We start from the raw sequence: 71169 nt of genomic DNA, 5'->3' as shown, positions 1-71169 counted from the left end.
TCCATTCCGCCTGCTATCCTTTATTTCCGCTGCTACAGCTCAGGTGCTTCAGTATCGATGGAAGATGCCGGGGCTAGCAAAAATCTTTTCTTTCCTTTTTACTGTTATTTTAATCAAAAAGCGACTATCACCACCATCAGTGTTGCATGGCATCGTGTGCAGTACTTTTAGTTCTTCAAAGGTTATTATGTAATAAAGAGTAATTGGCTGGTTTTTATTTATGACCCTGAGGAACAAAGTGTCGGCACAAGAATTTTAGATAGTCTCAAGAAAGAGCAAGCTGCGCTGTTTTCATAAAGGTACATTTTTCGCAGTTTTATTCATTTATTATTTCGCAGTTTTTAGTTTTATTTCGCACAAGGTCAGCTTTCTGCAGTTGAGCGAGGCTCTCGGCTCTAGCGAGGTTAATATAGAAGAAAAAAACCCCTTCTCGCGTGCCTGAGCCACGGTACGACTATGTCCCCCCAAAAGCGATCGGCATCTCCCGAAGAGCCTTAGGCCTACTCACTCTGACACTGCCAAAAAAGGGTTAAGGACAACCGACAACTAGAACACAAAGCCACGAGGAGATACCTCTCTACCAAGGTAACCCTACTCGCTCTCTGCCATATCAGCAGCTTCAGAGCGAAAACGACGACCACCGCTTCCCGCAGTGTCGGAGCGCCCCGGTGCTCTTCCTGCATGCAATCACGGCTGCAATGCAACTCAGCATATTACAGCACCCGGCTCCCAGAGCCAAAGAGACAGAACAGAGAATATTCACAAGTATGTACAAGAAACATCGGGCCACCCTTCAGGCTTCCGCATTCACTCGCTTCTGACGCTGTTCTCCGTGGACGGCTCGGTCTCGCCCTCCATGCGCGTACCTCGTAGGTTCACCTTTCAAACGTGTACCGATGAAGTGCTCATCAAAAGCGGAGCATGCACGGCAATTCTCTCATGGTGCTATTTCGCTCATATCGCTATCAAGAAAGCATCTTAGTCCGGGCGGACGTTCCGTGAACCGAACTGAGTGTCGTTCCTTATCCCAAGAGCTCGCCACACGTTGGGCGGCCAGTTGCTGGAGGTTCTTATTAGGCTGTTGAGCCTCCTAGGTCTAGGCCGTGAACTCCAAGCACGCGGTATCGCACACCACGCGCGGCCGTTCTCACGGCGGCGCGGCGGAAATGCGAAATGAGAACACAACACGGGACAGGACGCTTTGCCCGGGGCCAAATGTTTATTGGACTATCCCAAAAAGCGCTGGATGCTTGATCTGCGACCCTTACCGTCTGGCTTGGTCGTGCGGCTGACGGGGCAAGATGGCGACCACAAGAAGGTAGGTACTTACCTGACGTCCTCTCGCTGTCGTCTCTCTCGGCCACTGCCGGTCACCGCCGATCTCGGCGCACTTGCCCGTTGTCACTTTCGGCTAATCAGCGACCGCTCCTGCGGCGCCTGGCGGTGCGCTGTTGCGAGCGATTTGAGGAAGGAGGCGGTGCAGCCCTCTCGAGCTTACCTTCTGGCTACTCGGCCGTGGAGAAGGAAGAATAATAATATAAATAAATCCGCTTCCCTGCGTCTCTGCGACGTGCCTCACCGGCCAGGGAAGGATACGGCACTGCGAGACTCCCGCAACGTGTCCCGCCGCTCAGCGCGACCTGGACAGGGTGCAAGCCACGACACTCAACGCCTACAAAGGAAATTCTGGGTCCCGACTGATTATGTTGAAAATTCGTTTTTGAAGAAAGGAAATGGCGTATACTAATTGTCTCACATTTCTCGGTGGACACCCGAACCGGGCCGTAAGGGAAGGAAGGAAGCCGGGGGTGAAAGAAAGTGAGAAAGAGATGCTGTAGTGCAGAGCTCCGGAATGGCCGCATACGACCACATTCTGTGGAACTGCGCAAATGATCCGCCTCCAGCGTAGTTGATACAGCTCCCTTCTCCCGAGCGGTGGGAGGCCGTGCTGGTCAGCTCGCACCCCCAAGTACGGATTACCATCCGTTCCGGCTTGACCGGTCATCACGAAGGGGAGGGTTGTTAGTGCTCATATCTACAATATTTTGCCACAGGGCATGCATTTATTTTCAATATGCAGATAATGAATGTGAAATCCTTGCGGTTGACCTCAGTGTCCCAGGTCAACAGCCCTTTACGGTAGCCAATGCATATTTCCCGTCTGGTGTGCGTGACACTCGGCCCCTTGACTCACTCATGTCTAGTAGCCGATCTCAGGTTCTATTACTTGGCGGCTTCAATTCGCACCATGTAACTTGGGGGTTTAAAACAGACAGCTTTGGTTCTAGACTATTTGATTAGGCTTCTGGCAACAACTTGATCTGCAACAATACCGGATTGCCTACGTTTGTTCGCAGTCAATGCCGCTCTGCCTTGGATTTAACTTTTTCCTCCCCAGGAGTCTCTGTTATGTCTTGGGCGCCTGTTGACTGTGCAACAAACAGTGATCATCTACCGATTAGTTTCAAGTTTGCGTGTAAATTAACTCTTCCTGAGCGACATCAGCGCACGTTAATAAATTACAATTGCTTTAAAGACACCCTAAAATCAGCCCTCCAAATCACTTCAGACACTCGCGCTCAGAGAAGTGCCGAAAGCAAGGCTGCACATCTATGCTCAGTACTGGACCATGCAAGGCAAAAGTCTGAATTTTTGCTTAAGAGAACAAAGGGTGCAATCGCGAACAATTGGTAGAATGCTGAGTGCACGCGTGCATATAGACGACGGAAAGCAGCTTGGAAGAAACTTCTCATCAATCAATGCCCAAAAAATTGGCTGGATTATAAGTATGTTGCAGCAACATTTAAGCGCACTGTCGCCCGTGCAAAGGAGGAGTATAATACAAATCATTATGATTTCCTTTCCCAATCAGAAAATAAACGAGCTTTTTTTAATTTCATGAGGCGCAACAAGGTGATTCCTCCGGCTGCCAACATTGAATCCCTTGTTCAGTCCCCTGCTGACATCGCAAAGGACTTAGAGGATATTGCGTGTGGCCTAGAGCTTCGCTTTACATCTGCTTTACCTTTACATCCGCTTTACATCCGCTTTACATGCACCTCAAGTGATTTCACTGAGGTCTCTATGCCTGATCGGTCGCAAATTGTTCTGCGCTTATCCCCAGCGGCTCCTGGCCCCGATAAGGTCACTTCATCTATGATCAAAATATTGTTCAATGAATCTCCTGCAGACCTGTTGGCTCTAATAAACCATTCTATTAAAGGTCCTTGGATACCGCATGAGTGGCGTCTTGCTGAAATAGTTCTGCTTAAAAAGCAAGGGGAAGGCTTAACTTTAGACAATATACGCCCTATTTCGTTAACATCGAACCTAGTGAAATTGGTGGAAAGGGTCCTCCTTCTCAGCCGTGTCATGTCATTCATTTCAGAAAATGCTGTATTGAATTCATGTCAAATTGGTTTCAGGCCGGGTTGTTCAATTTGGTGTGCTCATACTGACCTTGAGAGTCGTATTAAATTAGCTCGCAATAGAAAAAAGTTTGCTGCGCTTGTCACCTTGGATGTCAGTAAAGCATACGACAGCGTGGAGCACTCGACTCTATTACTAAGATTACAGGAACTCAACTTCCCAAGCTATTTTGTATCCTGGATTTCTGTTTTTTTGGAAAATAGAGAATTTTACTGCTGCCAAAATGGTGTTTCCTCAAGGAGATTTCCGCAGACAAGAGGTGTTCCGCAAGGATCAGTTCTCTCACCTGTTCTTTTTAACATTTTTCTAAGCTCAATTCCATGCATTCAAAATGTGAAAACTTATGTGTACGCCAACGATATTGCATTTTTTGCATCAGCAGGTGACATTCACACTCTTTAAATCCTGCAAAATTACCTCAATGTTCTTGACAAGTGGTTAGGAACAATTCATCTGTCTCTTAATGTGAAGAAATGCGCATTGTTAGTATTTCCAGTTTCTGTTCCAGTAAATATCTGCCTGGTCAATAGAAATAACATAATACCTCAAGTTCAGACGGTGAAGTATCTCGGTGTAATCTACGACTCTACTCTCTCCTGGCGGCCACACATTGAGCAAGTTTCTGCAAAAAGAGTTCGGGCCATTGGCATCCTGCGCAGGCTTTGTAGTGCTAGGTCAGGCATGAGAAGGCATACGCTTCTGATGATTTATAAAATGTACGTCCGCCAAATTTTGGAGTTCGGGTGTGTTTTATCCTCAGGAGCTCCTGGCTATAAACTTCGCCCTCTTGTGCTTTTGGAGCGTGAGGCGTTGCGCCTTTGTCTGGGGCTTCCAAAATATGTCGCCAATGCTGTTCTGCACCTTGAGGCGCGAATGCCTTCGTTATCAGCTAGGTTTCGCCTTTTAGCAGTTCAAACATATTTAAAATTGTGCTACTCACCTCTTCACGCTTCCAGTATAATATTTCTTAGTCAACCTTTCGCCTTTTTTAGTGCTGCCTGGTCTCGATTTCATACCCCGCAGATATGTTACGTGCAGTCCCTCCTTGATCGCATAAATATTCATTTCACAGATGTCCGCCAAATATATAACAACTCCTCATCTGTCCAGATTGAATTCGATGACATTTTCCCATCGAATGCAAAGCTGCAGCCCTTCCCGCTTCTTCAGTGTCTATTGCAGGACCACATAAGGTCCTTTCCCTCTCATGTTCTTATTGCTACCGATGCCTCGCAGGATTGCGAAAAAGCAGGTGTGGGAATTTTTTCGCCTTCACTGGATTGGTCTTTTTCTCTCCGTCTTCCTGACTTCACTCCAATTTTTCTGGCTGAATTATTAGCAGTAATCTTAGTCTTACGAAAATTAGAATCTACCGTTTCCCAGGTCGTGGTTATGACACTCTCTGTCCATTTGCTCTTCCTTATCCTCACCCACTGACTCTCGGCCATTACGCCTCTTTAAGTTCCTGATTCCGCTCCATCTAAATTCGGTAAGGTTGCTTTGGGTACCCGGTCACATGGGCTTTTACTTAAATGAGGTGGCAGATTACTTAGCAAGAGCCTCTCTCAGCGGCCCAATGTTTGCTGTCCTGCCATCGTGTGCATATACAGCTGCGGTGAGGTTTCGCAGCTACACAATATTTCAGGAATTTGCTGCCTCGGCTCTTACATCATCTCCCGAATATCAGCATCTTCTGCATCCTTGGAGTAGCAAAGACTGGTGCTCACGCAGACTAGAGGTCTCTTTCATGCGCTTGCGTTGCCGGGTTCCCCTTCTAAATTTCTACCTTCACAGATCTGGCCTGGCAGCTTCCCCACTGTGCCCTTTTTGTGCCGAACCTGTGACAATAGATCACTTCCTGCTGTTCTGCCGCCGCTTTTCTCATTTGAGGAAGCGTCTTTTGCAAATTCCATTTCATCAACTGGGCTTGCCTGTGTCTTCCGCGGTTGTTCTTTCCATTGGCGCTTCTTTGCTTGGACGAAGCGACAGGAGTGTGCGCTCTGCTGTGCAAAATTTTCTTCAAGAAACGCAGTGACTCCCATTCTAATTTCTTCTTCCCGCTCTCAGTCAGTACGACATACAAACATTACAGGCATTGTATACTATTATGCACATTAAGCCATTGTCCCGTCTTCGATCTCCAAGTTCACTGGACCCCTTTCCTTCCTTCTTCCAATCTATCAGACTACATACTATCACCACTCCTTTTTCCGTCAAAACTTTGCTGTATCCAGTAATTAACCGCCTGTGTCTTGGCCACTCCCCCGTAGTGGGTATGTGCCAGCAACGTCTGAGGCCTTCCTTCCTAATTCCTTCCTTCCCTCCTGCAACCTGCTCTCGACGCAATAAATGTTTTGCAATTCAATCCAATCGATCACCTTTCGATCTTTAACGTGCACTGACATCGCACAGCAGAGGGGCGCCTTTGCATTTCGCCTCGATCGAAACGCGGCTGGGATCGAACCCTGGTACTCCGATCAGTGGCCGAGCGCCCTAACCACTGAGCCACCGCGGCGGGTCTACGATTATGTTTAATCACAAACGGTGAATATGACCCTGCATTCCCGCACAGCGGTGACGGACGCACGCCACCTAAGACCACATATTATAGGAACTTGCGCTAGCAAACCCCCTCCGACCACACTCTTGCCAGCTCCCTCGGCGTAGGAGTGGGAGAAGCTCTTGGGCAGTTCAAGAAAAACAATGCAGCTGGCCCTCATCACGCGAGCTCAAGAGGTCGCCCACGACTGGAGGCCACCCTGGACTCGCCCCAGCGCCATCTAATCCCTTCCATTTTGTGGCAACAAAGTTGTAACCACCACCTCTCTTGCGGCGCGTTTCGGGTGTCCATCGAGAAATGTGAGGCAGGCGTCATTTCCTTTCGCCCGCCGCGGTGCCTCAGTGGTTAGGGCGCTCGGCAACTGATCCGGGGTTCCCAGGCTCGAACCCGACCTCAGCGGCTGCGTTTTTATGGAGGCAAAACGCTAAGGCGCCCGTGTGCTGTGCGATGTCAGTGCACGTTAAAGATCCCCAGGTGGTCGAAATTATTCCGGAGCCCTCCACTACGGCACCTCTTCCTTTCTTCTTTCACTCCCTCTTTTATCCCTTCCCTGACGGCGCGGTTCAAGTGTCCGCCGATACATGATACAGATATTGCGCCATTTCCTTTCCCAAAAACCAATTATTATTAAATCATTTCCTTGCCTTAAATTGTCCAACTGGTTTTTGGCTCTTGCTTTCTGGGAGAAGGAAATGGCGCAGTATCTGTCTCACATGTATGTGGACACCTGAACCGCACCGTAAGGGAAGGGATAAAGGAGGGAAGGCAAGGCGTCGCGCCGAACGGGCGATGGCGTTCCGTAGACACCAGCGTTGGCAACGCTGCAACACGCCGTCGCGTCCCAATCCAGACGCCTCCTGAACGCCGGTCTGGAAGGATGCCGCCGAAACGCTCTTTGTAGTCTTATCAGCATTTTTACCACACATCAGCGACACAAGCCGGAACATCGCGCTAAAGGTTTTCGCCTCACTGCACTTTACATTAAAGTGTCCGCCCTCCCCACCTAATTTTTTTTCTATTTTGAACAAGTAATCCTGCCAGCGAAAAATGCACTCAAGGTTATTGGTCCAATGCCGCAGATGTCTCAGTGGGCAAATAATTCTGAACGATTGGACGGTATGAGAGAATGTAACTAAATCATACTCTGTGCATTTTTTTCTCCCTGATGCCTGCTCTATTTATGCGCTTTTTGCGCAAAGAGCGAAATTTAAAAGAAGCCCACGTTTTCTGTCTAGGACAATTTAAATCGATACCGGCTAGAAGATTAAGCTCTTATAGATAAGGCTGTCTCTGGAAAAAAACGTTACTTCTAAAAGCACATTTCGTTAATAATGGGTGTGCAGCCTCAGCCTTCAACCTTTTGATGTGGTTGAAGCGTTGAATATTTAGGTAATTTTCCGGAGAGAATGTGCTTGTAGCACACAATACTTTGGTATGGATGCTGAAACTTACGTTCTACACTCTAGTCCCGCCATGAACCGATAGCGGCTATTACTATCTAAGCCAACTAAAAGGGTGCGACGCCTTTATTGCAATATGCAACATGTTTCCTGCTTAGTCTTTAAGAAGGCGACATACGAGCGATTTTGCTGCCGCTTCTTAAATACGTTTGTCAGTGTTAGCCCGCGAAAATCTGAGACGCACCAGTGACAACAATCTTTTTATTGCTCACTGAAAGTGGTAGTTTTATCAGTGCAACGTTCTTGCTGCACACGCATTTTTTCTTATGCCTTGCGGCTGTCCAGCTGGTCGGCTCTTTGATCGTGATGGAAGTGGCGCAGTGGGCGTTGAAAGCTGGCAACTGCTGCAGCCGCCTTGTTCGCCGCACCTTGCAGAGCACGCACCACGCTCCACCGTATCCGCGTTCCAGGGTGTAGGAGAAATCGTTCCTCTGCATGCAGAGGCAAAAAGGGCGGTTAACATGTGCGCGCATGGGGGTTGAAACTGTCTTCGGAAGACATTCATGTGTACAGAACTGAATGTTCGAGTGTCAAGCACATCGTACGTGGGCTCTCATCTTTCTCCGGGACGAGTAACTGCTAGGACTAACCCAAGAAATTCATCCACCTCTCGTGTGGATGACGAAAGCTTCGTACAGTTCTAGTTTTGGTTGGTTTGCGTACGTGCGCAACACTGTTTTTTTAACTAGGGAGTGCATTTGCATGTTGTCACATGCTCACATGCATGTTGTCACATGCACAGAAATCACTCTGTAATGCGATGCCACTTATGTTGGCCAGACTGGCCGCTGCTTAAATGACAGATTAAGAGACCACGCTAATGATGTCAGAGTAGGCAGAGGAATCACACTCGCCAAGCATGTGACAACGTGCAAATGCACTCCCCAGTTCAACAAAAGCAAAGTGTTGCGCACGTACACAAGCCACCAAAAATGAGAACTTTACAAAGCTTTCGTCATCCACACGAGAGGCGACAAGTGCTTGAGCGTGCCGTCTCTTCGCTTATCGAAAAAAGAGATAGCCTTTTTAGATATTGACCTGCAATAGTATCAATCTTATATCATGGTGTTCTTTTAGTTTTTATGTATACTTCCTGTATTGATTGCGCTTTCGCATTAAATACACTCAGTTGTATGTTCGGAGCTGTGTGTGTTACTTCTCTCTATCATGTCCGGTTTTTCGCGCCGTTTTCAGTCTTGAACCCGTAAGCGTTCCGAAGCATCTGTCTATTTGTTCAGACTATCATAGGTGAGAGTGCATCTTTTTACGCGATGCCGTTAAGGTGTCCGTGTCGCCGAAAATCCAGTGCCGTCGTCGGCGTCCGTTGTCAGCAGCGTTTAGCGTGAGCAAATAATGCACGAAAAAATTGGCAGTGTCTTAACTTAGCTAACCCCAGAATTCAGCGAAAAGCAAGGACGCTTGCTAAGTGTCTGAGGATCGTCTATGACAGCTCCGCTACACGCTCGCGAAAGCCGTTCTATATATACCCACACGGCCACGTGGCTATGACGTGGTATCGCATGTCTTTCGACACCCCCATCGGATATCATCACGTGGCTTTACATCACCCCATCACATGGTCTTAAAGTCAAGGGTCACCCAATGTCAAAGGTCAACTAAAGGTGACGAGTCAAGGTCAGGGGTCAAAAGTTACACACAATTGTTTTCATCACGACTTAAAATTGAGCGCAACGTCTTTTAGTTTTTAAACTACACTAAAACACTATCTAACCCTTTATGATAATAGCATCGTTATATCCTAGGTCAACACACTCAGATCGTTACATACGAGGTCTAAACCCAAAGGATGGGTCATACTTAGGTTTAGTTATATATCAAAGTGGTCATATAACCGAGTGGTTATATCATCCGGGAGGTCGTTACAGGCGAAGTAGCACACTAAGGTTGTTTGCATCCGAGGTAGTATGCAAATTTTGGTAGCCTGGTGGCCAGGTTGCCACCTGCCTTCCGTGGCAGGTGTAGTAAATCGATACAGGTACAATCAAGGAATGAGAAAGGATATCTAATGAAGGCAAGAAGGGAGCGGTGATGTGGCCCCTGCGTCCAATCAATATACGAGGACGGGTTGTCTGGGTGGAGATCCGCTGCTGCCAGGTGGTGAACTCTAGTTGGCTTCAGTGGCGGGCAATCCCACAACAAGCGTCCGTGGGTGTTCCAGAGCTACGTGATGCAAATTCAATTCCTCAACCCAAACTCTACCGACAGATCACTCCTGAAGGAACCTCAGAGAGAAATAGCCCGACTGTAGTTCAGCATGCCCGCTCTACACTTACAACATCACAGCCAGCCACGGGGCACACCAGCTCTGCAAGTTCATGGACGAGGGGACCAAGCAGCCAAATGCCCAGCTCATATCTGACACGCTCCACATCCAAAGCATGGGTGGCTTCCTGCGAAGACAAAGCACGAAGCCATATACCGTGCGTTTCAGCGTCAAAAATTTTTCAGTAAGAGGCTTTTTGAGATAAAAATATGGCTTTTATGGCATAGTATTACCAGTGTTGGTGGACGCCAGAAAACCGGTGAATCGTCTTAAGTAGTGAGCTGGTTAATCAATATCTATTAACAGTTTAATTATAATAACTGTTTAACTGGAACAGTTAGGTGCCATGTAGCAATTGCAGATTTCTAGCCAGCCGTTAGTGATAGCAATATAATTTTTGTCTTAAGTAGTAAGCAGGTTAATTAATATCTATTAACTGTTTAAATATAATAATTGTTTAGCCAGGAGAGTTAGGCGCCAAGTAGCAAATGTAGATTTCTAGCCAGCCATTAGTAATGGCAATATCATTGTTGGAATTTTGAAAGCGCGATTACCCTTCGCGCTGTGGCTTGACAAAATTGGGCTTTTTTGACTAGTTACGTGCACTGGACGGGTTCCTGTGCCTGCATGCTTTCGAAAGCGTACGTATTTTGGCAAGGTGCAGCCAAAATTTGTCGAGGGACAGCAGCGAAGGTAATCGCGTATTAGAACTTCTAAAAACTGATATGGCTATTATTAACGACCGGCTACAAATCTGTAATTGCATCTTGATGCCTATGTTTGCTAGAATCCGCTTACTACATAAGCCTATACACTACGCCACAGAAGATTTATTACACCAAAAAACCTATTTTTGGAAATTTTTGAAAATGTTCGTTGAAAAACCTGGTACCTTCTGGTGTACCACGCTATACGCGCATCTCCAGATTTCTAAGACGATCGAAGATACTTGGCACACATCCTAGTGAGCAGAAGAATCGCGGCAATATCTCAAGGAGCGAACGTAGGCACTTATCGTCACGTCATCGGGGAGCTACTTTGAATTACATAGATTCAAAAGCATTTTTACCTAAAGAAGAGAATTTTAAAAAGACTCTCTTGCGTGATACGCATCTACTTGTATTCACAAAAGACTGGCATGTTAAAGCAAATGAACACCACACAAATCGTACCTTTCCCAAATTTTTTTATAACCATTTCCCGTGCTCCGCATTGCCACCTCAAAAAAACAACTTTAAAAAGAGAGATGGCCAGATGCATGATTGCCACGGTTATTTTAAAACAAGATAAGAATTCTTAACGCAGTGCCAAAAGATTATAACCGTAAATAGTGGTGTTCTTTCCCTGGCACCTCGTCTAGTGTAAGGGGGAGTTCTCGGGCTGCAAATTTACCATGCCACATAGCACTGTATCAAACATCAGATAATTTCCTTGAAATTGAAAAAATTACCATGCAGTCAGTAGTAAATATATCTACCTTGAATTCGAAATGCGGGGAGTCGACATAAGGCGACACAGGATATTCCGGACGCCGTAGGGGAGGGTTCCAAATAATATCAGTCACCTGGGGTTGATTAACGTGCACCGACTTAGACAGTACACGTTCCTCTCGATTTAATCTTCATCGTAATGCGACTGCCGTGGCCGGGATCGAAACCACGCCTTTCGGAGTCATCAGCCAAGCATTGTAACCATCAGCCATCGTATAGTGGCTGGTATCCGCTGACTTCTGTCCGCAATAACTATTCCCTTTTCAATGCGTGCAGCTCATGCCACAGCTATGTAAACTTAAACAGAATCGCTAGGACTCTTTCCCCATCTCCTCTCTACTTGTTTAAGTGTGATGCGCAGCACTGTCACAACAAACACTAAACACCTTCAGCGTTTAAATATGATGGTCTACAGCGAGCTACGTAATTAACAAAAACTGTTTCCGCAGCTGGCAGAGCTCCCCAGACAAGGTCCAGCTGGAGACGTTATTCGAGCTTTGCGCCGCAGCACGTCACCACTGGGACCACACGTTAGCTCGGCGCCAAGGAGCGCCCTAGCGATCGAGATCGGCCCACCACGACGCAGTGGCGCAGCAGCAATATCCTGTCCGCTGTCTGTTGTCACCATGACAACGAAGGACCGGCCTCTCTCTGGCCAAGTCCTGCGGGGTGCCGCATATTGTGGAACATGTTACGAAGCAGGTTTACATTACGCACACCAGATCTCCGGGACAGACTACATACACGCGAGAAAGGCACTAGCAAAAGTGGCGTGCGAACGGATGCATCATTGGAACATTTCGTCTGTCGACCTTATCTGTGTTTCCGATGTCTCATTTTATATTTAGCCTAGAAATAATAAACATTGATGAGGTGAGACATGTATTCCTGCAAGAGGATAGAAACTTGGGCAAAATGGTATAGTGCCATGGTAAATCTAGCAGCACAAAAGACACGTCTGTTCACTGCGCTGTTCACTTAAACTGCAATTGCGAGTAAGCGCTTGTTTTGTCTGCTTTCATGTCCCTGTCGTACGCACTGATATATTCACCAAGTATTCTCGTGGGCTGAAATTCCTTTCCTCCTCGTCGAAATTTGGTAATAGAAAACAAAACGGCATTCTTTGGCAAAGTTTGTCGCTCACTAACGAAACCATTAGGAATGGTAAACGGTTCTTCTGCAGGAAGCCGCCGTACAATTATTTTCATCGGCCACCGTGTTTTTTCATGGTGCCGTGCATTCCACTCTTATTTCTTTTATGAAGGTTCAATTATTCAATATCGCAATTTTTGCATTCTTGGTGGCAACCTGAGACGTCCTTTAAAGGAGAAGATGAATGAGGCCTCGAGAAAAAATAGGTTCTACAGCAGGTTGGAAGATGAAAATTGACACACCCCTAATGTGCACTGACAGCGTGCCATGCACATGCTCGTTAACATCTCTACTGTCCCTCTAAATGTCAAGGCCCTAGGTCAAAAATAAAAGAGTGCACAACAGAACTAACCGCCTTTCCATTGAAGAGTTAAACCCGTGCAAGCCTCGGTGACCAGGCAGCGTTTCTTGTCATCGCCAGAAGGTCGACAGAAGCCTCCGGGTACCTGGACTGCAGACCCACCCACAAGCAGTCTGGATACCACCCACTTATATATGCGTGTACTGAATCAATCAGATAAATAAGGCTGTATTGGAAAACGCAGCTCACAGAATTGCTGGGTCGATGCCTATATTGTAGACGGGGTAGCTCCTGAAGTTAAAGAGCGGAAAAGTAGGCTGCAAACCCGAGAGTGAGAGCCCAAGTAAGGGGTCGCCATACAGAAATACGAAGGCAGCCTCAGACTTTTGTTGTGACGTTGCAATCAATCACATTGCATGTGGCATTCCCTCAGCGACGCTAGACTATCAGGTGACATCATGACGTGTACGCGCCATTGCTGGCGAAGCTTACTTTGAGAAGCACTTGCTGTATTGTGGTCGACCTGCACCCGAATACAGTGAAGTCCGGAAGAGCTTACCGGTACTGCATGACGCCAGATCAAAGGTACAACCGTTGTATTTAAATAGCGTTGACTGACAAGCTTCGGCCGGTAGTAGACTTCCTTGAGATCATGCTGCAGACATGGTCCGAAGTGGTACGTTGCGTAGAGACAAGGTGTAAGCCCGTGTAAGCATCCACAAGCAAGAGAAAAGCCTAAATTATTTTCATAGCGCGTATGCTTCCTTCATAATAGTTTTAGCTAATTTTTACTGCTTTTCTAAAATGGCACAGAGGCCGCCCTTTCACGTGCAGAAAGCGTCCTTTCAACATCGGTTTGTTGTCCCTTAGCGGATACACAACCCGCAAGTGGTTCCAGCTGACGAATGCTTCAATGGAGGGAGAGCTTAATAGAGGGTGTAAGTCTCGCACTGAGGGTTGATATGCTTGGGTATCGGGACCGAGGTCTTCACCGCATGATGATGAACTCTGCAGACGACGGAGGGAAGCCTTCAGGAGGGTTGGTAAACCTGAAGGTTTATTTACATATTTACAACAGAAGCAGGGATACCAAAAGTCAGAGATGAAGTGCCCTGAAACCAGCCAAATTGCAGCTTAAATACAGTGGATATTCCCTAGGCACCTAGCTAGGGAAACCAGAGGCTGATCAAGCGTCCAATGGGCAGACGCACTCTTCATAGTCTCCGCCCTAACTCAGTGACCGCCCTCACAAACACGTGCACAGGCGATAAGGAATCCTGGCGCCTTGAGGTCCTGGAATGCTGTTTCGGACGGGTTGACCAGGTGCATAAGGTCGTTGGCTTTGCAGGCAGTGATCCCCTCCTTGGGAAAGATGCGTCCTGACGGCCCCATGAATTCCAGAGGGTAAGATGAATCAGCCGTGTCCGCCACAGCTTTGTCTGGCCGAGCAGGTGCAAGCGAGCGGGAAGGTTCCGGCGCCTTTGTTCGGGTCTTTCTGCCGGTCCACGTGAGGGCGCAGTTTGGGAGAAACGCCGCATTCCATACTCCGGACGAAGGGATTAGAGGCCTTTCGTCACAGCTCGCCGTCGCCAGGCGCCGTTCCTAATCCTCTTCTCAGGACGACAGCACCTTTGGTCAAACATAGTACGATGGCGCTTGCCGGGCTCGTCTGTTCCCGCTGTCGGGGCCTCCGATCACAACAGGGTGCACACTTGAACCTTGTCGGTACGGTAGGAATGAAGAATGGGGTGATAAGGGCTGAGCAAAGCAATGCTACAACGTTCTTTTTACGGCACACTGGGTGCATTAGTGCCTCGTTATTCTGCGGACCACTGGAGCTATGCACTCATCTTCGCCAGAGTTCTGCACGCACTTGTATGAAAATGTACACGGCCGGCCAATGTCAGTGCAAGCGTGTAAGGTGACAGTGCACCGGTCACATACTTGTTCAATGTGTTCGATTGCAATCACTTTCTTTTATGCAATGGAAAAAATCACAATGACAGGTGGTGATCGTAGATTGGCGGCTTCCTGCGGTGACCCGTTAATGTAGTCCTCAACGTGGTCCTAAGTAATTAGCGAGAAAAACACACCATGGCGCCTGTTTGCATCTGCTTACTTCTTCGCGATGTGCGTTCTGAGAAAGTACAGATTGCAACTTCGTGTAAACATTCGAGCAAACATCGTCAGTCATTCCTCAGATGTGCACAGTCGAAAGCCCTGCGGTGCTAAATTGGAAAGCCTTAAATTTCTAAGCGTTCAACCAAGGCACCACACAACACAGCCATAATTTACCCACGACATACTGCGGCGTTGAAAACCGGGACGCCGCGGTGCTACTGGTGCCAGTTGTCGAGAAGCGCCAGCCCTGCAAACGTGACAAGACAGATTCAAGGTAACATCGTGAAGAAAACGCTGACGTTTTCATTGTTAGTCAAACTTGAGTGGAACGTCGTCTTTTGGTTTTTAAAATATACTAAAATGAATAGTGCAGCCTTTTATGATAATATGTCGCGTGGATAATCGGTATGGAGGCCCGCGCGTCGCTAGTTTCTAGATATGCAGTCAAATTCGTTTTAGAGGTCAACTGGTAGACAGCTCACCCACGACTGTGCAATAGTGCAACGTAGAATCGTGTGCAGTAACTATTCCATTTCTGGTCGGGTACTTTACCCCTCGCAAGTAGGTCTAGTAAGGGTGTCCGAGCTAACCAACGACAAAGGCAGGAATGAAGCAACAGCGTAAAAGTTTTTAGCGGAACACAGCGACTCTACGGGCAGTACGGCTGCTTATTGAGAAATCCTTTAGGGCTGGGAGCAGTTTATTGCATTCATGTACGGTACGTAGCATCTAACAAAGATATTCTTGCTGCGGCTACATTCTTTGCCAGAAGGCGAGTTAACTTGGCACTACATTTTCCAACAATTCTTAGAATTCTTCGCTGAGGAAACAGGACCAGAATTTGGGCAGAATTTTTGCCCTCGAAAGAAGGCGTCGATATAACTCTTTTCCCGTAAAAGATCACCTCTTACTGTGCTTAGCCTGTTGTGTGCTTAAAATGTGCACTATGTTTCCGGCTTACTATCGTCAATTCAATCAGGTACTGCTTATCTCATCCACTGTTCTACACGATATTTTTACACTGCGACCGAGTTGATTAAAGCCTCCGGTCATGTATATACTATGGGCGTCCGAAATGTGATAGATGCGAAATAGCCCTTTCTCAAGCAGTGGTAAAGAAAGCAGAATGATCACATGGACGAGTATTTCCGGTAAGATAAAAGATACCTGGGAGACTGGTTGAGGAATCTGGGCCTGTTATTGCCACTCATGGTCGCCAACTGCGGTCATGCCTTATTTAGAACTCGACACAGGCCGTTTGCGGGCGACGAAAAATGACCCGTTTCGACCGATCGGCTTCAAGCAGTCTTGCGCAAGAATTAGCTTTCATAAGCTTGGTCTATAGTTGCGTACAACACAAAACAGAAGCGCCAAACGCTCTTCTGTGTCCGGCCTTAAACCACAGCAGTACTTCGGTCTGTACTCCTGACGTTGCAGTAAATCGCAATGCATGTAGCAGTCCGGCTGCGATGCCACTCAATCAGTTGCAAGGCGGTAGACCAGGACATCACGGCGACATGTACACGCCTTTGGTGGCTGAGCTTGGTGTAACGGACACCTGCCATTTTGTTTTTGAGCTGTATCCGAATACGGTGAAGTCCGGAAGATCTGGCCTGTACTGCATCGCTGCAGATAAAAGGTACAAGCGCTTCATTCTAACACCGTTGGCTGACATGCTTAGCCGCTGGTGGACTTCATTGAGATAATGTTGCAGAGACGGTTATAAGCGGAATGTCGCTTAGGAAGCGGTACAACAAATCGGCTCGTGCAAGCAGCCAGAAACCCGAAGAAGGCCTAAATTCAATTTCATATCGTCGGTGTTTCCTTAATTATAACTCTATTTTATACTGCTCTCGAAAAAAATGACACCCAGGCTGCCTTCTGAAGTGTATAAAACTTCCCTCCTACATCAGTTTGTTGTGGCTTAGCGGACACAGCACCAGCAAGGCGTTCCAGCTGACCAACACATGAATGGCGGGAGAGAAGAAAAGGGTGAGTAACTCTCGCACTCGGGGTGCACACTTGAAACTTGACGGGAAGGTACAGATGAAGAATAGGGTTCTAATGGCTGCGTAAAACAGCATGAACGCGTTCTCTCCGCGGCAGACTGCGTGCATTAGTGCAGTGTAATTCTACGGACCACTGTAGCTAATAATCATTCACCATCGCCAGAACTCTGCAACGCTCTTGTAGGAAAATGTACACATCTGGCCTAAGCCAGTGCAAGCATGTAAGGTCACACAGTACCGTTCACCTACTTGTTCCATGTGTTTCATTGCAACAACTTCTTTATGCAATGGAAAAATAATCAGAATGACAAGTGGGGACCATAGATTCGCCGCATCCGGCTGTGACCCAGTTATAAAGTGCTCAATGCAGTCCAAGTGAACTCTGCAGGCAAAACACACTGCGGCACCTATTTGTGCCTATTTGCTTCTGCTTATTTCTTTGCGACGCCAACGTTCAGAGACTGTATAGAGTACTGCTTCGAGTAAACACCAAAACAAACTACGCCGATTATTCACCAGGTGTGCACAATTGAAGCTGTGCCTGAAATTTCTGTGCGTTCGACCAAGCCACCGCACAACAAACCATAAACTCACCCATGACATTTACACTGCGGCGTTGAAAACCGGGACGCCTCGGGGCTGGTGGCGAGGTACCATTTGTCAAGAAGCGCCATTCCTGCAGAGATGACGAGACCGCTTCATGGTGACATCATGAAGGAAGCGCTGAAAAATTGTTTTCATCACAACTCAAACTCGAGAGGAACGTAATATAGATTATAAGGTGTACTAAAATATAATCTAGCCCTTCATAATATTAGCATCATTATATTGTAAGTCATAATAATAATAATAATGATAAAATTAATGTGGATTACCTCAGCTAATCCAGGATATACAAAGCGAACGATATCGGCGTTCACTGCCGTTGGCTTTGAGAATGTTCTAGACGTCGATGGCTTTGAGCAAAGGGAGGAAGCATAACTGGCTCCCTGGATATGCGGATGCCTCATTCGTGCTTTAATTCCTTGTGAGAGAGAGATGTGGAATGAATGAATTAGCGCTGACAGCGTTGTGGCTGAGATGCGGCAGTGCAGCAATGCCGAGGCTGCAGCATTCATTTGGAGATCAATCTCTCGCGATCAGCATTAACTGCATGTGACCTCCCAGGGTGGCAGGGAGTGCGGGACGGCTATCCAGTGGGCGGAACGCAATCAAAGCAGGCTTTTGACACCAACGCCATGTACGTGAAAGCGAGATTAAGGTCACCACTGACTCACGGAGCCGTTTGCAATGACCGTTCATTTTCAAGTTGTCAACGCAAATTAATTCTATGAACGGAGTCGGTTCTCTTGTTTTGTTTGGCTTTTGAGGAAAGGGAATGGCAGAGTAACCATATCATATATCTCGGTGGACACCGAACCGTGCCGTAAAGAAAGGGATAATGGTGGCAGGAAAAGAGAAAAAGAAGAGAAGAGAGAAAAGGGGATGGCGTAGGCGGTGTGCGGGACATCACTCGTGCTCCAACATAGCCGGCTCGCGAAGCGCGGTGTTCGCAGTTTAGCTTTTCGCTTCAATAATAATAACTGATTTTGGGGAAAGGAAATGGCGCAGTATCTGTCTCATATATCGTTGGACACCTGAACCCCGCCGTAAGGGAAGGGATAAAGGAGGGATTGAAAGTAGACAGGAAGAAAGATGTGCTGTAGTGGAGTGCTCCGGAATAAGTTCGACCACTTTGTGATCTTTAACGTGCACTGACCTTGCACAGCACACGGGCGCCTTAGGGTTTCGCCGCCATAAAAACGCAGCCGCCGTGGTTGGGTTTGAACCCGGGAGCTCCGGATCAGTAGCCGAGCGCCTAACCACTCAGCAAACTCGGCGGGCCAATTATATCCTAGGCCAACACACTCAGTTCATTACAAGTCAAAACCGCAAAGATGAGTCATACTTAGGTTTGGTTATATATCCGAGTGGTCATATAAGCGAGTAGTTACATCATCAGAGTGGCCGTATAATATGCGAAGTAGCACACTAAGGTTAGTTGTACCCGAAGTAATATGCAAAATTCGGTAGCCTTGTGGGCAGGTTGCCACCTGCCCTATGTGGCAGCTGTAAATCGAGATACTGTGAGCACAGTGCGTGACCCTCGTCTTCATCTGTGAATATTCATCATCATCTCGCATCTTCATCTTTTGAGGAGTGGCCGCCATATTTGCCAGCAGGAATAAAGAGCTCGCTTGGTCCACAATCTCACAAGTGGTGGAGGCTGCTCTAGATCCCGCGTCCTCTCCGTCGCCACACTGCAGCTCCGTTCCAGTTGTCACCTGGTCGGATCATCTCCTGACCATCTCTCCATCGACCTCTCCCGACCGCTCGCCGATTGTCCGCTCGTCGCGCTGCCGCTCCCCGTCACCGTTCCGGCGCTCATCGCCTCTACGTCGAGCCTCTCAGGCACCTGGTCGCAATACGGAAAACTAAATTGTGCAGTTTCCGGAGGTAAAGCTGCTCCACTCGCCCACCCTTCAATTCCTCCTACGCTGCCGTCGAACTTGTTAGCTGTTAATGTTTAAGACAGTATTGTAGACGCATTGATTGACACCGGCGCCGCTGTTTCCGTCATCAGTTCTGCTTTGTGTTCCCATCTTCGTAAAGTGCGCACTCCTTACTGCAGTCCTTCTCTCCGTGCTGCTAAAGAAGAATCCATGCATCCTTCCGGTCTGTGTACAGCACCAACCTTATCAACGGCATCCTGCACCACATCGAGTTCGCTGTACTTCTATCCTGTGCTCACCCTCTCATCCTCGGCTGGGATTTTCTCCACTCCGCACAAGCTGTCATTACATGTTGCCCTCCTACTCTGGAAGTTGCTGACTCCGACCCTTCTGACGCTCCTGCAATTCCATCTCATCACTTGACCAACACCGCGGACCATGTGCTTTATCCCGGCTCCGAAGATGTCATCTCAGTTGCTTCTGCTTATGTACATGCTGGGGACATTTTTGCCACAGCCGTGCCCCGTCTTCTCTCCAGAGGCATTCTCCTCGTCTCATCCCTTCTTCGCTCCGTCAATGGGACTGCCCTTCTGACTGAGCTCAATACTACATCGGAGCCCATTCTTCTGCGCGCTGGTACTAAAGTGGCTTCTGTGTCTACCATTCAACCTGTCACCGTTCTTTCCTCGCCACCATCCACCTTCGCCATTTCGTCCCACCCTTCTTCTCCGGCAGCTATTTCCACTACTATCAGCGACGATCTCACGCCTGCTCAAAAAGCAGAATTGCTTGCCCTCTTGAACAAACATGCCGCTTCTTTCGATACCCAGTCGAAAATTTTGGGCCAAACATCAGCGGTTACGCATCGCATCCACACTGACGGTTCGCGTATCATTCGCCGCCGCCCGTATCGTGTGTCTTCTAGTGAACGAATAATTATTCAAGATAATGTCACCGACATGCTCAAGCGCCGCATCATACGACCTTCTTCAAGTCCTTGGTCCTCACTAGTCGTACTGGTACAAAAGAAGGATGGTTCCGTACGCTTTTGTGTCGACTATCGCGCCCTCAATAAGATCACTCGAAAGGATGTTTATCCACTTCCTCGGATTGACGACGTCCTCTACTGTCTCCAAGGTGCTCAATTTTTCTCTAGTCTTGACCTCCGATCCGGCTCCTGGCAAATCCCCATGCATGAAGAGCCAGATGGCTTATATGAATTTAACATTATGCAGTTCGGCTCGTGCAATGCTCCGGCCACGTTCGAACGCATGATTGATACCGTACTCCGCGGGCTGAAATGGAAAACTTGCCACTGCTACCTGGACGACATCGCAATTTTCTCCTCGATTTTTTCTGAGCACCTCGCCCGCCTCGATGAAGTTCTAAGTGCTCTTTCCGCGGCCGGACATCAGTTAAACACAAAGAAGTGTTGCTTTGCTTCCACTTCTATCAAAGTTCTCGGACACGTCGTTAGTTGCAGAGGCATAAAATCAGACCCTGATAAAGTTGCTGCAGTACGGCATTTTCCCCGCCCCACACGGATTAAAGACCTGCGCAGTTTTCTAGGACTCGCCTCATACTTTCGTAGTTTCATCCGAGGTTTCGCATCCATCGCCGCACCTTTGCATCAGCTTCTTGGAGTCAGCACGCCCTTCGTTAGGTCTGAGGCCTGCGAGGCTGCCTTTACTTCTCTAAAGCAGGCTCTCACATCTGATCCAATACTGGCTCATTTTGATGACAGCGCTACAACGATTTTGCACACTGATGCCAGTGGACACGGCATTGGTGCCGTTCTTCTGCAGGGCCAGCAATCTTCGACTGAGCGCGTGATTGCTTACGCAAGTCGTACCCTGACTGCAGCGGAGCAGAACTACACGATCACTGAACAAGAGTGTCTTGCAGTTGTCTGGGCCGTTCAGAAATTTCGCCCCTATTTGTACGGTCGCCAGTTCACCATTGTAACTGACCATCATGCGCTGTGCTGGTTGTCGTCACAGAAGAACTTGTCTGGGCGCCTCGGCCGCTGGATTCTCCGCCTCCAGGAGTATGATTTCACAGTCACCTACAAATCGGGAAAAAAACACAAAGACGCCGATGCGCTCTCTCGTTGCCCCCTCGCCTCCGCGGAACCTCTGTGCTCTCCTCCTGTTGCTTCATCGCTGCCGATGCGCTCTCTCGTTGCCCCCTCGCCTCCGCGGAACCTCTGTGCTCTCCTCCTGTTGCTTCATCGCTCCCAACTACCGTATTTATTCGAATCTAGGCCGATAGTTTTTTCAAAAAAACGAGATGTAGAACTCTTATGTCGGCTTAGATTCGAGGATTTCGTTTCGAGGTTTCGTATTCGTAAAATACGAATAAATGTAGCACGCAGGTGGCACCCCCACAAAACGCCAACGAAAGACAGCACTGTAGCCGTTGCTATCCGTAGCCGTTGCTATCCGTAGCCGATACTGATCAAAGCACACATGAGCACTGGCTGCCATTTTGGCCTTGTTCTGTTCTCCTGCGGTGGCGTGAGCACATTCGCAGCAGTGAAGTTTTCGTGCGTAGTTTTTATCACCAACACCATGGCACCAAACAGGCGGTGCCATTATAGTGCCGCCTTCAAGCGGAAAGTTATAGTCGCTGCAGAGCAGTCGTCAAATCTTCAAGCCGGGCGGGACTTCGGCGTGGATGAGAAGAATGTTCGCCGTTGGAGGGGGCAGCGTAACGAAATTTTTGCTTGCGCGGCAACGAGAACGGCTTTCACGGGCCCCAAGAAAGGCCGCCATCCAGAAGTGGAGGTAGCTCTGGCCGAGTTTGTGGAGACGCAGAGGTCAGCGGCACTTCCAGTGACCACGGAAGTGCTGGAAGCCAAAGCAAGAGAGCTGGCGAGAGAGCGAGGCATCCCCCGGGAACTGTTCAAAGCCAGCCGGGGCTGGTTGCAGAAGTTCATGAAGCGCTTTGGCTTCAGCCTCCGACGTCGCACGTCCATTTGTCAAAAGCTGCCGGGAGACTTCGAAGAGAAGCTGATCTCATTTCGGCGATTCGTAATAAGGAAGAGGATGAAGCACGGCTACGCCGTAGGACAAATGGGAAACGATGACCTGACGCCGGTATGGTTTGACATGCCAATGGCGTGCACCGTGAATGAAAAAGGTGCCAAGGAAGTGAAAGTGCGCGCGGCCGGATACGAAAAGCAGCGCATGACTGTAATGCTGGCCTGCACGGCGGATGACCACAAGCTGCCGGCGTATATAATTTTTAAGAGGAAGACTCTACCAGCTCGGGAAGTGTTTCCAAGAAATGTGATCGTCCGCGCCAACGAAAATGGATGGATGGCGAGCGATATGGTTGAGCAGTGGATCAGAATGGTTTGGCACCGGCATCCTGGGGCCCTCTTGGCCAAACGTTCCCTCCTCGTCCTGGACTCTTACCGTGGACACCTCACTGACGGCGTAAAAGCTGCACTTTCCGAAGCCGGTACCGACGTCGCCATCATACCCGGCGGCATGACAGGCCAGCTGCAGCCTCTTGATGTGTGCCTCAATAAGCCTTTCAAGGATCGGCTGCGCAAGTACTACGTGGACTGGCTTAGTGAAGAGCGGCGCGAGCTTACACCAAGAGGCCGAATAAAGCGCGCCTCACTGGGAGTTGTAGCCACTTGGATAGCTGCAGCCTGGGATGACATCCCAGAAAGCTTGGTTGCACGCTCATTAAGTGCTGCATCTCTAATGCACTTGATGGCAGTGAAAATAGTGCACTGTTCGAGGAGGCCAGCGATAAAGAAGTCAGCGATGATGATGACGAATGAGCGGGGGCTGATCCCGGGCTGGCGTTGCATATGTCTCCTCGCCCAACGCCGCCTCTCCTCCTCCTCTTCTCTCAAAGCTCCTTTGGCAGCTTTTTTTTTTCAACGGTCCCTCTCGGGGCCATCAATCACGCTTCGGCAGAGCACGCAGGCGCGATGGTTCCCGCTGTGTCTCACTCGAGTTCCTCTCTCTACACCAAGTCGCCTATGCGCAGACACATGGTGCAGTCGTTTCGCGCCACGCACTTTCAGGTGCGCGGCGACGTAAGAACAGTCGTGTCGCGTCATAAAAATAATTGTGATAATGAGGTATAAACAGCGTTGTTTTTTCGGCCGGCCTACAATCGAGGTAAGTTTTTTTTTTTCTGTGGCCTTCAACTTTCGGGTCTCGGCTTAGAATCGTGGCCAGCCTAGATTCGAGTACATACGGTAATCAACAAAAAACTAAACTCATTTGTTTTCATAATCCCCATAAAAAGCTTTTGTCTGTTGAACCATAATAATAATAATTGGTTTTTGGGGAAAGGAAATGGCGCAGTATCTGTCTGATATATCTTTGGACACCTGAACCACGCGTTAAGGGAAGGGATAAAGGAGGGAGTGAAAGAAAGGAAGAATAGGCGCCGTAGTGGAGGGCTCCGGAATAATTTCGACCACCTGGGGATCTTTAACGTGCACTGACATCGCACAGCACATGGGCGCCTTAGCGTTTTTCCTCCATAAAAACGCAGCCGCCGCGGTCGGGTTCGAACCCGGGAACTCCGGATCAGTAGTCGAGCGCCCTAACCACTGAGCCACCGCGGCGGGGCGATTATTCTTACATTCTTCGCATTGTCTTAACTGTTGTTGCATTCCTATTAATTTTTCAAATAGTGTTAAGTACCTTGGTATACTTTTTGACAGAGATATGTCTTGGAACAGTCATCTTACTGTAGTATGTAACAAGCTTCGTGGTTTATCATGTGTACTATACAATGTTCGATATTTATTACCTTTTCAGACTCGCAAGCTTGTTGCGCATGCTCTTATTTATGGTATCCTCAGATATGGAGTCACTGTGTATTATCATTGCTCAAAAACTTGGCGAATGAAATTAAATGCCATACTAAGGAACATCCTTCGATCCGTGGCATACAACACGGATGCTTCACCTGACTGCAATTTGTTTTCGCTTTTACAGCTGCCCTCTTTTGATGCCCTCTTCCATCATGTAGTTATTCGTGCTCACTTTTGGGAGAGCGAATTTTTGGTTCCTTTCATTCCTGTTCGTTGTTTTCGACATCACCCCCGTTTTACGGTACCTCGCTGCTACATTCATTATGGTCACTTCACTCGTAATTATTACATACCCAAAATTTTTAATTCTTTGCCTGATTCGATCTTTTCAGTTTCTTCGCTGTCACAATTAAGGAACTTCTTAAAAACCCATATGTCGGTTATTTAATGTTTTCTTTTTCTTGTTTGCTTTTCATATTAAGATTTATCATTGTTTGCTTGCTTGTCACGCCTGTTTTCCATATATATGTCATTCACCGACTGCCGAGTACTGCCCGACAAGCCTTTATGGCTTGGGCAGACTTGTCCTAAGAATTGTAAATGTGCTGTCTGAAAATAAAGGTGTTTATTATTATTATCCTGCAAATATATTTTCTCTTTGTCTCCATCATCTGGCATCAATCATCGTCTGCTCCTTACACCATCGAATTCACGTTTGGAGACGTCCTGTGCCCCTCCGAAGAAACGCAAAGAACCATCTTGAACTTACTGTGCATGTTCCTTCAGTTTTCCTGACGCCATTGTATGACCTCAATTTTCTTCGTCACTGTGTACGAATGCATTCTTTACTTGAGAACGCCAAAACAAGATGACAAATGGCGCATGCCGAACGGACATGTGAATGAACGCGTCGATGGCTTGAAAAGCAGGATTGGATTGAATTCTATAATTTGATGGGGCAGGCCAGTGCTGCCTGGGCACGATGCATGATAGGGCGTGGAGTGGGCAGGGGGCGCTGTCCCGGAACGGTGTGGAAATGTGAAATAAACAGTGAAGTTAGGGGTGGGGCCATTGCATCGGTGGGGGCACTTATTCGGAATTTTATGATACACGGTAGTAATCTGCTTGAAACCAGGAGGGCGGCTTTATAATAGGCTTAATTTTCAGGTACAGAAAAGTCATACTGGAATACTTTTGAAACTGACTACCAAATATAATGCTGTAAGAAATTTATAACAAGTGACAGGAATGTCACTCCAAAAGAACAGGACTATACCAAAACAGCAGCCGTAAGCACAGTTCATTCAAAACTTGAGTAAAAAGCACAGTTCAATAACCCCATGCTCAATATGGAAATACTAAAGAGAAAACACTGGATTATTTTTGATCACCTTCTCAAGTGCAGCTGCATAGCTTCATGCTTAGCCTTTTAAAACTTGTAAAAGGTATGCAAGTCACTAATCCCCCCAAAACATATATATTGTAAGACTGGCCTTCAGCTTTAGAATATTCAGAGGATGACACTTAACGAATAAAACGACGAGAAGTGCCGAACGCTCCGTCCCTCGTGCGTGCTCTAGACTGACCACTGCCTCTGGTCTGCACCTGGACTGTACTGCTGGTTGTTCTCAATGCTGTGCTTTGCAAGACGTTCTTTATTACAAGTGGTGGAGGTGCCAATGATCCCCTCGCCCTGAAGCTTCGCACCCGCACATTGCCTACAGCCTCTGCAATGCCTGAGACTGTCATCCAAACCGCTTCACCGCTTCCGTAGACTGTCTTCTGTTCCGGCGCCACGCGACAGCGTGACCCAGCCATCTTCAGCGGCACAGATGACACGGATGTGGAGGATTGCTTGGCCTCCTATGAACATGCAACCGCATACAATAAGTGGGACAATAGCGTCAAGCTCACCAATGTTATCTTTTATTTGAGCGGCGTAGGCAATCTCTGGTTTTGAAACTACGAGGCTGACATCTCAAGCTGGGCAGCTTTAAAACCTAGTCCGACAGAAGTCTTTGGCTGCCCCGCAGTGCGAAAGCTTCATGTCGAGCAACGCTTGCGAAGTCGGGCCCAGCAAACCAGCGAAAATTTCACCAGTTATAGAAAATGTCGTCGACCTCTGCAAGCGTGTCAACCGTTCTATGAGCGAGGCTGACAAGATCAGACATATTATGAAAGACATTGAGGATGATGCCTTCCAGATGCTCATCGCTAAAGATCCCCAGACTGTCTCCGGTGTCATCGGCTACTGCCAAATCTTTGATGAGCTGCGCAAACAGTGCCTTTCTACCCGGCATGCAGGCTTTCAGGAGGCCACTTTCCAGCTTGGCTCTCCCAGGGAGCGGTTCTCTGGACCAACAGTCGCTCCTCCGGAAAATTCCGGCAGTTTGTACGTGAGGAAGTCGCACGCCAGCTATCTTTGTCTACCTGACCGCCTACACATGCGCCGCCGCTCACTCCCAACCTACAGCGTGTTATTGAGGAGTAGGTGGCTGAAGTCCTGCCAACTCCTCCTCAGCCGCCCCTGATCGTGGCTCCTCTGACGTACGCCAATGCCGTGGTGCAGTCACAGCCCTCACCTGCTGCCACTGTCTACAGGCCACCTACCCAGCAGTTAGAACCTCATCGACCTGAAACCCCACCTTACCGTACAGTTGCCCACCCCGAATCGCAGCCGCAGCCACTCAACCCCTGGCGTACACAAGACAACCACCCTATTTGCCATGCCTGTAGCATCACTGGTCCCGTGGCTCGTTTGTGTCGCAGTCGTGACCACCGTCCCTACGATTGTAGGCATGAACCGACGTACGACCTTCCATCGTCCTCGCCTGCATCACACGAGCCGCCTCCGGTCTCTTTCTCCTAGTTACCGTCGCCGCTCCCACCGCTCGCAGTCTCCTGGCCGCCATTCCCGTTCTCCAATGCTACGCCGCCTACCCGCCTTCCACGCGGAAAACTAACGGCCGCAGGTCTGAAGGCAAGAACTGCATCACCAGTGACTCACTCAAGACCTGTTTCTATGCCTGCCAATATTATTACTGTGTTCGTTGAGGGAGTTGCCGTCGAAGCACTTGTTGACACTGGCACAGCCGCTTCCGTTCTCTGTCACACCCTCTGTCACAGACTTAAAAAAGTGACGACGCCCCTCCCTGCCGTTTCTCTCTGTACCGCCAGTGCTCAGGACATTCGACCGTAAGCCGTCTGCATCATCCGCCTGCTCATCGAGAACGTTCCCAACACAATCGAGTTCATCGTCCTCGTCCTCTCCTCTCACAACTTTATCTTTGGTTGGGACTTCCTCTCCGGACATCAAGTGGTTATTGACTGCGCCCGTCCTCAGCTTGACTTGTCGCCCTACCGTGACGCTCCCTTGGACGTACCCGGTGCTGCTGCCGCTACTGTGGTCATCTCAGAGGACACAGGCGTTCCGCCTTTCTCTTCAGTGCTGGTGGCTCTTGTGCTGCTCCCTCAGATGCAACTGTCACTTGTACCCACTCTTTACAATGCACTGACCAAAAGTCTGTTTTGCTGCCTCATGCCGTGCTGACAATTGTTCATGGCTCCAGTGCTATTTATGTGGCTAACCCGTTCTCCTGCCCTACCACTTTACTCCGTGGCCAATCATTTGGTAGTGTTGCCTTTCTCGATCCCGCCTCAGCATACCCCCTCGTCGATAGCATGGCAAGCCTTCACGTCAGCGCCACTACGCCTGTTCCCATCACCAATCAGTCTTCTGTTAATATTTTTCACCGTTCCGTCGACGCTACCATGACGCCTACCGAACGAGACCAGCTTGTCACCATTCTGCACAATTTTCAAGCTTCGTTTGACTACCAGCAACCTTCCTTGGGCCGCACCACCACCGTTACCCACTCACTGTATTGACACTGGAACCCATGACTTTTTGTGCCAACGTCCGTAACGCGTGTCAGCCACTGAATGCCACCTCATTGACGAGCACGTGACCGACATGTTTTAGCGTCACTTGATACAGCCGTCGCACAGCCCTTGGGACTCGATCGCCAGTGGTCCTGGTCAAGAAAAAAACTTCCATCTAGTTCTGCGTGGACTACCGTCGTCTGAACAAGATTACACGCAAGGACGTTTCCCCTCTGCCCCGCAGCGACGATGCCCTCAACTGCCTGCGGGGTGCTGAGTTCTTTTCTTCATTGGACTTGCGCTCCGGTTACTGGCAGGTGCCGATGGCAGAGGACGATCGCCCAAAAACTGCATTCGTCACACCAGACGGGATCTATGAATTTAATGTCCTGCCCTTCGGCCTCTGCAATGCACTCGCCACATTCGAGCGCATGATGGACAACATATACTCCGAGGGCTCAAATGGCACACATGCCGTTGTCACCATAGACGACGTTGTGATCTTTTCCCAGAACTTTTAATCTCACCTCCAGTGCCTTGAGACTGTTCTTTGCTGCCTGGCCAATGCTGGCCTCCAACTCAATTTGAAAAAGTGCCGCTTCGGAGCTCGGCAGCTAACCATTCTCGGACATGTGAAGGATGGCGTTCTCCCGGACTCGGCCAAGTTGCGAGCTGTGGCCGAGTTTCCGAAGCCCACTTCTGTAAAAGACATCTGCAGATTCGTCGGCCTCTGCTCCTACTTCCGCCGCTTTGTCCGCAATTTCGCCACTATCATCGACCCCCTGACCAAGCTCCTTTCCAGCCACGACCTTTTCGGCCTGGTCACCAGCCTGTAATGAAGCGTTTACGACACTCTTTCGCCTCCTGACCACTCCACCAATGCTGCATCACTTCGACCCTCGTTCTCCGAGGGAACTCTACACCGATGCCAGGGGCGTCGGCCTCGGTGCAGTACTCGCTCAGTGCAAGCAAGGCTTTGACAAATACATTGGCGCTTACGCTAGCCGGACACTCAAAAAAGCTGAAGGAGTGTTTAGCCATCCTTTGGGCGATCATCAAATTTCGCCCCTACCGGTACGGGTGACTTTTTGACGTTGTCACCTGCCCCTTAGATCTCTTATTTGGGCAATCGTCTCGACCTCTTTCTCACGCTCTCCGTCGTCAGTCCCCCCATTTCGCCATCTGAGACGAGCTTCTTTACCGCCGCAACTACTTCCCAGTCGGTCGCAAGTGGCTTCTCGTCATTCTGACACATCTGCGCTCCTTCATTTGCTTGCTGTTCCTACCACGATGATCCTCAGTGTGCCTATGCCGAATTCTTAAAGACCTTCACCCATCTACGACAGTGGTACTACTGGCGTGGGATGGCCCGTTATGTCCGCCAGTTCGTTCAGTCCTGCACCGCATACCAGTGACGAAAACATCCACCTCATGGACCCGCCGCTTCTATGCAGCCGCTGCCTTGCCCAGTGCAGCCCTTCGAGCGTGTTGGCATCGATCTCTATGGCCCTCTTCCCAGCACATCAACTGGGATCCGCTGGATCATCGTTGCCATCGACCACCTTACACTCTACGCTGAAACGTCACGTTTACCATCCGCTACAGCCCATGACATTGCATCCTTCATTCTCCATCGCATCATTCTTCGCCATGGTGCACCCAAAGAGCTGCTCAGTGATAGAGGTCTGGTCTTCCTCTCTGAAGTTGTAGAAGCTCTCCTGCAGAAGTGCAACATCGTTCCCCGCACCAGCTCCGCCTACCATCCTAAGACAAATGGCATGGTTGAGCATTTTGAACACACCCTTGGCAACATGCTGGCCAAGTATGTTGCTTCCGACCATTGTAACTGGCACCGCGTTTTCCCTTTTGTCACATACGCTTATAACTCTGCTGCTCAAGCCACCAGCGGATTCTCTTCGTAATTTCTCCTGTATGGCCGTGAGCCTTCTTGCACAATGGACACCATTCTACCTTACTGCCCTGATGCTTCCGAATTTACAACTACTTATCAAGCCGCAACTTATGTCGAAGATTGCTGACAGCTTGACCGGTCTTTCACTTCTCACACCAAGCAGAAGCAGAAAAGCATCCATGATCACCCTCCACTTACTCTTGCCTACCTTCCTGACTCTTTGGTCTGGCTCTGAGTACCCTCCTCAGGTCCCAGCCTTTCCTCCAAACTTGTTAGCAAGTACCAGAGACCCTACCGTATTCTTCAACAGACATCCCCTGTAAATTACCTCAACAGACTCCTTAAGCCATCCCCTGATCATCGTCCATTGTCCACACGACCTGCCTCAAACCATAATACGACCCCGCCATCGTCACATCCCCCTAGGCCGCCAGGATGGCGCCCTTTCGCCCTGGGGGAATTGTAAGGCTGGCCTTCGGCTTTTGAATCTTCAGAGGCTGGCGCTTAACGAAGAAGACAACGAGAAGCGTCGAACGCTCCGAAGCTCGAGCACCAAACGCTCCATCCCTCATGCGTGCTCTGGACTGACCGCTGCCTCTGGTCTGTGCCTGGACTGTACCGCTGGTTGTTCTCGACGCTGTGCTTTGCAAGACGTTCCTTATTACAATATATATATATATATGCCGTTTCACACTCTTTTTTGGTCGACTGGTTTCAGAATAACCTTTATATGTCTCCGAATGCTAAATAAACGCCGGAGGGCAGAGATATATCTCAAACTTCTTAAGACTAAAGACCGTCTATAGGCCCCACCGCGGTGGCTCAGCGGTTACAGCACTCGGCTCTGCTGACCCACAAGACATGGGTTCGATGCTAGCCGTGGCGGAAGAATTTTGATGGAGGTGAAATTCTAGAGGCCCGTGTACTGTGCAATGACAGTGCACATTAAAAAATTCCAGGTGGTCGAAATTTCCACAGCCCTTCACTGCGGCCTCCCTCATAGCCTGAGTTGCTTTGGGACGTTAAACCCCAATAAACCAAAGACCCTCTATTTTTTTCATAGTGTGGCATGCACCTTAAATATATTTATATTTCTTAAAGGTACTTCGAACTGAATTTTGAGCCCCCATGTTTTTTCGGCGCAATGTAAAACTTATTGCCTAATGGTACTCCCACAGCAGTTTTGTTAAAAACCGTGTAGAAAAATTTTATTAAACAATTTTTCAATCTCAGAACATGTGCCCACTTTATTTATTTATTGGTACTATCAGCCCAACTAGGGCCTGGATAGGAGTGGTTATATACAACATGATACAAAAATGAAAGGAAAAACTGTGCAAAACAGTGCAAACAACAACTATCATCAACAAGCGCAATGGTGATTCAACGCCGGCAGAAGTGATGGTCCAAAAGAGTATAAACCCACCCCAGAAACAGCAATTGGACAGATTAGCACGAGTAGCATCCGTTTGAGCTTCTACACCCAAAGCTGTTATGGCACAGTGATCTACACCTCGTCGACAAAAACTTGAGTGGACTGTGGTTATGCTTTATCCAAGAAATGCAAAACACTATGATGCCACCTAGTGACAAAAGCTAAAAGCACCTCATCGGCAATGTGAGAAGGGCGTTGATTTTCATCAAAGGGTGCACTAGAAAGGATGTAAACAAATGTAGAATGAAAGGAACAGAAGCTGCACTTAACAGCAAATAAGCAAAATTTTATCAAAACGTTTATCGAAATCACGATACACCGATAATGGCAAGCTTTCTCTGCAAGATGACTTTTCAGGTGTTTTATGCAATTTTCAGTGCCAAATTATGTTTACAATGTTTCTTCAATACTGCAGCACAAAACTGTTGCAGTCAACATTTTTTATCCTAATCTCGCAACATGTTTCGGTCGGTCTCTTAAAATGCAAGGTGTGTTCAGAAAGCATTCAACCAGTTCCCTGAAACCTGCTGCTTGGCTTCCACCTCCCTAGGATGCTTGCGAGAGGGACACCCTATGCATGCGCTCTCTTGTTTTGTGTCACTAAGCCAACAAACAGCAACGCCACTAAATGACAGAATGATTTGATCAGTAGAAGTGCTGCAGCTGCCCCTGTACAGGCGTTAAGGGAATCTGATGCACTCATGGCATAATTCTTGAAAGCTTTATGATTAAATTGTCAAGGATGAATGTCCAAGCTGGAAGCAGCACATGATGAAAGTGTGCTGACCAAGTCGATATGCGATGCTGCTACTGCTCAGTACACAAATTAAAAGCCTCGGTTAATTATAGCTTGTGCATGCACAGTGAGGTCCCCCAAACTGATGGCTGAATTCAGCATTGTTGGGCCACCAACATAGCATGAAAAACTTAACAGAGCATGACAAGAAATACATTTGTAATAGTAAACATGTGCTTAGACATCTCACCAAGAAATACTAAATTTATCAATCATAATGAGTTTAGTTATCATGTGCTCATTCACTCTACATCTTTTTGAAGAAGTTTTCAATTGATTCATCATGCGCTCATTCACTCCACATCTTTTTGAAGAAGTTTTCACTTTGAATAAATGACACGACGAAGTTATGTTTGCCAGTTGAAATGTAATTTACTTCAATGTTTCACCACATTGCATACTAAGTATAAAACAATGTAGCTATGTGTGTCATGCCTCCCCTTTGCTGGAAAAACTTGACCAGCTGCCCAAGAAAAGCTGCCCAAATAAAGCTGCACAGCTGCACCACAAGGTTTCGGCTACACTCTGTTTAAAACTTGAACAAATAACATGAAAATTCAGATGTTTTTTGCAAAGCAAACAAAATAATAATAAAAAATGATCTCTTACATTACTTTTTAATTTGCCAGATAAAGTAACAATCTATAGTACATCTATATTTTACTTAAGTTAGATCAAGAAAAAAAAAACTTGTGGCATTCTGCAGAGATCAGAAGCTTCACGTTACTTCACAGGCTAAGAAATAAGAAAATACCATAGTTTTCAACTGCTAAAAGGAGCCACTTACACTGCCATGATGCTTTCCCTTGCATGGTGAAGCCTTTACTGGTGTTTTCTGCAAGAAAGCTTACTGTCAGATCAGTGATAGTTTGTCTAGTGATATATGCACAAAATATGCCTTTGTGTCATGAAAAGAAATAAGTTCCAACCGGAAGCATGCTCTCCCAGTTATTCTAAAAGTGAGGGTGCAAGAGAAACGAATAGGCGGTAATGTGGCAACATGATGAGGACTTCGAAATCCTGCTCACAGATTGCTTTGAGTTTAGCACCTTGCCAGACTTTCCTGTGGCATGGCATGTAAACAATTGTAGTAACAATAACTGACATGATAACTTTGTCCCCAGGTGAGCCCCTTCCTCGTACAAAATTGAGTTTGTATTCTTATTGAATTTTCAATGTAAGGAAGCAGTATTAAATGCTCTCATGTGTCAAAGATGAGGAAATGTTGAGTTCCAAAGAAATATTTTATTGTGGCTAAATGGATTGTGCTCCAGAAAGGTGGAGATGTCACCACCCTACCAATGGAAGCTATATCGAAGCACCCTAGACTCTGGTGTTGGTGAGCACCCCCTATGTCTGTAAACATGGTTTTGATCAATATCCTTGAAAAAACATTATTAAAGTAAGTATACTGTGAAGTGTGAGGTACACTATTAATGGGAAGCTGGGAAGCAAGGGATAAAACTTTTGCCCATTACATATATAGTGTCCCTGGCAATGGCGCCATTCAGTATTTGCCACCCACCGGAAAGCGGAGAGCTATTGATTACTTGAGGTCTTAAAGCCATTCAGATCCAATATATATATACTATATATATATATATATATATATATATATATATATATATATAACAAAGACTGCAACGGTTCTCAATCACACCTCATTGGCAATACAGAAAACCAGAAAGCATAACTTCTGTGGTTCACAGCTGAAAGTTGAATCCTTGATCGGGATGCATCACTGAAACCATCTGCACTGCTCATAGTTCAATGTAATTCAAGTCAGGTTTATATTTTTGGCACAGTTGAGCACAAAAAGCTTTGTCCCAGTCAGATTGGGCCAAACAATGCAGCTATCAGAATTAGCAATACTGCCCTCCGTTGACTCAAAAGCAACATATTGCAAACACACAAGGCCAATGCCAAGCAGGAAGAACAGAAACATTGCTTATTCATTCACATTCAACTCACTTAGATATAGAAAATTAAGAAAACAATCCAAAAAGGGGCTGTATTGGTAGCTGTACTGTTTCAGCAGTTGTTCTGGCAACCTGGGTGCAACTACAGAGATGCTCTACCAGTGGCCTGTGGGGCTTCAATTAGACCAAAGCTACACATGTGCACCATGAAGAAGCAGTTCGAGTGGGCGGCTAAACGTATGCTGCAGCCCTCACCACACTACCTCTAAAGGTGCTGCCTGCTGGTGCTTCTGCAAAAGGAGGTGCAATCATTGATGGGGCTTGGGCCATGGAAGTGCTAGGCTTGCGTGGAATGTGCAGAAACGACGATGTGAAAGGGCCTACCTGTGTCGGCATGCACTTGGGTACATCTTGTGGTGCAGCAGGCACAGGTCTGCTTCCCTGTTGAACAGCAGTTGAAGCCTGGTCAAAACAAAATGATCTTATTTAGCTGCAACAGACCACCAGTGTAAACTGAGTGCAACTCTTTACTTCAACAAGCTTTCATTTGCGTAAATTGCAGTACGAGTAATTTTGCCACCACATGTAATCAACCATTCACAACCACCATAGAAATGGAGTATGCAACCGCTAGCTGCCTATATAAATTTCTGCCCACACAGCCTTGCAAAACAGATTTAAATTAGCCAACACTTGCACCCACAGTTGGCAAAATGACTGAATGAGCCCTGATCCAATTAGGGAACCACTATTTACTTTCTCGCATTCACTGCTGCAGAACCTACCTGGGGTCACCCCTGCACTGGCAGCAGTGGCGGCTCTCCTCATGAACTGGTTCTCTTCTTTGGCTTCCCGGTAAAGACGCTCAAGTTTCAGTGCTTCAGAGTCCCTTGTTTCAGCTATCTCGTTGGTTAGGCTGCAAACCTTCTCCTGCAGCTTCGACACTTCTGCCTTGAGATGCTTGTTCTACAATTCAGAGAGAAAGAAGCGAAATTGCCATATCAGCGGCTTTGTGCATAGGCACTGTTGATGCAATGTGGGCTACTTCCTGCCATATGCAAAAAGACCCTTAGTGTCAGAGACAGGCTGAGGCAGTGCAAGTCTTCCACCTCTGTTCAGGTCTACAGTTCATTAGATGAATAGATTCCGACTCTAATCGACCAGACAAAGCTGCTACAGCCACTCATGGCCACAAATGGGGCATGTGAGGGTTTTCAGAGACGTGGAAGAGAGAAGGAGAGGCAAAAAAATTTACTGACGACTACGATAGTTGGTAATGCGAGATTTGAGTGCAGATCTTCACCTGCCTTCACCTGCCACAGCTGGCAGGTGGCATGTTATGTTGCTAGCCACCTTCCAAGTGGCATTTCGCTTTGCTACTTGGACAACTGGCTATGCCAATATTGCTGATGCCGAAGACAACACAGAATGCAGGAAGGATGCACAAGGACTGCACTCTAAAAGGACACTAACAGTCTGACTCTTCCTGCACCCCACCCCCCTCCACTTTTCCGTCCTCGTGACATTCAAAGAATTTTTCAGAGTGTGGACGAATTGATCTAGTGACAGCACCTTACACTGTCAGGTTACTGTCAGGTCAAGTACTGTCAGGTTAAGTGTACAGCATACACCATGCACATGCTTGCATACCTCAGTCTTGAGTCCAGCCAGTGCCTCACTACTGTGCTCGCAAGGCTATGCATCAGATCAGACAATGATTGACACTGATTATATGCACCACATGAGGAAAAGAAATAAAACAAAATGACATAGTTGTCAGACATGTATTTTCCATTTCATCATCATCATCATCAGCCCACTGCAGAGCAAAGACATCTCCCATGTCTCTCCAATTAACTCTATCCTTTGCCAGCTGCATCCAACCTTTGCCTGCAAACTTCTTGATCTCATCCGCCCACCTAACCTTCTGCCACCCCCTGCTACGCTTACTTTCTCTTGGAATCCACTCTGTTACCATTAAGGACCAGCGGTTATGTTACATGCCCTGCCCAAGCTCATTTCTTCCTCTTGATTTCGACTAGGTTGCCATTAACCCGCGTTTGTTCCCTCACCCACCCTACCCGCTTCTGGTCTCTTAACGTCACATCTATAATTTTTCTTTCCATGGCTCGCTGCGTAGTCCTTAACTTAAGCTGGATTTTTTTCGTCAGCCTCCACGTTTCTGCCCCGTAGGTGAGTTGGTTTTTTGCATGTTAATTTTTAGACCCAGCATTCTGCTCTGCCTGTCTAACTCATTAATCATGATTTGCGGTTCACCTTCTGAGTGACTCAGCAAGGCAATGTCATCAGCGAATAACAAATTATTTAGGTATTCTCCATTTACTCTTATTCCCAACTGTTCCCAATTTAGGTCCCGGAATACCTCCTGTAAACTGGCGGTGAATAGCATTGGCAAGATTGTGTCTCCTTGCCTGACGCCCTTCCTTACTGGAATTTTATTGCTGACTTGATGGAGGACAATAGCAGCAGTGCTGTTGCTATATATATATCTTCCACTATTTTGACATAAGGCTCTTCTACACCCTCAGATTACGCAATGCATGTATGACTGCTGAGCTTTCCACTGAGTCGAAAGCCCCACCCCCCTTGTCCAGAAGAAACACGCAGCCGTTTAAAAACAGTCAATTTCATTCATTGCATATGCAAACCCTGTGAATGCCTGAGAAGGATGGATGACAAATTGCAATATTGACACAATGCAGCAACACCAATAAAAGAGAAACACCCAGGATGCTCAATAAACAATTTCACTCACCTACTGTGCAGAGAAAAAAATAATGTTCATATATGCTAGTTTGAGAAAAGTGCACTAGCTGTTATCAAATGCAGTTGAATATATATAGACTGATTTCCTGATTTTTGTGAACGTGAGACTCTACGCACACAGTCAACTTTTCCCATTCTACTGACTCTGACACTGATCCGTGAAATGCAAGCTGTCCATAACAACAAATATGCCATTAGGCTGCTATACTTCTTGAACAAAGTAACTGTCACCCTCTTTCTAGAATGTTGTGTTACTCCATGGGGCGAACAGGCAGCTAAGAGGATGAACAGAGAGAATGAAATGAATAAAGAACTTACCACCCGCAGTGCTTCCTTGTCAGTCTTGGTTGCTTTCAGCTGCACAAAAATGACAGAGCTTCAAGTAATGCAGAAAGCTGGGCGAGTTGGTGATTCATGCTATAACCTTGTCACAAAAGTACAGGATGATGTCATATGAAGTGGTTCGTCCAGTGTGCTTCTTCTATGTTTTGTTCTTTTTGCTGCTGCCAAGTTTATATCATGATAGTGCTCCATTAGGCTACACAGAGGCTGCATGTGCCCTCAAGTGATGAGAACAGCCTTCAAAGGTAAGGCTCCAAGGACATTTACAATAAGATACTGAGTTTTTGCCAGCAGGAGAACTATTGGAACCAACAAAGAAGAACTGACGCCACTAGCTGTTTTTGAGAATTACAGTAAAGTCCCTGACATGGCAATAGAGCAGCAGTGCACATTTCAGTAAGCAGGTGATAGAATTTTTTTTTTCAACCATGTCATGCAGTAAAAATAAGCATCACATTAAAGCAATCATGTTCAATTACACAACATTGAACAAGTCATGCAAGAGCATGCATTGTCGCGAACTGCGGTCATGCCAAATGCATAACTCGAAGAAGGACATTTGTGAGGTGACGAAAAATCAGTCGTTTATACTAATTGGCTTCAAGCAATCTAGCGCAAGAATTGGCTTCCATCGGCTTGGGCTATAGTTGCGTACATCGCAAGAGCGAAATGCCTAACGCCTTTCAGTGTCAGACCTTTAAATAGTTCCTCAGACTTTTGTCGTGATGTTGCGGTAAATCGCGTTGCATGTGGCAGTCCCCCTGCGATGCCAATCAGGCGCAGTGCGGTGAAACAAGACATCACCGAGACCAAGGATTTTCAGTCTAAAACTTTCTAAAAAAATGGCGGTCCATGAACCAAGTTATACGAGCAAAATCTATGGTCAGCATGATTGCCACTGCCTCGAATCAAATCTCAAGGTCAGGTACCTAACGGTATGACCTCGTGGTTATACTACCATTGCTTTGGCCACAGCACCACCACACAGTTAAGTTCGGTTTGACCTCGTGAGACATTGAAGGTCACTGTCGACGTGTCACCTACTGCATCGTCAAATGTCCAGGTGAAATTTAAGGGCCAAAGTCAACCACAACAATGTATGCACTCCCTTCTTTGTCCTGGCCATTTAACCAAGTGTCATCAGAGAGTTCTGTCTTACTTGCTCACCATGGGCTGGTGGCCCGGCTGTCTCCTAGAAGGCGGGACACACCCACACGACGCATGCATTCCAGACGAATCAGGCGGGCGCTGACCGCCGACCACGACCGGCACTGTAACAGCGCAGTATTTTAAACATTACAAGGCTGCCATCATGCCACCCACCGCATGAACGAAGCGAAAGGAGATTTAAAGGGGTTCTGAAAGAGGCTCAAATGAAGTGGCGATACGCCTGGGACAATAAAGCACCCCGCACCAGGAATATTGTCTTGCAGAATTTTTTTTAATGCGCTGAATAGAAGCCGAGATATCTGTAGTCATATTATGCATTTCAGCTTCTTAGCGCCTTTCCCTCTTCTCTCGTCGCTATTTGCACGCTGGAAGGTCGGCGATCGTCCGCTGGCGCCACCTCTGGAGGCGGAGCTTTCTGATGCGCCGGAGCTACGCGGCTTATTGGCATCGGTCATGGTAGCTGCCTGACGTCTGAAAGAATATAACCAATAGTCACCTCTCAACTTGCATACGAGGTGTGAGCGACGGAGGAGGGTGCGAGCATGAAAAAGTCGCCGGGAAGGGCTCGCCAACTTTCGCGCATGGTTGTCGGTTCTCTGCTGCGCGTAGAAGTGTATAACTTGGATCAGGCGTTCATGTCAACACAATGTAGTGATTGACAGCGATGATGTGCTCTTAATTTGAAAACGATTCTTTTAAGCAACATCCTAACGGAAGTGCTCTATTCTTGCAAGACGGCTAAATGAAATACGTGGCAGCTCCTCGGTTCCCTGTATCCTACACTGCCATTTTCATTTCAAAGCGACCAGCAAGGCAATAAATGTTAGTCCTGTTCAGCTGAAGTGAGAACCATAAACTTCTAATTCTTCCAGACTCTACTCTGGGATTAAACTGTATATGCAGAACTCACTAACCTGTTGGTGCCAAGTGGTCATGATGGCGTCACACAGAATTTCAAGACCCCCATAAACATGCACGATCAAAACAAAGTAATCTGTGCACTGTCAGAGTGATAAGAAAGGTATATGAATGTCTTGATAGGAAGAAAGCAAACAATAAACGTCCTCTCTTTCGTGTCTAGCAAACACTGAGGCAAAGAATAACTACTGTGTCCCCATAAAGGGCACGGACTAACATTAACGCTATCCAACTTAGGCAACCGCTGACTCCAGCTGCCATGACTCGCTCTCAGCCGTGGCTCAATGTACACAGCACACTGGCATTCACTATGTCCAATAAATCTGTACGTATCCAACCTTGAACGGTTTACTTCAAGGATGCTGGGGTCAACAAGAAATGCATAATTATCAACAACAATGTATTCGAAAGGAGCAAATATTCTAGGCAAATAATCTCAAAGTCTGAAAAACTACACCGAAAATTTCAAGATAATATCAATCGCTTGATGACCGCAGACTTCAGTTAATGTACGTTAGTAGCCATTAGGCGCCAAGAACCGACCGAAATTCGTTTTGAAATCGGGAGAGTCGAAGAGGGTGCTCTCCCAATGAAAATTCATGGGACCCCTTCCAAGCGCTTTAGCAGGGTGGAGTAACGGGCCTAGCGCGACTACAGCTGAGCGTCATTGCCACCTAACACGCATTTTTATTTATTTTTTTGTCTCGTTTGTTTCCAGTCTTAGTCGAAGCTGTCTGTGAAGTTAGGTCCGAGTGCAAGCAGGGAATGTCACTAGCTGCTGTGTCCAGATAACACGACAATACTGGTTCCCAAGATTTCTGGCTTCACAGAAGGAGCAGGCACACCGAAGGAAGAGACTCTTACTCCAGTGCCAGCTCCGCGCGGCGCCAGCCATGTGGTGGGGAGCGCCGAACACCCGAACACCCGGAGGGCAATGCTCCTCGAGGTCCGGAACGCATCGCTGGAAAAGAATACGCGGCACTTCAGCGTTTCTTCGTGCTTTGCTGCGTGAGATGGCGTGTAAGGCGTATAAGGCATATAAGGAGATGTTTTGTCTGCGTGTGCGCGCGTGTGTGCATGCATGTACTATCGGCGTCAAATGAAATGTGAACAGCGGAACGCGTGGCGAACGGTCAAGCTTAGGCCGTCTGCCTGTCGTTTTCAATCACAGGCGCGCTCTTCCGGTTTGCGATAGTTTTTTGTTTTATTTGACTTTTGCTTCTTCGCTTTGCCGCTGGAGCGCCACATTCATGCTTTTCACCGATCACAATTTGCACAGCATGGTTTCGCGGGCGGCAGCGAGTGAAGCGAGCGGCTCTATCTCCCTGGTCAACCTTTACTTTTTCGCAGAACAGGCGCTTTAGCACCACGATGGTGGCAGAAAAATTGAAGCGCTGCAAGCCAGGGCTCTATCAGCGCTCGCTTTACATACGCGGACGACAGCCGCTGCTGCCAAAGGAACTGCGCTGCGCCAGTTGCGTTCCAGTGGCAAAGCGAGAAAACCAACTCAAGAGAAAACAAGAAAAAGTGTCGATAACCGTATGCGGGCGCCTATCGCTGCTAGCGACTGGCAGACTGCCTAAGCTGGACCGCTCTGCACGCGTTCCGCTGTTCGCATTTCATTTTACGCCGATAGTAGATGCGCGTGTGCGTGTGTGCGCGTGCGATTTGAGTATCACGCACATACGCAAATAACCATACCAGGCGCCAAACTCATACCTGCAACTCATAACTGGAAGTCATGAACAGCTGCATTATAAAAAGATTTCCTTGCTCGTTTGTACGATTTTTGAAGCTTCGATCGCCGGGTGTCGAGTTTTCGCCTTCAGCTGAGTTAGAGGTCAAACCATGAAAAAGAAAAAAAGAGAAATGAATCTATCCATGACCGGTAGTCGAACCCGCGGCTGGGCGAACAGATATTCTTTAAGACTGCTCAGCGAGGCTATCGCACGCCTCGTGTTAAACTGCATTGCAATCTCGCGCAGTGCACTGGAGAGCGTCGTCTTCACCAACTTCTAGCTACTCCGTCCTGCGGCACTGCCGGCTTACCGTCGTCTGCTACGTAGCACAAATCCGTGCTTTCGCTCAGATTTGAATGCAGTCAACATCCTCGTTGTTTTTTCTCTTAACTTCACAAGTTCTCTGCATAACATTTGTCTTGCTGCGATTACTATGCCCAGTAACATACAGCGATGTTTTCCTCGTTTTGAAGTCATGGTTACAAACAAGTGTGAAAGTATACGTAAGGCAGATCAAAGAATAGCAGTTGATTGTCGGATAGAGCCTAAATATACAGACTAGCTACGCTCACATTCACAACAGACACATACTGTTCCTCAGTTAAAATGAAACTTCCTAACGTTTAAGTTTGCCTTGTTAGCAAAAAACTAATCGCGTCATATGACCAGTGGATGAACCTGAATGCGACTGACTTGCTTCTCACAAATAAATATTAGGATCTTGATCTTTTTCACTGTAGGATCACAAAAGCGCTCAAGTGACCAAGGCAGGGAAAATGGTACATACAAATGAGGCCATGGGGTCCTCGTTAAAAAAAAGTAATCACACCCCATTCACAGCAAGAGCAGATTAATCATGCCCAAATCAATGCCCCGCGCATAAGTGCCGCTTCCTCGCATGCATAAATTTGTTGGAAGTAAGCGGCCCATGTGTCCGTTTCTCTGTCTTCTTCTCAGCCCTTTTACAGTCGTATATCTCAAAACCGACTAGCTGAAACACTGCTGCTGCTTGTTCTGTGCTGCGATTCTTTTGAACTGCAATACACAGCGCTGCAAGAAATGAGATGCTGTCGACTATAGTGCGGCTTTTTTTCTTCGTTTTCGCTTTACCTTACTGCATGACGGTTATCATCACCGAGATTACCGACGTGATTTTAAGCGAATTTGTGAGATGAGGTAGTTCCCCACCTTGTGAAAAATCATGCTAGATACACACAACGAAGCAAATTTGCCTGGCCAATAAAACCGCAAAATATAACTGTCAACTCACCCATAAATTTCAGACCGGATGCACATGAGTCCTGTGCTGGTGGCGAGGAACCACATTTGAGAGAGAACCATCGCTGCGCAAGAACATTTCGAGGTTGCCTAAAAAAAAAAGACACCGGAATATAATTTTTCCAGCACTCAAGCTGCAGCGAAATTCCTTCTTACAGCAAATAGATACCCTCCTTTTCGAAACGTGAACAATGGGCACCTTGCCGGAAGCCCTTAAAAATACACAGACACGATGAAATGAAGCAGCAGCACATGCTTACGTGCAGGTGTCCCAACCAACGCGATCTAGCTACAGTCATTCGTACAGCATTTCTCTTCCCCGAGAGACGATGACACGATTGGAAGGTTGCGATTTTTTTACGATTTATATTTCTGGTGTTTTTCACATAGCTCGCTCGTCGGGGGCGGAAAATTCAAAAGGGGAATTTCGAAAGTGCCTTCTGCCCTGCTAGCCGGTACACGAGGACTTCGCAGTCTTTCACGACCGGCTTGGAGCTCGCCCTCCAGAAGGTCGGCGTCCGCAGGAGCCTCACATTTGGTCCCAGCCGTTTCCTGTGGACGCAAGCGCTTAACCGGACGCTACAGCGCTTGCTCCGCTTCCAAACCCTCGACAAACGTCTGCGCATACTTCGCGGGAGCTCCACTGATTGAACTTCTCTTTTGGCTTAATATGGGGAGCAGGGCAGGAAAGTTCAAAGGCATTGGTCAACGCCAGTGGCGCGTGTGAAAGCACAAAAGGAGAAAAGCGAGTCCTTGGCCACAGAACTAAGCCACAGAGTCTTTCTGACCGGAAATATCCAGGGACACTTAGCCTATGCTTTAAGTGTATGACGCGATAGCGCTAATGGCTCCCTTTGATGGCTTTGGTTCCTCTTTGAATACACGCAGACACGGATAACGTGCGGCAAGACACACATGGCCTCATTTTAACTCAGTCCAGTTGACGTCCTTGGATGTGCTAAGGGTCATCACCATCATCATCAACATCCCGGTCACTCACTCTGCAGGGCAAAAGCCTCTGCCACGTCTCTCCAGGTAACTCTGTGCTTTCCCAACTGCGCACACCCTTTGCCTGCAAACTTCTTAATCTCGTCCGCCCACCTAACCTTCTGCTGCCCTCTGCTACGCTAGCCTTCTCTTGGAATCAATCCACGCCATTACCCTTAAGGAGGAGCGGTTATCTTGACTTCGCACAACATGCCCTGCCCAAACCCATTTGGTCCTCTTGATTTCGACTAGGATGTCATCAACATGCGTTTGTTCCCTCATCAAATCTGCCCGCTTCCAATCCCTTAACGTTACACCAAACATCTCCCTTTCGACATTTCGATGTGTTCTTCTTAAAGGGGCACTAAAGAGGAGTCTCAACTCGTCTTTTTACCGCGGGAACTCTATCTACACGTTCCAGGTGTTCTTAGAAACCTAGAGTTGTTGTCCTGTGCGGCCGATTGCCCTAATTAAATCCGATTAAACGTCCCGGCTACCGCATTTCTGAACTCAACGCGGTAGGTAGGCGGAGTCAACTAAAGGATGGAGTTCCTTTCAGTCAGTCCAGTGACAGCTTCGCTTTCGCTTTTATTTTGTTTTTAGTTTTCAGTGAATAAACAGTTTCAGTCGCAGACAATATAGCCGCAAAATAGGCCCACAGAAATAAATATACACGTGGACTCTTTGATTTACGTGTCACTCTGCCGATGGCAGAGCGGCAAGTCGCCACGGAACTCGCTGACGCGTTGGTTGACTGCTCCTACCTAACGGGTTGAGTTCACCAAAAAAAAGCGGGAGCCGGGACATTTAATGCGATTTAATTAGGGCAATCGGCCGCACATGACAATAATTCGACGTTTCTAAGAATGCCCGGAACGTGTAGCTACATTTCCCGCGGTAAATGCACGAGTTCAGATTCCCCTTTAGTGCACCTTTAAGTTGGACCCTTTTCGTTAGCCTCCGTGTTTCTGCGCCGTAGGTAAGTACCGGTAAGATACAGCTGTTGTACACTTTTTTCTTGGGGGATATTGGCAAACCTGCCGTATGCGCCTAGGTATATAGGGTACTTAGGTACCTAGGGATAGGTATATTATTTTCGGTGCAATTAAGTTGGTTTACCTTTTTACATGTCATATAATTGGTTTTGAGTGAGGTTGCGACCTCATATTCCAAATTTATGTGAATTTCTATTCTGTTTTCAAAACCGTCGCTTCACGTGTATTGTCAACTTTTCCGGGAAATCCGCATTTTCTTCACACGCCGCCAGTCCTCCCGCGTCCTCCGCTTAACGGTAGCCTTAACACTCTCGCGTCAATAGAGTCATTCATTTAGTGACGTTTGACGAAGGATGTGGTACGTAAACATGACAGCGTGGGCTCGTAAGCGCGAAGAGACGCAAACAGAGCAAGTGCCGTCGCGTACGCTTAAACGTCCGAGCCGCTGCAGTGCCTCAGAGGACCTGGGTTTCGATGGAGGCGAAACCCAGAGGCGCCCTGTGATGCGCGATGTGAGCGCGCGTTGAAGATCCCCGGGTGGTCGAAGTTATTCCGCAGACCTCCACTACAACGCTTTCTTTCTTCCTTCTTTCACTCCCTCCTTTATCTCTTCCCTTACGGCGCGGTGGGGGAGTTATTGCGATATACTACGGAGTTATTGCGGCATTTGTTGTGGGCATTTATAATAAAGTAAAAAGTAAAAAAATAACAACGGAAGGAAAAGATGTTGCTAGCCGTGCCACGCGCCATCGAAACCTAAAGCAGCTGCTCTGCAGCGAGCGGGAATAAAAGGAAAGAGGGAGGTGAGAGAGGGAAGAAATTGGGAGAGTAAGTATAGGGTTGGGGCGGCAATATACGCTATGCACAAATATAGGATGTCTACGCCATTTAAACTTCTCAAGAAACCAACGCAGCCCTACACAACGGCACTCCCACCTTTACCCCTTCCCTCGAATCACGGTTGTGGTGTCCCCCCGAGAACTATTGACTGCGCCTTTCATTTCCTAACAATGCACAGCAATGGGCTGAGAAAGCTCGTGCGAACGCCGGGCTGATGGCACGCGAGGTCAAAGCCGCTCGTGAAAGACGGCAAGGTCCTCAAGTATTGGCTCGCAGAGTAGAATCGGCATAACAGACGTCAGGGGTGCACCCATCATGCCCGCGTTGGGACGACCTCAATCAATTTCTCTACGACGTTCGACCCGCCGCGGTGGTTCAGTGGTTAGGGCGCTCGGCTACTGATCCGGAGTTCCCGGGTTCGAACCCGACCGCGGCGGCTGCATTTTTATGGAGGCGAAACGCAATGGCGCTCGTGTGCTGTGCGATGTCATTGCACGTTAATGATCCCCAGGTGCTCGAAACTATTCCGGAGCCCTCCACTACGGCACCTCTTCATTCCTTTCTTCTTTCACTCCATCTTTTATCTCTTCCCTTGCAGCACCGATATGTGAGACAGATACTGCGCCATTTCCTTTCCCCAAAAACAAATTTTAAAGTTTTTTCAGCCTTCGAGCAGTGTAGCGATGCGACCTTTCGAAGCGTAGGTAGAGACACAAGCGTATTTGCTGAGCGATGACTTCATCCGATCTATTATTGCAATGAGACATACAGGTTTCAGGGTTACAGAGTGGGCGGTTGCGTCTCGGTTAGTAGTGAACTGAGAAATCCACAGTAGCAGTCTCTTAAGGTTTAAATGTGGGCAGACTATGATGCAGAACACTTCTAATAATCAGGCGAGCGTGTCATAAGCTTTGCTATGTCACCCACACGTTAAAGATTCCCAGGTGCTCGAAATTTTAAGATGAAAGCAATAGTTGCGTCATAAGTCCACCGGAAGTGTCCGCCCCACCTGTCAATCAAATGACGTCGTCTTAACTAGAAATAAAAATAAATAAATAAAACAATAAAAAAGAAACATTAAAGAGAATGAAAATAAAAATAAACAAAAATAATGAAAAGAAATAGAAATGGAAATGAAATAATAGAAATAGAGTATAAATTAGAAAATAAAAATAAGAAATACAAATCCCAACCAAAAGAAAATACAACGCGCACTGCTGTCATGGCAAAAACCCGTGTTCTAGAAAGTTCCATGCTTTCGCATTCCTCACCTCAGATTAGTAGTGTGACAAAGGCTGCAGGACTGCCTGGAAAAAGCCAAGTCCGCATGCGGTGCAGGTACACAAGACAGACGACGCAGTCGGCACCGAAGAAAGACACTCCTCCGCTGACCCGCTGGTGCCTTCCGGGCTGCAAAGAGTGACTGAAAGTCAGGTTCCTTCGTTGCATACTAGAATGGAAAAGGTAGAGAGAAAAAGAAAAAAAAAGACGAAAAGAGGCATCGTCGCAAGTCTGAAGGCGAGAACATCGAAAGAATTTGTGAAAGAAGCGCTCGGAAAAGCGAACCTGATGCAGCTATCAAATTGAATAAGTTTCAGCAACAAACAGCGTGTATTGCGCCGGCAATCGTGATGCGTGAAGCTATAGCTTGGCGCACAAAGCTACAAAGTAGTTTCGAATTTTTTGTCAATAGATTTACATTTTTTCGCTATGTCCTGCACACACGAGGCGCCAAGGTGCCACTAGTGTTCGTTGTGATTTCCCAGGAAGAAAATGGAAGGTCTCGGAAGCCAGAGAAGGCAACAAAATAAAGTAGAAGTGGCGCATATCTGGGCAGTTTCTGCGTAGAAACAGAGACAGCTCGAATTCACTTTTTGTCAGCTCATCTCTGAAGCCAGAACACGACCACCCTGTTTCACTCAACAGTAACAGAGTGGCTACTGCTCTCGATGTTTAAGGCTGCCAGTATAACACCCATAGAGCGAAGAAATTAGGATGTGGATTTGCTAAGCTAATGCGAAAAAGCGACCGCTGTCGCCGTTCATTGTGTTCATTGGCGTTGGCGTTCTAGACTGATGATTTTTGAGGAAAGGAAGGGCGCATAACAGGCTCCCTGGTTCAGTGGATGCCTCAATCGCGGTTTCAGGTGCGTGGCGGTGGTGAGAGAGAGAGAGATGTGGGCTGCACGCATTAGCGCTGTCAACGCTGACACACACGCGGCACAGCAGCGATAGGCCGCGGCGTTCATTGGGTGACCAACCTCTCGCGATCAACGACTAATTGAACTGCCACCTGCCAGAGTGGCGTGGTGGGCGCGCTGGCGGAACGAAGTGTGCGGAACGCACTAAACGTTACAGACGCCAAGCCGCGTCTGCTTGTCTCGATACATGACAGCTTTTGCTCTCTAACCAGGGTCTGCAAATGTTAAACCGCAGCTAATTTTTTTGTAGCGATAGCTACATTACGGCAGCATTTCGAGCCTTTAGTGTGGCGGCACCGGCACCCTGTGGCTGCGCCGCCGCACTGTCACGTGGTTGGTCACGTGATGCGGAGCAGCTGCCGGCGGCGCGGCGCCATGGCTGATCACGTGGTTCGTCACGTAGTTGGTGACGTGATCAAGTTCCACTCGGCTAGCTGTAGCTATCGCGTCACTCCAGGTTTAACCAAAGCTAAACCACCGCCAATTTTTTTATCCAGCTGAGGGTCGGCTGGATCACGCGGTCTGGCGACAGAAGCTGCTCCGCGGGTGTGGAGCCCCCAGGGCAGCGACGGCGAAGAGACTGCTATGCGGCGCGGCGAAGTCACGTGATGCGTTGCTATGGCAGGGGTGCCACATCACGTCGAGTCACGTGTTTGTGACGCTGATTTCTCGGAGCCGAGTCAGCTAACTCCTGCTAGACCAGTAATGCTTTCGCTTTAAAAATAGAAAAAAAATAGCCGCCCTGGAACCGGACGCACTCACAGGATAGCTCGGCGCAGGCCACCGGTGCCGGTGCTTGTCACGATTTCACGATAAATAAATATAAAATGAGTCCATCCGCGTCTGCAAGAGTGCGGAAATCGGGGAAGGGAATAGGCTCAAAATGGTTTTAACCGCATCGAGGGTTCCGCTGTAGTATAAGCGAATCCACACGGACGCCATTTGTATATTGGTGCTGCATCGATGCTGTGCCGGTACCACGCACAGAAACGCCACTTTCTAAATATGCAATATGTCAAAGCCAGCTCAAAGAGCTTTAAAAAGATTATTTTGACGTTAGATATTTCAAAACAACTGCCGATCAAAAAATAAAATAAAAAGAGTATTCACCTTTCATGTTGATGTCTTTTAGTTGTGCAGGATAATTTCGGCCCCAAAAACCGAAAAAAATAATTATGTTTAGTTAATCGCTCAGATTCATATCAGGTAAAACGGCAATGAAAATACATGGGAACGGAACGCTTTGTATGTGCTTCCTTTGTTCGTAATTCTTTTCATTACGGTTTTATATTTAGGTGCCGGCAAAAAGATTCTAGGGCCGTGCTTGAAGCATTCTAAGACGGCTCTAACGATTATCTTACCACTTACCACCAAGGTAAAAACGTTATCGAAGAAAATTGGACAGTGGGGCACGTAAGCGGCGCGTTTGTTTTCATCTCAATTGCACATAATGCCCTCCTTGCTGACATTATTTAGCTGCACAGAGCGCATCGACGATCTTTCGCACTCATGCAAATAAAAATCTGAAAATGGTAGAGTCACCTTGATATCCCATACCGCTTTCTAGAATAATTCTGATATTTTACATAAACGTTCTCATTTGTACTCTCCTTGGTAATGTGTGGGTAGAAGGCTCAGTAATTTGTACCACCTGCGTTTCTTGAGACCGCACTGACAAACCAGCAGACGGGTGTTTTTTTTTTTTTTGCCTGTAGTCCTCAGAGACATGTCGCGGCCTCGGCCGGGATTGCCGGTAAGCGAGTTAACGAAGCGCAGAGAATCATAAAGTAAAGGCCGCACAAAATGCGTATATTCTTTTGAGCCTGACAAGGCAGAAAACAGATCTGTTGGTAAGGGATACGCCTTATGTTTCTTTAGGTAAATCGTACTTTGAATACATGGCAGGCATTGTTTGTTCACTTGGGGTCGTAGGCGCTAGCACTTTGCGTCTTGAAACAAACAACTTTGCTTGCATTGGAAGCCTACAGCGTACAGACTCTTCCTTCTTGTATAGAAAACTGGCGTCGCGCACCGGGGACTATACGCAAAAGACGAAGATATGGTCGCGACGTTCTGCGCGGGAAAGCAGCCATCTAGACCTAGGGAAGCCCGACTACACCCACTGCAGGGCAAAGGCCTCTCCCATGTCTCTCCATTTAAACCTGTCCTTTGCCAGCTGCGTCCACCCTACGCCTGTGAACCTCTTAATCTCATCCGCCGACCTAAATTTCTGCCGCCCCCTGCTACGCTTGCCTTCTGTTCGAATTGCCATACATGCCCTGCCCAACACCATTTCTTCCTCTTAATTTCGACTAGGATGTCATTGACCTGCGTTTGTTCCCTCGCCCACTCTGCCGGCTCCGGTCTCTTAACGTTACACCTATCATTTTTCTTTCCATAGCTGGCTGCGTTGTCCTTAAGGTGAACCCTATTCGTTAGCTTCCACGTTTCTGCCCCGTAGGTGAGTACCGGTGAGATACTAGCTGTTGTACGCTTTTTTTCTTGAGGGATATCGGTAAACTGCCATTCATAATATGAGAGAACCTGCCATATGCCCTCCACCCCATTCTTTCTTATCTTTCTAGTTATTCCCTCTCATGATCCGGATCAGCTGTCACTACGTGTCCTAAGTAGACTATTCCTTCACCACTTCCTGCACCTCACTGCCTATTGTGAACTGCTGTTCCCTTGCTATACTGTATACGCATCCCAGGAGACTAATCTTCCACCGGAAGCTAAAGGGCACCTATGCCCACAGAGTTACAGCCGGAAATGCAACTCTTCGGGCAACTTAGTCCGCGTGTTGACGAAGAAATAGGATCCCTTGCACTTTCTGGCTCCCCAGATGCGTGTGATATGTGGCTTATGGTTTACGGAATGCAGCTCCTCAGCAGGAGGGCGCGTCGGCTCTGTGCTACGTTCTTAAAGAGAGGCAAGGGCTCACCATTCGATTTTTCCTTCAGCGTAACAGCATGTATGGGCACGGACATGTTATTTGAACTCCGCTGGCTCGAGCCACGCCACGTACCAAGCTGTGTCGGTTTTCACGCCTCTTTCTCCTCTACCGGGCGCAGGAGTACACCTGGGGTACTTGGTGCCTCCGACGGCTGTATCCATGACGACGAAAAAGCCGCGCCCGTCGCCTGGGCTGCTGCAAGAGTGCCTGATATGCAGAGAAACCTTCAATGCGGCATTCTGTATGCGTCGAGGTACCTGTCCGGTCAGCAACATAATTGTGGTTAACTGCTGATCCCGCCCAAGCTCTTCATCATGAGCGAACGCACTTCCACTCATAGAAGCCTGGTCATAGTGCTTCTTGCTCACCACTTCAGAGCATCCTCATCCTTGTGTTATTTGGGCGTCATAGAAATGCAGACCTCTCGCGACCGCTGGTCAAGCAGAATGTATTCCATTGAGACTTGCCGTACTAACACAGCAGACTGCTTTCGCTTATATAGACTGTTACGGATTCGCCTTTAAACGTTCTCGAAGTATCTTCCGGTTATCTATCTTGCTTGTGTAGCGAATCTTGAACATCATCGTGAATTCTCCCTTAAATTTTCTCCAAGCAACAAGGCTTTCGGCGATGGCCCAAAGACAAAATCGGGCTGGAACCTTAACATGCAACGGAGCTGTTTTTAGTCAGAAGCGATGATCCGAACATCGGCCGGCCACTCAAAATTGTCATTGTGGCGATGCTCTAAAGCAAACTCTAGGTTCCTTGCGTGAAGCACCCAGAGTCCCCAAATCCGAAGAGTACCTTTCTTAAATCGGCCATTACGTGGAAAGTCTCGCTTTCCTTCTCGGCGACCTCTACGAGTTTCTTGCTCCGTTCTAGCACAGGTGTCGCTCTGTTTGGAACAGCCGCCTGCCAGTGCGGGGGTGCATCACGTGACCACTACACCAGTGGTCCTAAACAGTTCTCGCTGAATCTCGCATTACACTGTCGTAACCGAACTGTGAATTTTTTATTGTTGCTATTAGTTTCGGTTCTGGCTGTGCCTTAGTGGGCGGTACATGCATGACGTCACACTCACTCTAGCCTCTGGAGCGTCGGCGATCACATGCGGTACGATTTTTAGCGACGCACGTGGACGCTAAAATTTTTGGTCTTGCTCGAATTCGGTGTTAATTCCGGCAAATCTTTCTGTGAATGCAATACCTATTACAGCTATTACCTGCCACCCCAAAGCCTATTAGAGCTTGAGTGGCAGCCGCTGAAGAAACAAGCTCAAGGGTTTGTTGTGTGCACCCAAAGAATGGCACAGACTGAGCAGGTGCTAATTTTTGCAGGAGACCCGCAGGAGGGGCGGATACAGTTACGGTTCTTTCTTGCACCAGGAATAACCACACTCCTGTTTGTAAGCCGTGCCTGACTCAGTTGAATAAGAGGAGAAAACTTACCTCTGCCTGAAGAAGATGTTCAGCAGGCCCAAGGCACTGCCTTCGGTCCCGGGATGAGGTTGGCATCGATGCACGGTGCCCAGAGAGCGCCGACTGCGAGAAGGCATTGAAAGAAATTTGCGTCTACATGGCAGTCCATTGCCTATTGCCTCTCACCTACCATTAGCCAGCATGGAATTAAATTTCTTCCTGAAAAATAGAGCGGTCACTCTTCTGTGGCATGCCAATAATTATGGCTAAGCGCTTACAAATATAAAGAAAATCGGTAATGGCACAGAGGCACCGGCATCAACTACAGTCGGCAGCTGCTTACTGTTATGAGTGATGCTACCAGGTGGTTAATGCAAGTTTTTTTTTTAACATTAGCTCTTACTCATAACGTTGCTTGATTTCTTGGGCTCTGCTACCAGCTTCAAGATGGCCGAGGAAATCAAAATGGCGGCCCCCATAGTAAATCCATATAGCAACCCAACTGGTGATTGATTCGTGACATCATTAGTATATCAAATTGGTGATTGGTGAGGTCACTGATATATCAAACTGGTGAGTGATTGGCGACGTCACTCATAAATGCAAGATGTCAGCCAATAATGGTAATTGATGTCGTCATTAACTATTCCAAGATGACGGCCAAGTTAGGCGACATAATACAAGATGGCAGCAAAATACGAGTGCCAATGACAGAAGTGAAAGCAAGTGATTATGACGTCATATCAATTCTAGTAAACCAAACAGCTAACGCTCGTTGCTACGTCTTCCAGACGGAGGCGGCAGCTTTTTTTCCACAGTCATGGTAAAATCGTATCCATCCATGCATTGAATTCCTTTTCTGCAGAGTTAAATCTGTTGCGAGTCAGCTCAGCTCTCAGAGCCAGCATTCAATCTCGCCTATAAGAATGCAAGATCTGTTGCTTTAACGCACGGTCGACAAAGAGGACACCACACTCCAGGACACACGAACGCCTTGACCGTGGTTGGACGCACGAAACACTTACCCGTGTCAAGCGGACAAATTTAGTGCTGTACTAAATGACAAATTTCGCCCAGTTATCTTATTTAGCACGATTTGCAAGAATTACTACCACTCGCAAGCCAAGAGTTCTACAGAACTCCTCTCCACAAGAAATACCTACCGCACAAGCAGTACCACGCAGAAAAGCAGGAAACTTCGTTAAAGAGAACATACTGTCGGTCAGCAAGTGTTTTATTAATAGATTTTTCAGTTAGATGAGACACTTGCACTGTAGTTACATTGCGACTGGATCCAGCTTTTGGGGCACTTCTGACAAACTCGTGGCTTGCGGGTCGACGTGTGAGTCAATGGCTTATTTATCGACTGGTTAGTCAAGAGCGGTAACATTTTCTGCAAAAGGATCTTAATAGTACATTTGGACAGCCTTAACAAGGTTTTGTGCTTACGAGCGTTGTTTTTTACGAAATAAAAAATTTTGACAGTCTTATAGTAGTGGTTATGGTTTCGACCTGCATGTAGTGAGGTTCCGCACTTAACAAAATTCTAGACAATATGCAACTACTGCCATTTATTTTGTGGGCATGGCACAGGCACTATGCCGTTTGATAACATTCGACGACATCTAAATTGCTGAGGCCTTTATAAGCCAACTGCTCATGTCATAGATGAGCCGGTGACTCTTTCTCTGCTGGACATTTTCACGTAAACAAGAATTTGGGATGCGCGAGCCGCAAAGTACACCTCGCTTCATTTAAATAAAAATTAATTAGCTTCTCATTCGAGATTTTACAGTGTAATACATGGTTGCAATGTTGCATTCTGATACAGAATTTTTAAAGCGAAAAAAAAAGACGAACGAAGACAGAACTTGACAGGACAAGTAATGCATGGGTTAAGTCTGTTGCAATGCTTCAAAATTCGCTCTTTATGTGCAAGCAAGATTTCGTTGTTTTGGCGCGAATTTTAGGACCACATGCAGGAGTGTTAACGTGGGACATCATTCGTATTTTAGATTGGCAAGTGTTTGCTTTCTTTCTGCTTTTAGCCAGTGTAGTACAAGTTGATGTTGAAAGTCATTGAACACGTTCCTGTTCACTGAAAAAAATTCTGATTAAAGCTAGTTGCAAGTAGCGCTTCTCTTGGAAATCGGTATGATAAAAGTACTAGCCCATTAGACGACTTTGCTAGTTGCATACAGATTAATACACGGATTCGGCAGTGTTACTGATTTGCAGCGGCCAAAGTTTTGTGTCGCGACACGCTAGCGGCCGAATTGGAAATAAGACTCAACCTCCTTTTACTCTTCCATTCCCTTTTGTTTTGTAATGCCAAGCACGCCTGTGCAGAAACTACAGCGCCTTGTCGTTTAATAACACCAAGAGAACTCCGTCAGTCGCTCAGGTGCGCGGCGACGATTGAACGAGCTGATGAAGTTGTGCCCAATGAGCGAACTGCTGCACAGTCGTGTTAGATATTATAATATCCGGTGAAGTAGCCCTACAAATCCACAGCAGCATAGTTACTATAATCACAAAAATTTTCAGGTATAGGAGTCAAAAAGCTAAGGTGACTATGGTGTTGTACCGCGCCCAAAATGTGCCGACCCCATAAAGCTGCAAAATTTTTTTGCTGAGAACAGATGTTTTATCACCAAGATGGTGAGCAAAAAATGAAATACCGGTGTGGTCACGACCAGCCGCTTTCGCAAGTAACCTTAAGCGCTTCGAGAGAGGTTTTGGTAGCTCGGATCTCCGAGTCAAGGCCACGTCAGTTTCCACTCGCAAACGGTGATCACACGTAGCTTCTCTCGCTCTTTGAGGCCAGTAATGGGAAAATTTCTATCCATATTGCTCGGAAATAAATGCATGTCTTCCTGCCGGACACACATCAACAATGTCAGAAAAGGCCGTGTTCAGTGTCTCTCCAAAATTGCTCACAGATATCAGACTAATATCTACATCCTATTTGGATGGCTGTTCAGCTTATTGGGAATCTCCCTTCTGGTTACCACTGATAACAATATGTGCCAGGGAGCAAGCTTCACAGAATATTATTCGGTGTTTATTTCAGCGCAACGGTACTACCGTTGTCTAGAAAGGCAAGTGCTCACCATTCCCTTTCCTTGGGCGCTGCGAATGTGGAGCTGCCGCGTCGGCGCAGACATGTTATCCGAACTCGGCTGTCTTGAGCCACGCCCCGTCGCACCAAGCTCTGTCGGTGTTCACGGCTTTCCTGGCAAGTACCAGGTGCCGGCGCATGCCGGGTGCTTTGGCTTCCTCCGCTGGCTGTTTCCATGACAACCTGGGCTACAAGAGTGCCTGATATGCAGACAAACCTTAAATGTGACTCTGTATTGCTTTACGTCGTTCTAACCAGTATGCGATACCATAAAACCTGATGTGTAGTACCTACTGCCATCAAAAACTATTACAATTCAAATGTAGCATATCGTTACTTCATATCCACCTGTACCAACAATATATGGTGAAGCGCAGTCTTAAGCCTGATTATTACACTGGCAAAATTCCACAAAATGGCGTCTGAAGAAGAAAGCATGCAGTATTTTTTAAGGAGTGGTCTCTTTGGGGAAAGGAAATGGCGCAGTATGCCTCATATGTCGATAGACACCGGAACCGCGCCGTAAGGAAGGGATAAAGGAGACACCGAGAGAAGAAAGGAAGAAAGACGTGCCATAGTGGAGGGCTGCGGAATAATTTCGACCATCTGGGGACCTTTAACGCGCACTGACACCGCATATACTGGAGAGTTTTAAGTGCGGCACACCACTGAAAGATATATAAAATGGACGCGCCTCATCGCATGTCACATGTAAACAAATGCCTTGAGGAAAATATTCTCGACGATGTGATTAAGGCCTTGTCGAATAGGCCTAAATGAAACTAGATTGCGGCACCTTATACAGTACCGTTCTTAACTCCAAACAACGCCTTGTTTGTTACCGTTTGACAGGGGCAGGCTTTGCAGTGCTCTGCATAACGCGTAATGCACTGCTGAGATGATACCCTCTTGGAAGTCCAAAAAGGTCCACTGAACTATATGCAGGATGACCATAAGAATCAAAACAGCTTGCTTTGAGTACAAAAACAAGATGCGACTTAGTAATTACTACGCTGAGCATATGAAAACTTCTCTCTTAAAAAAACTGGCAGTGGCTTAACATGGCTAGCCCTGGAATCCAGCAAATTCAAGGACGCTCGCTAAGCGTCTAAGGCTCGTCCATGGCAGCTACGCTACACGCTCGCGACAGCCGTTCTATACATACCCACACGACCACGCGGCTATGACGTTGCATCACATGGTCTTAGGACACCCCGATCGAATGTCATCACGTGGCTTCATATCACCCCATCGGATGTTCTTAAAGTCAAAGGTCAACCCAAATGTCACCCAATGTCAAAGGTCTAGTAAAGGTAATTGGTCAACGAAAGGTCATGGGTCAAGATCAGGGGTCAACTAAGGGTTTGAAACCATCACGGTACCACATGTGTTCATGCACGACTAAAGTGGTTGGGCTGAAGGTTGTTCAAGGGCATTCTCCGGCATACGCGACGAGTGCTTTGCCTAGCGTGGTGAAGTTTTTCGCTTCAATAATTGCTATATCTTGGCCCTTGCAACACTGCCATAATATAATTTGTTTGCCACTCGTCCATTTCAACTGACGACGAGTAAACACGTGGGCCAGTCACCTCAACTGATGCGTCAGCGGTGGTCACCCATCCCGGCTGCAAGTGTGCCCTGAGTCCGGCTGTCGCTATCGGAGCCGAACCCACGTGACGAATGCACTTAATGCGTTTCATTCCAGCCAACCGCGGCTCCTTCTGTGCCGGCGCCACTGACGTGGGTGGCTCTGAAAAGAAAGACAAAAGCCAAAAGTTGGTTCATCCCATTAGCACAAATCTAAAAGCTCTTGGTGCCACTGCAAGCAAAACATCGTGCATAATGTGTAATATAATGACATGTATAGAGAGTCTCTTAAAAGTGTATACAGGGTGTTTCACCTACGATTTGAAAAAAAAAAACAGGCTTTTTGAGTTAGAAGAGCGCTTTTTTGGCATAGCTTTGTCAGCGTGCCAGTACGTCAGAACACAGCTAAGATGTGCTAAATAACAGGCTGGTACAATAGTGCTGAACAGTTAACTTTTACCTATTACTGTTAGGTTCATTAATTCTCGACAGGCGTCTGGCCCACCGCGAGTGATGCCCATATCAGTTTTTAGTTTCGGAAACGTGGTTACACTCGGCGCTTTCGCCCAACAAACTATGGCTGTATGGCCCCACAATACATGTGCTTTCGAGAAGCTTGCAGGCAAAGCAATTTTTCCAGTGCACGTAACTCTTCGAAAGAGCGAAATCTGGTTGGGCCACAGCGGAGAGAGTTACCGCATTTCCGAAATTCTAAAAACAGGTATGGATATTTCTTATGGTGGGCTACACGCCTTCCAAAATTACGGAGCTTAAGAGTAATAGTTAAGAGTTCAATATTATTTAACCAGCTCATACATTAGCACATATTCTGATGCATTACACTGCTGATGATATGCCGAAAAAACTCAAATTAGCCTATTTTTAAAAATTGTGTGCAGTCTTATGTGAAGCACCCTGTATACGCATCGCATGTAGGAGGTACCTCTGAAGCCCGAGAACAATATTTTCTCGTAGCCTACCTGGAGGGTAGGTAACAATTCAAAAGTAGCGTACCGTTACTTCATAAGCACCTGCACCAACATGCGCATGCGCTGTGCGATGTGCCTCAATTACTAAAAAGCAGGGGGTCCAAATTAACCAGGACACAACCATGGCGCCTCTTTCCCTTTCCCTTCTTTTAATTCTACCTTCATCCCTTCATCGTTTCCACGGGAAGGAGAGAGAATGTATCTCATTCTTTGACGGCCAAAGTATTGTGTCAAGACGGACAAGGTATTGTCAAGACTTGCAAGGTATTGTGTGGTACATTATGTAGTTTGTATGAACCAGCACTGCGTATATGGTTTTGCTACAGTTTAACGCAATATTAGTCCGACACCTTCCCGACAGATCTGAAACTGCATTTTTCTTGAGCAACCTTAACTACCACCATGGCCAAGCATGTCGTTGTACTCCCAAACATAAGTATGCGACAAACAGCCATCCAGAGGCAGAGGTGGCCCTTACATTTTACCATCATTTCACATTCCTGACTGGCGACAAAATTCCGCCCCTGCGAGGACCAAAACCCTACTCAAGAGCCGGAGTGTTTCAGTGCCGGAAATGCAGTTCTTCATGCTCTCGTTCATTATCGATGCACGTTGAGGAAGACAGCTTCTTTCCATTTCCCTCGGTCTACGGCTGTTACAAAATTGGCGCTTTTTTTCAAGCAAACGTGTGAATCACATGTGGTCAACAGCTTTCCCTACCGCTCCATCCTATAATTACTACCCTTTGAAGAGCAGTCCAGGTGACCCACCATTTTAAGCTGTACTGCTCATATGAATTTTGGTACACTAGGTATCGCCGAGGTCAATTTATGTCAGACGAAATTTATACCATCTTAACTTTCATTCATATCGTGTGCTTTAGGCTTAGGGTTTAGGGGGGTGTAACGTCCCAAGGCGACTCGGGCTATGAGGGACGCCGTAGTGGAGGGCTCCGGAAATTTCGACCACATAGTGTTATTGAACATTCATTAACGTTGCACAGTACATGGGCCTCTAGAATCTCGCCTCCATCGAAATGCTAGAGGCCTGTGTACTGTGCGATGTCAGTGCAGGTTAAGGAACCCCAGGTGGTCGAAATTTCCACTATGGCGTCCCCATAGCCCGAGTCACTTTGGGATGTTAAAACCCCTAAAACCTACACCTAAAACACACGATGTGAAAATTAGGAAGGTGCGCTTTAGACTTGGGCATGTTTCAACCGCTTATGCGGTCAAGACAACAGCACACTGCGTAATGTGAGGAATTAGCTGACTTGTACAGACAAAAGAGCCCTGGGAATGTCCGAGCCAATGCCAAGAGCGGACGAAATCTCTCTTCCTCTACAGGTGCTATGACACGAAAAAACATTTTCTGCTCATCACCCAATAGTGACACCTCCTCATTAAACAGTAATGACATCAGAGATTCAATGCGCAACCTCTTCCGCATGTGAGCCCCATTTGTCCGAAGAGCCCCATACTCACCAACGTCAACTTGCCGAGTTGCTGTGCGGGCTGCCGTGGATGGCACTCTTGGACATGTTCTTCGTGCTGAGCAAAATGGGGCCTCTGTGCGTGCATGCGTCGAAGTCGCCATGACGGGTGTGGAGATTCACCAGGCGCCACTGCTGCCTGTTTCCATGACAACCAAGAAAAGACATCCTCGTCCTCTTCAAGGCCTGCAGGTGAGCAGGAATGAATTAGTGCGTCTGTAAGCACAGTAATTTGCCCGTGTTGAAGAAACTGAAACATAGTACTACTAGCTGCCGAAGAGTGTTTTGTAAGGCAGTATTTCCGCGACGGACACAACAGATAACATCTCCAGATTTAGCGTAGTGTATTCAACCTAAACGCTTTCAACCGAACGCTAAACGCTTTCAGCCGAAAGACTCACTTGAAGGCCTTTACCCTAAGGCATTTGCGAGATTAGTTAACTAGCATCCCACGATGAGAGACAAATGCTTTCGCAGTCACAGCATGTAAGCTTAGTCTCCAGTGTCCTCCATAATTTTAGCGTCCACTAACATCACACAAAGCACGTGGTCTGTGCCATCGCCACACGGCCAAAATTATTCTGGAGACCACAGCTGCGGCATTGCTTGCTCTCTTGCTTCAGAAATTAAAAGCATGGAACTTTCTAGTACCCGGGATTTTTTTTTCCTTGGCGCCCGTAGGCACTGAATGTTTACTTATGTTTTTCATTTTTTTTTTGTTTATTTGTTTATTTTCGTTTTATTTTTGTTTCTGTGTTTTTCCTTTCTCTATATCTTTTAATTAGTTTTTATTTTTTCATTCGCATTTATTTTTATTGCTATTTTAAAACTGAAAATTTTTCAACTGCTATTATTCACTTTTATTTATCTTTCCTAATTTTTGTTTAGTTGTTAGTATTTCTAACTTTTTATATTAATATATTTTACTAACAACGAATTAATGACTAATTTACTAATTAATTAATTACTGTTACTAGAAAGAAAATTATAATGATATACCCTTACTCCATTGCAGGTAAACCAGTTAATAGAGTACGCCAGCATAAGTATCTCAGCTTAACCTTCACTTCCGACCTATACTGGAATACACACTTAAATAATCTATGCTCCAAGGCGCGCAAAACAATTTGGGCTCTAAAATGCAACATCCCTAGTGCAACTCCCGATGTAAAAACACTCATAACACCATTGTAAGATCTGAAATTGATTATGACAAAATTGTTTGGGATCCTTACACCGCCTCTAACAAAATAAAACTTGAGAAAGTTCAGAAACTACTACAATTCAAATGCAGCATATCGTTAATTCATGTCCACCTGTACCAACGATATATGGTGAAGCGCAGTCTTAAGCCTGATTCCGTTGTAAATATTAACTCCCTCGATGCCTTTCTAGAATGCCTGAAATCTTACCTGGACCTTAGTACACCAATGTAATAGTTCTGCCTCAGCACATGAGTTTACTGTTTCATTTTTCCTTAATGTCTTTTCTGTCGGTGTCGAAGTTGTGTAATGTGCCTTGTTTTGAATATGTATTTATTAGATTTTCCACTCCTGTAATAGCCTGAGAAAGGCAGACAGTATCAACAAATGAATGAATGAATTAATAATCGCCCGTTACTTTGTAATTGTAAGAGTATGTGGGCTACAACATTTATGCTATTGATGACGTCATAGCGTGAAATTTCGCAGACGGACGGGACCCGCCACTGTGGCTCAGTGGTTAGAGCGCTCGGCTACTGATCAAGAGTACCCGGGCTCGAAACCAACCGCGGCGGCTGCGTTTTTATGGAGGCAAAACGCTAAGGCGCCCGTGTGCTGTGCTATGTCAGTGCCCGTTAAAGATCCCCAGGTGGTCAAAATTATGCCGGAGCACTCCACTACAACACCGCTTTCTCCCTTTCTTCTTTCACTCCCTCCTTTATCTCTTCCATTACGGCACGGTTCAGGTGTCCAACGATATGTGACAGATACTGCACCATTTCCTTGCCCAAAAACCAACAAACTAACACTGGACGGAGGGACAACAACGAGCCGTTAAATGCTTTCGCCTCAAAACCGCGACTTCTTCCGCTGTAAGCCACACTTGACCTGAGAGCCAGATACTCACCAAGGTCAGTTTGCCGAGTTGCTGCGGACTACCGTGGCAGGCACGCCTGGACATGTTATTCGTGCTGAGCAGATTAGAGTGATGGAGCGGCGGGAGAATGCGTCACACGCGGAAGACGCAGCCACCGCCACGAAGATCCATCACGCAACTCTGGTGGCAGTTCCCACGGGATCCACCTCCGCTGGCCTGCAGGCGGGCAGAAATGAATGAGCACGTTTTTGTGGCATAGTAATTTGGCTGCGTCGATGATTGGCGAAGAGCGCAAAAACAGAAAACAGGTCACGTTTCATGTGCCATCCTTGTGAAGTATGCAATGCCGCTTGTGTAGTACACTTACGTGTCTGAATAAAATGATTGATTGATTGAAATCCCGGGGGCCCTTATGGTACTCCACTGAGGTGAAGTGAAGTATGTTACTGGGAAGGGGGGGGAACCTTTAATGCCGACAGTCTGCTGCGTAGGCAATGTACAGGTTGTAAATGGTAATGGTGGGGGTGGTGGTGGGAGTATATAGATCGTAATGGTGGTAAATGCTGGTACCGACACACAGGATGTGAGCGACGCCGTATCAGAAAGCTCGAGATTAACCTGAAACTGTGTCCTCTGGCTGAGCAAGAGCTCCCTTGCTACTCTGCCACCGCGGTGGGCATAGGCAGAATAGTACAAAAGAGGCACATGCGCAGTGCTGTGCGATTACACAGATTACTAAAAAGCAGGGGGCCCAAATTAACCTGGATACTTAGACCATGACGCCCCCCTTCTTTTACTGCTACTTTCATCCCTTCCTTCAAGGTGCGATTCATGTGTCCACCGCGAGGTGCTACATGGTTACTGCTGTGAGTTTTATTTTCTCATAATCTCTTTGTAGTTACTGAGACAAAATTGTCTCACTCTTGGTAGGCACCACATCTCAATGTGCATTATCGGACGAAAGGCGCGAAAACAATAAGAGGAGGGATTACAGCTACTGGTTGGGGGACACGTGTGTGTGTTGGGTTTAATGACACATAAGCCAAAGGCTACCTTGCCCCGAACGCGAGATTTAATGTTTGATTTCTGAATAACCTTGTATAAGACTTTTTTATATTATAACCTGTTTAGGTGCACTGTTTATATGAAACTAAAGAACACGAAATTTCGACATGTGCATTATCTTCTGGGAGCAGGGGGGCGTGGAAAATCTGTTGATGGTGAAACTGCCGAAGTGGATTTTTCCTGTTTCTCGAGTTTCGTACACGATAGCAAAATGTGGTTTATCGTGAGCTAATCTCGACATCCTTCACACATCGATTTACCTTGAATTGCAATATTAGGTTTTATTCTGTTACATACATCAGATGAAACGCCGTCACAAGTACAGATGAAGTCCACATGAAAAAGTAGCGGAAGAGGTTTTACTCGGCGCTTATTCCGTGGCCCATTGATCTACGGCACTATAAGGCGACAGCGTGTAGTCAGCAATAACAGTGCATTTAATCATGCTCATGACGAATGTATCATGCAATAAGCCTGCAGGCAAATCATTTACTATGTTTCGCTCGCCACAAGGAGCGCACTACTTTTTGGTCGCGGATGTAGGCAGCGCAAACCAGAGCGCTAGCTATGACAGCGTAGCACCTGATGAATGAAACGGAGTATAGACAGCATATATGCGCCACTTTCACGCAGCACAAGCTGTCCGAAATGGTGGGCAGAAACATGGGGCAGACAATTAAACCTTACAAAAATTATAGACCGTCTATGGACTATAATATTTATAATGTCTATAATGTCTATAGATTCTTATAGAACACGTGGGGCAGTCACTTAACCCTTACAAAATTTTTAAACTGTCTATAGACTGTCCAGGGACTTCTGTCTATAAGGTCTATACCTTCTATAAACAAACTCTAGAGAACAGTCTATAAGCAACACAAATCCCAGTATTGGGTTTAGTGACACACAAGCCAAAGGCTATCTTGCCCCAAACGCGAGGCTTAATGTTTGATTTAATGTGTGATACACTTTTAGTGGTATTATGTCTGTAGACTACGAATAGACAAAAAGAAATATCTGTAGGAAGGAAATGGAGTCTATAAGTCTATCGACAATCTATGGATATATGGCCATTCAGGTACTGGTTGGAGTTCAAGTGCATGTATTGGGTTTAGTGACACATAAGCCAAAGGCTATCTTGTCCCAAAAGAGAGGCTTAATGTTTGATTAATGTGTGATACACTTTTAGTGGTATTTTGTCTATAGACTATGAATAGACAAAAAGAAATATCTGTAGGAAGGAAATGGAGTCTATAAGAAGTCTATAGACTGTATATAGACCATTTAAGTAAGGGAACAACAGATGAGTCTATCGTGCTCACCCATCCCCGCTGTAAGCCCGCCTTGAGTCGGGTCGCTGTGGAGTCCCGCCTTGCACCCACGTGAAGAATGCACTTCCATGCACGTTTTACATTCGAGGGCACCGCCGCTGCTGCTCTTCCGAGGCTGTCACAGCTGGCGGTGTCGCCTCTGGACAAAAAGACACAAGCGAAAGCTGACTCGTCTCATCAGCACAGGAGCTACAAAAGCACTTCGGGCGCCTGCTCATCCGTATCCTCCATTATGTGCATGATAATGAGAAGCAGTTAGAGAGTTTGGCAAACGTACATATACACATCTCATGTAGGAGACGGCTGTGAAGCCGTAGTAACACAGTTTGTTTTTGTTCGGTTTACGGGGGTTAAACGTCCCATAGCGACTCAGGCCTTGAGAGACGCCCTAGTGAAGGGCTAAGATAATTTCGACCGCTGAGAATTCTTTAGCGTGCACTGACATCGCACAGTACAGGGGCCTCTAGAATTTCGTCGATGGTGAAATTCGACCGCCGCGGCTAAATCGAACCCGCGTCTTTCGGGCCAGCAGGCACCACGGCGGCTGTGGTATCTTTAACGACACATGCACCAAAGACTGCCATGTGCCAAACGCGAGATTTATTGTGTTTGTAGTGTGAACAAGCTTGTATGAAACTTTATTTGTATATTATAGCCTGTTTAGGTGCACTGCTTTTCAGGAACTAAACAACACAAAATTAACCGGATGCGGTTTAATGTGTCTCATCTCCACATTCTTCACACATCGATTTACCTCGCCACGCAAGCTTAGATTAGGTAGCATCAATGCGCCACTCTCACGCAGCACCAGATATGGCGGGCAGATTGCCTGGCATTCTTATCTAGAGGCACATCAGGCATTTCACCCGTGCACTGTTCCTGCCCGGCGAATAGGCCGAAAATCATCCTCAGACAGCCAAGCAGCAGTGCACGGTGCACCCCAGTTGAGTTCCCGACTGTACATAACAGGTATCAGCGATGTTGAACATTGGTTACAGGCAAAGAAAAGGCGCAGTAACAGTCTCGGTGAACACCTGAATAATGTCTATAGGTGAACACCTCAACCGCTCCGTTAAAAAAGCATGAAGCAGTGAAAGAAGCAGTGAAAAGAGGTGCCTTAGTGGAGTATTTCTATTCGCTTCTACTACCAGGGGTTTAGATACACCCTAAGGGTTAACAGGGATATATAGAAGGCAGGGGCTGATGAACTTAAAGATATCGACAAGAGAATATCATTAAACAAAAAAATTAGACGATCAATGTGGGAGAAATGCGTTAGGCTAACTCTTTCAAGAGGGTTAGCTCTTACTCGTCACATTTCTAGATTTCTTGGAGTCTGCTACCACCTACCTTCGGCGCGAACCTTTCAAAGTCCAAGGATTACCAGATAGCGGCCCCCACAGTAAATTGATATAGCAACCCAATAGGTGATTGATAAGTGAAGTCATTTATATACAGAATTACTGATTGATTGGTGCCGTCACTGATAATGCACGACATCGAACTCGTATTTCCATTGGTGTACCTCACTTTAATCTAATTAATATCAATTCTAGTAAACCAAACCGCTAACGCTCGTTACTTCAACGTATTGCAGACGGTGGCAGCAATTTTTAATTTGGCTTTTAATTATGTTTTCATTGTGTTTACAGAAATAAAACTGGAAGGCCTAGAACGACAGCAACGAACTGTAACGTGATATAAGCGCAGTTCATAGATGAAGGCCTGAAACTGGTTTATATTGCGTCTCCAATTGCGCTGCGGAAATGATCGGTGTCTGTGATTGCAGGTAGTGTGGCAGACAGGTGGTTCCGGTCGTGTCAAGTTGTTGGTTAGGTGGAATACGAATAGGTGGATGTGCGCTGCCGCGGTTATGAACCTCTGAAGCAGGTATTAAGCATCTGACGTCAACGAGCACCAGAAATGAGAGTCCATAATGTAGGAATCACAAATCTTTATGGTAAGATATCGGATTGCTATAACCTTGAGTAACCTTCAATGACAATAAAGGAGGTGTAAATTGCCTGAAAAATTGAACACCTTGACTGTGCATTGTGCAGATGGCATAAAATGCCGGACTCGTGCGTACTATTCACATAAAAGAGAGTGCTAAAAAGCCATGTTTAGAAAGTTTTTTGTCTATTGCATTAATGATGCTAGGATCAATTTATAGTGAACGTCCCTATAGTAATGAGTATTGGAGCAGCCTTATGCAGAACCAGTCATATATAAGGTATGCATAGGGGTGCGGGTATATGTTTATTCTAAGTGTGCTTCACACATGACGGAGCCAGGCGCATGTGACTGTGCATCAAACACGGTCACGCCGTGTCACTCGTCCATCTGCACAAGGCAAGGAGTTTGGCGGTAAAGGATGAGGTTTTGCAGTGTTCTGCTAAACGCAAAATGTGCACGCCTACACGATACCCTCGAAGTCCAAACAGGTCCAGGGAAACGTCGGGAAGACTGTAAGAATAAAAACAGGATGCTTTGAATGCAAAAACAAAATAAAGCTTAGCAATTACTACTTCGCTGAGCTTATGAAAACTGCACTCCTAAAAAAAAACTACCTATATCTGGGCTCTATGCAGCACTGCCATATTATATGCTTACTGCTCGTCCATTTTCACTATGAGCGAACACATGGGGCAGTGGCTTAAACCTTACACATTTTTTGGACAGTCTATTGACTATTCATAGACTGCTGGCTATGAAGGCTTTAAACTGTGTAAACAAACCCTAGATAACAGTCTATAGCCAATGCAATTCTCATAGGCAGTTTATAGACAATATATAGATGTATGGCCATGCACTTTTAGTAGACTTGTCTACAGACAGTCTATAGACTACGAATAGACGAAGAAATTTCTGTAGGAAGGAAATCGAGTCTATAAGAAGTATATAGACTGTATATAGACCGTTTATGTAAGGGAACAACAGATGAGTCTGTCGTGCTCACCCATCCCCGCTTTAAGCCAGCCTTGAGTATGGTTGCTGCGGAGTCCCGCCTTGCACCCACGTGAAGACTGCACTTCCATGCATGTTTTCCATTCGAGGCCACCGCCGCTGTTGCTGCTCTAAGCCGTCGCCGCTGGCGTTGGTGCCTCTGGACAAAAAGACAAAAGTGAAAGCTGACTCGTCTCATGAGAACAGGAGCTGTAAAAGCTTTTCGGGCGCCTGCTCAGCCGAATCTTCCATTATGTGCAGTATAACGACAAGCGCGTAGAGAGTTTGGCAAGCGTGCATATACACATCGCATGTAGGAGATGGCTCTGAAGCTGTAGTACCACACTTAGGTTCGGTTAACAGGGGTTCATCCTCCCAATGCGACTATGGCAATGATTGACTCCGTAGTAAAGTGCTCCAGAAATTTCGACCACCTGGGGTTCTTTAATGTGCAGTGACATCGCACAGCACATGGGCCTCGCCTTCATCGAAATTCGACCGATGCGGCCGGGATCGAACCCGCGTCATTCGTGTCAGCAAGCCGAGCGCCATAACTACTCAGCCACCACGACGGCGTACCACACTTTGTGGTGACTTACTAGGAGGGTAGGTAGCCATTGAAACTGCAAAGTATGATATTATAGTTTTCAAAAGCAGGAAAGAAAATGCGCCTTCTTTGACGATTCAGACAGGCGAGTCACTGTATGGTAGAGTGTGTAGATTCTATCAACAGTCGCTGCAGGTGTAACAAAAACTAAAAATATTTTTTCCTGAAACACAAAGATAACGTGTTGTTTCGCGTTTAGTAGGCTATGTTTTCTGGGTGTTAACGTGTTTCTAAATAAACTATTCACATATAATGCATACGTAATGCCAAAGCTTCAATGTGCATCGATAGTATGACTAACGAGTTTTAACGATCGCAGTAATGTTAGTAGCAAAAAAATGCACACTTACAGAGGGGAGATATTTGGATATATGACAGTCATAGTGGAAACTTAATAGTGTACGAAAAAAGACGTGTAAAAAAGCTTCTCATTGAAAACTGTGCTCCTACAGAATTTGTGGGCATGTAGCCTCACGGTATATGCCGCGGTTAAGCTATTATGTTGAGCAAACTGTCATGTTTACATAAGAAAAGGTTCCACAGTCGAAGCACTTTCCCGATCATCAGTTGTTTGCTGATATTAACATGTAAACGTTTTTGAATGAAGCGAGAGTTTTGAGTTTTTAGTGCCATGCTGCGAGATCTTGGGCTGAAAATGAATGGCCGCTGAAAGGAGTTAATTTTTCGGGTAACTTTTTGCTGGTACAGGAGCACCCAGCGAGATGGCCTTGGTGCCGCTTATACTATCAGGATGGAAGGAAACGCGAACAATACGGCGTCTACGCTTTCCACTGTTCGAATTTCTTTTGGTCGCCTTTTACCTGGACAGCCGCAGCGGTGGCGTAGTGGTTGAGCATCCCCATCACATGCGGGATGTGCGGGGTTCGATCCACAGTACCGCCGGGTACCCACCAGTGATACAATGGGTACAAGCTTCCCCTGTTTGTCTGGTTTCGGGTTTGTGCAGTTCACGCGGGCAGGCCTCTTCATGCTGACGCAGTTTTGCCATGCGGGGCTTGTGTGTTAGGCATAGCTAGTTTTCAATTACTAACTGCCATGCATCAAAGTGCGTTGGTGCGAGTGTTGGTGTTTGTATGCTTTTCTTCGCGTTGTATGTTTTACTCCAATGCTCGCGGCTTACGCCCCCCTTCCCACTCTGCCCATCAACCTCTTACAGTTATAACAATGCCACCGGTGCCAAACCTAGGAACGGGCACCTAATACCTGCGCTGCAAGCATCGAATATGGGTGCCGCCACATTCGGCAGGTTTTACAAGCAAGCTATCAAGATAGTGTTTTGCCGCACGGATCCCGCAGGCAAGACAGCATTGCTATTAACTTGCGGAAGTCTGTTCAGGCCTTCAAGTGACGAGTTTGAACCAAGGGGCGGAAAAATTTTAAAACCTGATTGTCTCGGCAATGAGAGCATGATTTTTTACCGCAGTAGATACATCAACCAAGCCATGAAACAGCCATGCCAGAAAAGACCTACTCCAGTCTGCCTTCCTTTCAAATCCGTGTTGTCAATCGCGCTGTTGTCAACTATCAATCTTCAGCAACTTGCCTTCAAGCTCATACCCAAAAATTCTGGAACAAAACATTTTGAGTGGGATACCGTTTATGAACGCAATTTATTTCACATGACATTTCACGATAACAAGCAATATATTCGCGGATTACCCGACGGCAATCTTGTATTTTTTTCTATCACGTTTTTCTTATCAAAAGCGTTCCCCATTGGTTTTCTATGGCAGTCTTAACTGATCAGTGCGACCGACGAAAAACACTTAAAGGAAAAAATTTTGCTACATTGCAGAATAATGGACCATTACCTTCAATATTTCCATAACAGTGTCTTACAATTTTCCAAATTCCGAATTTTTTCCAGAGAAAGCTCGACTTGACAATGCTGCAATCCTTTTGAAAGTGCTCACAGAATATTCGTCTTATTGCATCACATTGAAATAGTACTTTGGTTCAGCGAGAGTGCTTCCACCAGTCACTCAAGATATCAGCAGGCTCCAGGTGACAGTGTATAGAGAACACTGCTTGACGCAACCTTCCCTAGGCTCTTTGGTGCGACCATCTTTTCGCGGTGTTTCAATAATCAAATATGCTCTCGCAAGGCCTGAGTACTTGCAAGAATGAAGAGGAGAGCGCCTCCGCTCTGTGCTACATTTGTCCAGAGATGCAGGGGCTCACCGCTTGCATTCCGCTCTTTCGGGCGAAGGGCAGATCTCGCTCGACGTGGACATGTTCACCGTGCTGCGCTGGCTCGAGCGATGCCATGCTGAGACGAGCTTGGCCGTCGCTAAAGCCTCTCCATGCACGCACCAGAAGAGGAGGTAAGTCTCTGGTATCCTCGCCTCGACACCGTCTCCAAGACAACGAAGAAGCCGCGCCAATGGCCCGGGCTGCGAAGAGCGCGTGATAGGCAGAAAAAGATTAAAAACTCGCAGCGGCTTAGTGCTTGTTGAACCTAGTGATATGAGCGAAAGTTGTGTTAAGCGTGGTTACCCCTGGTTTGGCGCCGGAGTCGATCCTGCGAGCGCCTCATCCATGGCAAGACTGAACGACTGAGCAAAGCTATTATGGCCCCCCGCTAGTCACGTGGTATAGCAGCGGCGAGGATCCGAGCGAGCGCAGCTGCAGCGCCTCTCGACAGCGAGTCACGTGGTACATTGCTTGCCACACCACCACCCCGCCAGCTCAAGGTCAAACGCGCTCAAGATTTGACCTTGCGAATTGTAGTGCCAAGAGTAGAGCTTTCGCTCTAAAAGCACCTCTGTACATACGTGGTGGTCACAAATACACGAAACTGTCTAAGCTGACACCTAATGTGTATATATGTGCTCCTGTTGCAAACGAGAATATTGCAGATAAGCACCGGTGCTCCTCTATGGAACAAGCCGCGCATCAGATCGATGTAGCAGACTGAGCGCCACCTCCATGTTCCCCTACTCCAAGTTTGCCTAGATGCGTGGCCGTGTGGGATGCAGTGCGGCTGCAAAGTGCGCGGCCACGCGCTCGCGTGTTCCCTTCAAGAGTGGACGATCGTGTACCTGCACTGACTACGCTATTGTGAAGTGCAGTATATTAAACGACTTGCTACAATGGCGAATGGCTGGAAGATATTTGAGGAGCAAAGCCAGCATTCAATCTGAACCATACCGTATCGTTCTGCGGACGGCAAAGCAGATAAATAGGTCACATAAAATAAAGCCTTCCACCGCGTCTTTCATGCAAATAAAGGTTAGTGTGCTGAACGATAACCCCTCAATTCAAGAAATATGCGCCTAATGGGGTCAGAAGGGGCAAAAAGGACTCGAAATTGTAGCTCCTTAAACCAGAGCATGTTGAAACAGCACCTAATTATAATTCACTCCCTTGTTCTCAACTACGAGTGTTAACTCAAAATATCTCTCGCAAAATATCACGAATACGTGCGCATTTAGCGTGCTGCTTGATATTCGCACTAGAGATGCTCTGTGTCACGCGAACCAGTATTACACAACATAATGGGGTGTGAACTGACCGAAGAAATAAGGCCCAAGGAGAAGCCTCTCACTTCTTCAGGCCAATGATTGGTGAAGTGGCAGGTACCGCATCATGGGGCATAAGAAACAAACCTTCATGGGGCAAACGCAAGGCTGTTTCTGCACTGTGTAAAATAATTAAAGGTTTAATAAAATGTTAATACAGAAGGTGTGGTTCTTATAAACTAGTAAAACACAGGAAGTGCCACTAACGAGTGCGTTTTCTTCCAAGTAGTATTCTCTGTTGCGATAGGGGACGTTGATTATTAGGGTGCGAGAAGCGTCCTAAGTGACTCGAGCTTGCTGCACAAAACGATAATGGGCTATATTATGCGCTAAACTAGACAGTTTGTTATTTACCTAATAATCATGGAAGTTCCAGCACCATGAACTTGAATGACTATCATGAACTTCAAGCAATCTTTATAAGCCACATTTATGTTCATGTGTTCCTCGTTGCGTGCTTGTGCAGTGCACACTTCCTGTCGCTCGTTGTCAGCAATTCTGACCTAACTGGGGGCCCAGCGATATTTCAGGTTATTAATGCGAAAGCATTATATGGCTATGTCGCGCCAGAAAAAAGTGTCCGCAAATTTTGTCCGCACGATTATGTCGTTCTGCAGAGATAAATGTGCAAAAGTTTAATTGTAGCAGGTATTGCGTGAGTAGATCTTGGAATGGAAAAGTTTGCTTGATGAATTGCAATAAGTTAATTAAATTGAAGTAATTAAAACTGCTGTGTTTGAATCAGGTTT

The 71169-nt window shown here is 46.9% G+C and overlaps 3 protein-coding genes across 5 annotated transcripts in view; all 3 read right to left on the bottom strand.

The window, feature by feature from the left end:
• Window positions 1–11660: 11660 nt before the first annotated feature.
• Window positions 11661–50434, bottom strand: LOC144101960 (uncharacterized). Of its 2 annotated transcripts, XM_077635200.1 has the most exons (12): window positions 50232–50434; window positions 46359–46537; window positions 42258–42330; window positions 40113–40209; window positions 38328–38431; window positions 37137–37175; window positions 34817–34997; window positions 34416–34493; window positions 32900–32947; window positions 17401–17529; window positions 14972–15044; window positions 11661–11885 (listed from the first exon to the last, which is right to left on the bottom strand). In XM_077635200.1, the coding sequence occupies exons 4-10, from the start codon at window positions 40141–40143 to the stop codon at window positions 17516–17518; spliced, it is 495 nt and encodes a 164-aa protein (XP_077491326.1). In that variant the 5' UTR covers window positions 40144–40209; window positions 42258–42330; window positions 46359–46537; window positions 50232–50434; the 3' UTR covers window positions 11661–11885; window positions 14972–15044; window positions 17401–17515. The 2 variants fall into 2 exon arrangements, with proteins under 2 accessions (XP_077491326.1, XP_077491327.1); XM_077635201.1 differs by lacking the exons at window positions 46359–46537; window positions 50232–50434 and having other exon boundaries at window positions 17401–17482; window positions 42258–42357.
• Window positions 50435–54780: 4346 nt separating this feature from the next.
• Window positions 54781–59031, bottom strand: LOC144100483 (uncharacterized). 2 transcript variants are annotated; one of them, XM_077633425.1, is made up of 3 exons: window positions 58843–59031; window positions 56372–56532; window positions 54781–54970 (listed from the first exon to the last, which is right to left on the bottom strand). In XM_077633425.1, the coding sequence occupies exons 1-3, from the start codon at window positions 58952–58954 to the stop codon at window positions 54830–54832; spliced, it is 414 nt and encodes a 137-aa protein (XP_077489551.1). In that variant the 5' UTR covers window positions 58955–59031; the 3' UTR covers window positions 54781–54829. The 2 variants fall into 2 exon arrangements, 1 of the variants encoding a protein (XP_077489551.1); XR_013307684.1 differs by lacking the exon at window positions 56372–56532.
• A 1934-nt stretch (window positions 59032–60965) lies between these two features.
• LOC144102551 (uncharacterized) overlaps window positions 60966–71169 on the bottom strand; it is an 11939-nt gene continuing 1735 nt past the window's right edge. The window contains exons 2-5 of the mRNA XM_077635796.1: window positions 69081–69292; window positions 66285–66431; window positions 63317–63464; window positions 60966–61145 (exon numbers count right to left, since the gene is read on the bottom strand). Coding sequence (XP_077491922.1) covers window positions 66296–66431; window positions 69081–69292 — 348 coding nt within the window. The 3' untranslated portion in view covers window positions 60966–61145; window positions 63317–63464; window positions 66285–66295. The remainder of the gene's footprint in view (window positions 61146–63316; window positions 63465–66284; window positions 66432–69080; window positions 69293–71169) is intronic.

The sequence above is a fragment of the Amblyomma americanum genome, chromosome 8 (genome assembly GCF_052857255.1).
Source record: "Amblyomma americanum isolate KBUSLIRL-KWMA chromosome 8, ASM5285725v1, whole genome shotgun sequence".
Lineage (NCBI taxonomy): Eukaryota > Metazoa > Arthropoda > Arachnida > Ixodida > Ixodidae > Amblyomma > Amblyomma americanum.
Note: the sequence above shows the minus strand (reverse complement) of the source record. Positions and strands in the feature narration are given on the sequence as shown.

What these genes read in the sequence shown, in the direction of transcription:
- LOC144100483 (XM_077633425.1), bottom strand. Translation starts at nt 58,954, where the DNA reads ATGGCGACTTCGACGCATGCACGCACAGAGGCCCCATTTTGCTCAGCA. An exon ending in AACTCGGCAAGTTGACGTTG is followed by an intron (nt 56,533 to 58,842) that starts GTGAGTATGGGG and finishes CTTTCTTTTCAG; the next exon opens with AGCCACCCACGTCAGTGGCG. An exon ending in CCGCTGACGCATCAGTTGAG is followed by an intron (nt 54,971 to 56,371) that starts GTGACTGGCCCA and finishes GCACTCTTGTAG; the next exon opens with CCCAGGTTGTCATGGAAACA.
- LOC144101960 (XM_077635200.1), bottom strand. Translation starts at nt 40,143, where the DNA reads ATGGCTGGCGCCGCGCGGAGCTGGCACTGGA. An exon ending in CGCGCGGAGCTGGCACTGGA is followed by an intron (nt 38,432 to 40,112) that starts GTAAGAGTCTCT and finishes GCGCTGTTACAG; the next exon opens with TGCCGGTCGTGGTCGGCGGT. An exon ending in CAGTGCAGGGGTGACCCCAG is followed by an intron (nt 34,494 to 34,816) that starts GTAGGTTCTGCA and finishes TGTTTTGACCAG; the next exon opens with GCTTCAACTGCTGTTCAACA.